A 72,089-nucleotide genomic window follows, 5' to 3' on the forward strand; every position below is an offset into this window, starting at 1 on the left:
AACCCTAGAAGAAAATCTAGGCAAAACCATTCAGGACATAGGTGTAGGCAAGGACTTCATGACCAAAACACCAAAAGCATTGACAACAAAAGCCAAAATAGACAAATGGGACCTAATCAAACTCCACAGCTTCTGCACAGCAAAAGAAACAATCATTAGAGCGAATCGGCAACCAACAGAATGGGAAAAAATTTTTGCAGTTTACCCATCTGACAAAGGGCTGATATCCAGAATTTACAAAGAACTAAAACAGATTTACAAGAAAAAAACTAACAAGCCCATTCAAAAGTGGGCAAAGGATATGAACAGATACTTTACAAAAGAAGGCATACATGAGGCCAACAAACATATGAAAAAATGCTCATCATCACTGGTCATCAGAGAAATGCAAATCAAAACTACATTGAAATACCATCTCACGCCAGTTAGAATGGCCATCATTAAAAAATCTAGAGACAACAGATGCTGGAGAGGCTGTGGAGAAATAGGAACACTTTTGCATTGTTGGTCGGAGTGTAAATTAGTTCAACCATTGTGGAAGACAGTGTGGCGATTCCGCAAGGACCTGGAAATAGAAATTCCATTTGACCCAGCAATCCCATTACTGGGTATATATCCAAAGGATTACAAATCGTTCTACTATAAGGACACGTGCACACGAATGTTCATTGCAGCACTGTTTACAATAGCAAAGACCTGGAAACAACCCAAATGTCCATCGATGATAGACCAGACAGGGAATACGTGGCACATATACACCATGGAATATTATGCAGCCATCAAAAATGATGAGTTTGTGTCCTTTGTAGGGACATGGATGAACCTGGAAACCATCATTCTCAGCAAACTGACAGAAGAGCAGAAGATCAAACACCGCATGTTCTCACTCATAGGTGGGTGTTGAACAATGAGAACACATGGACACAGGGAAGGGAGCACTACACACTGGGGTCAGTTGGGGGGAAATTAGGGGAGGGACGGTGAGGGGTGGGGAGCTGGGGAGAGATAGCAAGGGGAGAGATGCCAGATGTAGGTGATGGGGAGGAAGGCAGCAAATCACACTGCCACATGTGTACCTATGCAACAATTTTGCATGTTCTTCACATGTACCCCAAAACCTAAAATTCAATAAAATAAATGGGAAAAAAAATAATAAAAAATAAAAAATAAAAAAAAATAAAATAAATTAAATGATAATAGTAGTAAAATGATTTTCACATTCAAAAGCCCCTGGAGCATTTGAAGATGCTGGCAACAATTATATTTGTCAAACATGCCAAATAGTATTGAGCAACATTTACAAGAATGAACATTGTGTATTATGCATGTTTTTAAAGGAATGATATTAGAGTTTCACTTTAGAATTTTTGCTGTTGGTTAATTTGTTTGGTAAATTATTATATTTAAGATAATGTAAAGTAAGCTTTCTTTCAAGGTAATTTTACTTAGAGTTTACTTTAGATATTTCTACAGAATCTTAACAAATGCTCTTTTACCTATTTTAATGATTTTTCTCCTTTACTGTGTGGCTATGGTAAATTTTCTTGGCAGATTTTCTGATAGTGAGCTATCTTTGCATTACCCAAATTACCCCACTTTTTTATATTGTATTTTTGCACTGATATCTGATGAATTTTTCTTGATCATGCTGTATTTCATAATTTTTTCTTCTATATTAATAGGTTAAGTCTACATACAGAGTTTCTGTGCTATTGCTACAAGATTTTGAATTAAGATTCTTCTCCTTTCATAAAATCAATTTGGGGAAGTTTCTGATTTAGTTAACATCAGAAGTATTTAATTTTTAAAGATTGGTAGACTTAGCTGTGAAACCACCTTGGTGTCTGTCTTGTGTTTAATTTTATTTTTAAATTTTAGATAATTACCTTTCCAATCTCTTCTATGATAATTGTTCTTTCACATTTTCTACTTCTTGGAACAATTTAAGTGTATTTCTTCTAGGTTTTCAAATTCCATGCTAATAAGAATTCACATAATTCATATCATCTCTTTTACAGCTATAATTATATCCTTTCCTTTCCAGTTTTTAGATATTTTTATATACATGCTTCATAGTTTTTGCTAATTAAAATCACAAGTTTTTTTCTCATTTTTTAAAATTTTCAGTCTTTGTTCTCAAGTTATAAAGGCATTTAATACTATACATTTTCCTCTGATTAAGCTTTTCTGTGTCTTATAAGTTTTCTCATAATATGTTTTCATTTCATTGCTATATAAATGATTTAGAATTTTAGTTTTGGTACCCTCTCGGATAAAAGGCTGTATAAGAGGCTTAATTTTTCAATGAGTAAATTCCTTAGTCATATTTTTACTTTGTTTAATTTTACTAGACTATTATCAAAAACATACACTGCCATGTCTCTTCTCTTTTAAAATGTGTTCAGGCTTTCTTTGTGCCAAATACATTGTAGAGTTTTGTATACCTTCTAAGGACATGTAACACAATTATATTTTCAATTTTAAAGAATTTTAAGATTTATGAATATAAAATAGCCTTTTGTTTTTATTTTTTGTCAGTAAATTTCTACTATATAGTATTAAAGACTTCAATTAAAGTGTCCTACTAAAAAGATATATTAATAAAATTGTTGTGTTGCTAATGCTTTTCACTTTATATATTTAGATGTACTGTTTTTGGTCCTAAACGATTATGACTATCATATCTTCCTTATAAATTATAGCTCTAGGGATCACATAATCTCTCTTTATCTAGTTGAGTCATTTTTATTCTTATATTTCACTCTATTTAATATTCATAGTGAATCCATGTTTTCTTTTTATTTGCATTTCTTAGCATCTCTTAGGCCATTCCATTATTTTTCAACCTGTCTGTGTAGTTCTTATAAACCATACATAACTGGATTTTGATGAGCAACACAATAGTATAGTGTCCATCTTGTATTCGCTGAAATTAGGAGCCTCACATTTAGTATACCCGCTAATGTGCTTTATTTAATTTCTTATTGTTTATCATTTTGTTTTTCTTTCTTTTTAATCTAGGTTTTTAAAATTATAACTATTCCTCTTTCCCCTTTACAATATGTAAGCTCTATAATTTTTCTTTTCTCTAGCATTTATTTTCAAATGCTCACATTCAAATATATGTTTTTCTATTAATAATAAAATACTATTTAACTATTTCTTCATACAAAGATGCTACATTTTATCCCCAGTTTTCCTGCCTTATGCCAATAGGATGAGACCTTGAAAGTACTTTTTTTTAACCCACTTTCTCTCATATCCTAGGTTATCTCATATCCTAGGTTATCTCATATCCTAGGTTATGCTAAGATAGTTTTGTACCTTTAGTTTAACTTTATTCCCTTGTACTATGTCTATATTTTAAGAATGATTTTTTGACTTACCTATATCCCATTTATTATTATTATTCATTTGCAGAGAGGGGGAAAGACTGAGAAAAAGGGAAAGAAAGAGAGAAAGGCTGATTCTACATGTCTTTGTTTTTTCTACTTCATTTTTTTTCAATTTTGAGGAGTCTGATTTGAGTCATGTTATTTATTTAGAATATTTTATTGAGTATGTTCACCATGTTTTATGTGTGTGTAGGTGATATATTCTCTATTCAAAAATACTTTTCTTTCACTCTAACAGGTGAATATCTTGGCTGGGTCTAGGACTCTTAAGTTATAATTCATTGATTACTTTTCTTAGCATAATTTTACCACTTTGCTAACATTCAGTGTAGAATATAACTGTCCAAGCCAGTTGAATGCTTTTTCTTCTCTTATATCAACACACATCTTCCATGTTGAACCTCATAAGACTTTTCTCTTTATTTTTGAAGTTAGGGATTTTACAAAGGTATGTCTCTGCGTATTTGTTTTCTTATCCATCTTGCCTAGAACTTGGTGAGCTATTTCAATCTACATGTTCAACATATTTGATTCTTTATTTGACCAGGGGAAATTTTCTTCTAGAATTATATAGTTATTGTCACTTCTTCATATGTTCCTCCATTTTTTCCTTCTGGGACTTTTATTTTTGGTATATTAGATTATCTATATCCTTGAGTATCTGACTTCTTCCATTAGATTTATATTTCTTTGATCCTGTCTTCTGCGCATTAAGTAACTGCTTGATTTTCCAGACCAGTAATTCAAATTTCAGCAATGACTTTCTTCAACTACAATTCTCTGATAATATTTCTTTTAATCTTTTTTTTTAAAGCTTCCAGGAAAAACAAGATGTCTTACCAGAAGGTTGACATATGGCAGGTAAAACTTTGAGATTTAAAACATACATCAAACAATTAACACTGGGAATGACTTTCAGCTGATTCTAAGGGTTCAACATCAGTGTTCCATTGCCTGAGGGACTGGAATATTAGGCCAATTACTGAGAAATAAACTTGCAAAATAGGCATATTTAAAAAATCAGTAATCATAACTGGAGTAAAAATAAAGATCGCATATTTAAAATTTAGCAGAATCTTGTCATTAATATAGAGGTCAAAGTTCAAACTTAGGCAATTAGGAAGCTTGATTTGTTGTTCTATCTCAAAGATGAGATAGTAGTCTATAATGACTTCCCTATTTGGAGACCAAGATGGGGAAGAATACCCTAAGGTCCAGGTGTGACAGGAGTCTGAGAATTAAACTGGTTCTGTCTTCTTCTAGAATAAAATTGTTCTATAAAAACTACAAACTAGTATATTCGGTGTTTGGAGGCCAGATGAGCAAGTGAAGCTTCTTATTTAAATGGACCAGGCATGTTCGTTGTTTGCAAGTGAGAACATAGGATGTCATCCATCATAATAGGAGGAATAGCCCCTATCCAACAATTTTAGAGTTTTCTCTGAAAATTCTAGTAGCGGGAAGTATAGAGACTGAAGTAGTCCAATTGTCCGATATCTATGGATGCCCGGAATAAGTTGAGGGGTCAAGATTGGACAAAAAAAGCAAAAGGACCATGGGAAAAGTATAGTTCACAACATTTTTAATGCTGCAGCTGCTATTCCTGCTATTCAATGTAATGAAAGGAAATATGTCACTCTATAGCAGAAACAAAGAACAAACCTGGCCAGAGCAAGAGAACAATGGCCTGTGTGGAAGAGTTGGTAGAAGCATTTGAAAGGTGCCCTCAGAATTAATATAAAGGTCAAGGAGAATGAGGATAGAGAGAAAAACCTGAGAAACAATTTGAAAAGTAATCAATACCTCAGACACACAGAGGAATTTTGAACTCATGAATACCAAGCTGGCAAGCAGGTTTTTGCTGCAAGTAATCTGGAGAGAAAACAGAAGGCCAATACCCTGATGGAGTAAGGATGGATTTTCTCTTCCATCTGACAAGTAAATATGTTTCATGTACTGTGATCTGTGGTTGTCTCTGGAGCTTTGATCAGTTATGAATGTTATTTCATCATATGCATGACCTGTGGAAAAAGAATCCCATGTAAATGATTGGGATTACTGCAATGTACACTTCACAGCTGCATCCAGTTTATAAATAATTGAAAATGATTCACCTCCCAAGTGGATTCAATATAGGACACATAAAATAAAATTAAAAGTTAGATCAATGCATTTTCATCTAGGCTTATTATAATGTGAAGGCCATCTCATAATGAAGAATACTCAAGAATGACATCTGAAACAATAGTTTCTCATGTTGATGAGCTCAGTAATGAATTGCTCTGTTATTTCCTTCCAAGACTGATTAAAATAGCACTTGAATTTCTGAATATACTGAAGTGCTTTTAAATGAAGAAAACAGCTGTCTGGTGAAAACACGGCAGGGTACACTTATACAGGGGTTAACGTCTTTATGGTAAAACCAAATCCCCTCAATAAACTCATGAATGAATGTACTTCTTTCACATGGAAGAATTCTGATTTTGGAAGGAAGGCAACTCTTGAAGTAGGGGGATTGTTGCAACTTTACTAAAACAGAATCAATCTTAGGAATCTATTTACTTATTTGTATTCTCATGAATAAAGTCTGCTAGGGTCTATGGCCTACCAATTACTCAAGAATTATTTACTAGGAACCTACTCTGTGAAAGTTTTAGCCCTGATTGGTGAATAAAACTGAATCAGATCTAACTCCCACCAGGAAGAGCACTCAGTTAGATGATAATTGCTATACATTATTCAGAAAAATATGCTATACTGTGATGTATTTCAAAAGAAATATGTAAAATATTATAAAAGTTTGTTTTTGTTGTCTTTTGCTTTTTAAGTTGAAGATTAGAATATAGTATTTGAGGATGGGATATTTAACCAGATTTTTTTTTTTAAGTAACATCTACTTATGCAAGAATAGCTAGCACAGGGAGAAAATCCAGGGATCAAGGGAATGAAGAAATAAATAATAGTGGAATTATAAAACTTGAAAAGAACACAAGGGAACATTTGTTTCTAATGATGTGTAAAATATCTTGACACAAAATAATCTCTCTTCTCTGAACTTTTGTACTTATTTACATTTATAATATATTGTGTTATTTTACATATTTTATATATACTTGCATATACCTATAAGCCCTTGATGGGAATCACATATGTCTTTATGTTCCCATGGAAAGTGCTTAGTCTGTAGTTGGACAGCAAAAGTGTTCGTCCAGGTCAGAATAAGTATGTAAAGAGAATAGTCTTAGAAATGATAGGTATGAGACATCTTCTGTCATTACTTTTTGTTCTTTTTTCACATTATAATAACAAGATTTGATATCCATATCTCTTCATTCTCCTCAGTTTCTTTTATGAATTTTATTACAGTGCTTAAAAATGCACATCTCATTACTTTCTTCAATTTTCATGTGACATGACATCATTTCCTTCATGCCCCTCATTAGATTATTTAATGTGCTCATCTCATTACACCTTCCCATCTTGCATCTCATTACAAAACCCTTAAACATGCATATCTCATTACACAGTCCTTACATATCTCATTACACAATTCAGTTTTTGTATCTCATTGTCATTTCATTTCTGTATCTTATTACATTAAAACCTAGTTCCCATTATATCTTACATATTTTGAAATTTTATATACTCTCCCTTCCTTCCTTTATGCATCTAATTATCTTGCTTCTCCTTTATGTGACCAGCTCATTACACTTTTTCTTTCACCCATCTTATTTCAGCCCTGAAGGATGCCCATCTTACAGGACACTTCCTAAGTCATGGCTCATTAAACCAACTCACGAAATCACCTCATTACAGCTTTTTAACATATACATCTTATTACATAGAACTCTTTATGAATCTCATTACAATTCTGGAATATACACATATTACTAACCTGTTCTAGCTTACACATCTTGTCACAGCATCAAAACTACACATCTCATTAAAATATTTGTTATTTAAATTTTTATTTAAATTATTTATTATTTTAACATGTTATTTTATTATATATTCTCACACTTTTTTTCACTAATATTTCAATATTTCGTTACATTTTCACATTTCAGTGTTTAAAAAGAATAACTATATATATTTCAAAAGGGAGTTTTCTTAAATTGTGTTGCATACATTTTTAAATTACTTTGTTATTATAATGATACTTTCCAAACTGGTGCCCTGTTATTAGATATGCAGTAAAAACAAGTTCAAGTATGTCTAGGTTAGTAAAAACGTTTATAAGTTTACATGGTTACTAAAAATTATTCAAATAAAAAATTTGCATGCTTAGTTTAGGAATTCTAAAAGCCTTTTTTACTCTATTGAGAATTGTAAATATTCATGAAGGGAGGCCCAGCCTGTAGTATTTCTCAAATGGATCTGCCATACATTTTATTTATAGTCTACATGTTAACTACACCCAGAATTTGTGTCCCATGGGGCACTGGTTAAGAAAGTCTTGGTTGTAATATTTTATATATATATAGACACATATGTATATTCATATTTATATAAAATTCTATATTTACCACTGAGTATTCTACTTGCAACTCTACATCACTTCCAGGAACTAATGATACTTACATGAGTGATTTATTGACCTCATACAGTAGATCCCAAACTTTGGTGGCTATGAGAATCACCTGAAGAACTTGGTAAAAATACAAAGACCTTAACCTCACCCTATTTCAGCAAGCCTGGGCTTTTGTGTGCTTTACTAGCTCTTCAAATGATTCTGATACACATCAAAGTTTGAGAACACTGCCTTACTGGGGATTTACTGTGTCATACTGTATGTAAGGATGCATAAAGACAAACAGATACATAAGAAGACATGGGTCCTGACTATGAAATCATAACAATTCAATTATAATGGCTACTTTCTCTTTAGCCACCAGACAAAGATATGCAGGTACTTTCTCCCAGTGAGTTGAGCTGCTTATCTAAGTGCTAGAAATATATGGAAGCTGTTTGCATGATGGTTGCAAGATGAACTCGGCATTGAACAGACCTGGATTCAAATCCCTTTTCCACCAATGTCTAATGATCTTGAAGAAGGACATAATACCTCTCTGAGTATTGATTTCTTCCACTGTAAAATAGTGTGATAATACTTCCTCATGTTATTATTTTTAGGGATGAATAATCATAGAAAATAGAAAAATTGTATCAAAATCTCTTGCAGAGTGGCCCCTCAAGAAGTAGCTATTATCAATACATTTATTTTGACCCTTATACGTCACACTAAGACCAATGATTTTGAAACTACTGCTGTGTATCAACTGATTCCCAGTGCACAGAAATAAAGGATTAAATAAAGACACATAAATTGGGTGCCATGGTGCATTTCTGTAATCCTAGCTACTCTGGAGGCTGAGGTAGAAGGAATGCTTGAATTCAGCCATTCAAGACCAGTTTGGGCAACAACATAGTGATACCTATCTAAATAGATAGATAGATAGATAGATAGATAGATAGATAGATAGATAGGTAGATTAAGACTCATAGTCTCCCTACCTGATCATAAAGAGAGATTGTACCTAAGCACCACAAGTTTGTCCATGCTCTAGGAACCTGTCAGATCTTAGCATATGTGGTAGATTATGATCCTGTCATATGATAGAAACCCAGAAGTTACATAATCATACATGCATTAAAATTGATGTGGTGGCCGGGCGCGGTGGCTCACACCTGTAATCCCAGCACTTTGGGAGGCCAAGGCGGGTGGATCACGAGGTCAAGAGATCGAGACCATCCTGGTCAACACGGTGAAACCCCGCCTCTACTAAAAATACAAAAAATTAGCTGGACATGGTGGCGCATGCCTGTAATCCCAGCTACTCAGGAGGCTGAGGCAGGAGAATTGCCTGAACCCAGGAGGCGGAGGTTGCGGTGAGCCGAGATCGCGCCATTGCACTCCAGCCTGGGTAACAGGAGCGAAACCCCGTCCCCCGCCCCCCCCCAAAAAAAGTGATGTGGTAGTGACCTAGAGGATACAAAACCTTAGTACATGTTTTCAAGTTTGAATGATCTTATGCAACTAATGGCCTTGATTTCTTACCACCTGTATTAAATGATACTACTAATCCTTGTGGAGACTACCTCAGCAAAAAATTGTAGTCAATCACATGAGATCATCCATATCCAAATATATTATGCAAAAAAATTAATAATACCTTAAAAGGGAATTCATTATCATTTCTAAGCACTTGCCAGAAAAGTTAGCTCCTGTGAGAATCTCAGTTAATTATAAGTGTATTTACAATATAGTCTCTTAATAGCAAATCTGCTCTTTTAACTATTCAAACTGATTCTTTGAGGGACTCAGACATAGATCTAGGGATTCTGATTCACAAGATCTTAGATGATGCCAAGGCAAGGGTAATTTGTAAAAGCAACCTTTCTCCACCCCCAACATGATGTGGTATAGTTAATAAGTAATCCTAGCACAGTGTTTTTCAAACTTGCCTGCACTTTGGAATCAACTGGGGAGCTTTAAAAGCTACTGATGCCTGGGTCCCAACAGAGATTCTAAATGAATTGATTTGTGATGAGGTCTTGGAATCAGAATTTTCAAGTCCCTCAGCTAAATAATGTGCAATAAAGCTGAAGAACCACTGCCCTTTTAATTCAAAGATCCTATGGCTCTACTATTTGCTCTTTATTTGAAGTAGGGATTCAGGTTAAAATCTATTTTTATATGTTCAGTCTTCGTAAGGATTCCCAGTTGTCTTTGAAACCTGTCTTTCTTCCTTATTACTCTAGAGCTCTTGTCAAAATACAGACATTAGCCCCTGTTCTTTCTGAGACATATCTGCTATTAGATGATTTCTTGATTTGGGATAAGAAACAACTTGTTTTCACTGGCCTCTTGGTTTCCTATCCACCTCCTAGTATATGCTAGCACAGAAAGCTTACAGAATACCTGGAAATTGACTAATTTCTGGTCATGACCGAGATGAGATTTGTAATTAAAAATGCTAACCAGCATATCTGTTAGAAGAAAATGTAAAGTGTGGCTTACTTTCTTTACAAACCAATTACAAACTTAAACTGAGAAAACAGTTCCTGCTAGGAGGTCCACACACTTTTAGAAGTTATCTTCATACTCTGAGCTCCAATGATCATTTTGGAATAATCTAAAGTTATTTATGACGGAAACTGCATTAATAAACTGGCCTTACACAATATATTATTTCTCACACATTTTCAAGTATGGCTCCCCAGTACTACAATCTTACCAAAATTGCAGAAAATAATGTATAAATAAATATTCTGAATAAAACATGAGTAAGTAAAATTCTGAAATATTCAATAGCACATCCCAATTGAAAGCAAAAAAAAATTTTTTTTAAATAAGAGTGAGTAAGAAATAAAGGAAAGGCAAAAACAAAAGATGTGATGTAAAAGTCTTGTATCAAATCCATGGCAAATATAGGACAAAAACATTTGGTAGAATGAAATAAACATTACTGATATTTTAAAGTAATCAAAAATGACAGAAAACAGGAACAAAGACTATAACGCTCCTCTTGAAAAAATGCTAGCAACATTCCCATTATTTCCATTAAAATCAAGAGCAAGGAGAGGAAGACAGTGTATTAGAAGCCTACATTGTTTGCCCCTCCACTAGAAACACCAAATTTTAGCAACTGTCACAAGAACCAAAATTCGGGTGATAATAATAGCACCTGGTTTTAACTTTTTTATCATAAAAGAGGCATTGAAGAAGGCAGAAATGACAGTCTCAAATCACCGATGCCATCCTTCCCCCATCCCCTGGAAGCAGCTGTGTGGCACGCATAGAGAATTTGTGCACATTGGGAGAGTACAGTGACTGGGAAACTTTTTACATTGCACTCAGTGCTGCCCTGTCACAGTAGAGAATAAAGCCATGCTGGGCACAGCCAGTGCCCACTGTGGAGGGAGCATTTGGACCAGCCCTAGCTAGAGGAGAGTCATCCAACCCAGCAGTTAGAACTTGAATTTCTCACAAGGGTCACCACTACAAGCTGAAGTGCTCTGGGGTTCTAAGAAAACATGAAAGGCAGTCAAGGACACAAGGACTGAAATTTCCAGGCAACTCCTAGTGTAAGGCTGGGCTTAGAGCTGGTGGACTAGGTAGGCATGTAACCCAGGGAGGCATCTGCCAGGGTAGCTAAAGAAATACTGATGCCATCCCTCCCCCATGCCCAGGCAGTGCAGCTCATAGAAACAAAAGTGACTCTTCCCTTCAGCTTAAGGAGAGGAGGGTGAAGAATGAGAGGATTTTGTCTTGCATCTTGGATAGCAGTTCAGCCTCAGAACAATAGGGCACCAGGAAGAGTCGTTGGGCCCCCATTCCAGGTCCTAGCTCCTGACATTTCTAGACATACCTTTGGCCAAAAGGGAACCTGCTGTTTTGAAGAGAAGGACTCCAGTCCTGGAAGAATTCATCAACCGCTGTCTAAAGAGCTCTTGGGCCCTGAATAACCAGAAGCAATACCAAGGGAGTACGCCCTGGGCCTTGGGCTCTGAAACATACTGGCTTCAGGTGCAACCCAGCACATTCCCAGCTGTGGTAGCAATGGTGAAAGACTCCTGTTTGAGAAAAGCAGAAGGAAAAGTAAAGGGGTCTTTTTCTTGCATTCTAGGTACCAGCTCAGCCACAGTGGGATAGAGCAACAATCAGGATCTTGGGGACCTCAAGCCTAGGACTAGGTTATTGAATAGCATTTCTGGATCTGCCCTGGGACAAAGGAGAGCCCACTGCCCTGAAGGGTAAGTACCGGGGTTGGCAGCATTAACCCACAAGCTGAGTGAAGAGTCCTTGGGCTTTCAGTGAACATTGGTATGGGCTGGTAGAATACCCATGGTCCAGTGGTGGTGGTGGTGGCCACAGATAGAGGCTTCTCTGCCTGCGGAAAGGGGAAGAAAGAGTGGGAAGCACTTTTTATTGTGGTTTGAGTGCCAGCTTAGATGTAATATAATGAAATATCAGGTAAATTGCCAAGATTTTTGACTCCAATCTCTGGCTCCTGGAAAGCATCTGTAGACACACCTTGATCTTGGGAGATATCACCATCATTTAGGGAAGAGCCTTGGGCAAGGCCCAGAACTGTTCTGGCTTCAGGTGTGACCCAGTGCTGTCTCACTAGCGGTGCCCACAGGATTGCTTGCACCACCACACCCTCAAGTTCTAGGTAGCCCAACACAAAGAAAAAGAAACTAGGTTTGTTTGCAAGAAAGTAAGGGAAAAGAACAAGCATCTCTGCCTAGTAATCCAGAGAATTCTTCCAGATCCTATCCAAGACCACCAAGGCAGCATCTCTGTGAGACTGCAAAAAACACAGCTTTATTGGGCTGTGGCCCAAGTCTCTTCAAATATCTGGAAAGCCTTCCAAAGAAGGACAGGCATAAGCAAGCCCAGAAGGTGGAGACTAAAATAAAGACTTCACTATTCAATGCCCGTAGACCAATGAACATCTAAAAGTATCAACACCATCCAGGAAAACAAGACCTTACCAAATAAACCAAATAAGGCATGAGGCACAAACCCTGGAGAAACAGAGACCTTAAAATACTTTGAGAAAAATTCTTTGAGGAAACTCAAAAAACTTCAAGATAATGTAGAGAAGGAATTCAGAATTATAGCACATAAATTTAACGAAGAGACTGAAATAATTAAAAAGAATCGAGAAATTCTGGAGTTGAAAAATGCAATTGACATGCTGAAAAATGCATCAGAGTCTCACATAGCAAAATAGATTAACCAGAAGAAGGAATTAGCGAGCTTGAAGATAGGCTATTTGGAAATACACAGTTAGAGGGAACAAAAGAAAAAAGAATAAAAAACAATAAAGTACACCTACAAGGTCTAGAAAATAGCCTCAAAATGACAAATCTAAGTTACTGGCCCTTTAAAGAGGAGGTAGAGAAAGAGATAGGGATAGAAAGTTTATTCAACAGGATAATATCAAAGAATTTCCCAAACCTAGAGAAAGATATCAACATTTAAGTACAAGAAAGTTATAGAACACCGAGCAGATTTAACCCAAAGACTATCTCAAGGCATTTAATAATCAAACCCCTGAAGGTTAAGGATAAAGAAAGGATCCTAAAAGCAGCAAGAGAAAAGAAACAATTACAATGCAATGGAGTTCCAATTCATCTGGCAGCAGACTTTCAGCAGAAAACTTGCAGGACAGGAGAGAGTGGCATGACATATTTAAAGTGCTGAAGAAAAAACACTTTTACCCTAGAATAGTATATCAGGTGAAAATATATTTTAAGCATGAAGGAAAAATAAAGACTTTCCAAGACAACAAAAGCTGAGGGATTTTATCAACACCAGGCCTGTCCTACAAAAAATGCTAAAGGATGTTTTTCAATTTGAAATAAAAAGGAGATTAATAATCAAGAAGAAGTCATCTGAAGGTACAAAACTCACAGGTAACAGCAATAAGCACACAGAAAAACACAGAACAGTGTAACACTATAATTGTAGTGTGTACTCTTGACTTAAGCAGAAAGACTACATAATCAATTGAAAATAATAACTACAGCAACTTTTCTATACATAGTATAATAAGTCAAAGAGAAACAATAAAAAATTAAAAAGCAAGGGAACAAAGTTAAGGTATAGAGTTTTTCTTGGTTTTCTTTTTGTGTGTTTTTTTGTTTACTCAATGTGTTAAGCTGTTATTAGTTTAAAATAATGAGTTACAGGATAGTACTTGCAAACCTCGTGGTAACCTCAAATTGAAAAATATACAATAGATACACAAAAAATGAAAAGCACGAAATTAAAGCATACTATGAAAGAAAATCACCTTCACTAAAGAGAAGACAGGAAGAAAGGAAAATGTAGAAGACATCAAAACAACAAGAAAACAAATAATAAAATGGAGAAGTGATCTCTATTTATCATTATAACATTAATTGTAAATGGACTAAACTTTCTAATCAAAAGGCATGTAGTAGCTAAATAGATTTTTTAAAAGACCCAATAATCTGTTGCTTACAAGAAACATAATTCATCTATAAAGATACACGCAGTCTAAAAACAAAGGAATAGAAAAAGATTTAATGCCAATGGAAACGAGAAAAGAGTAAGAGTAACTATACATATATCAGACAAAATAGATTGCAAGACAAAAACTGTAAGAAGAGACAAATAAGGTTTTTATATAATGATAAGTGGGTCAATTCAGCAAGAAGATATACTGGTTGTAAGTATTTATACATTGAACACTGGAACACCTAGATTTATAAAGCAAATATTCTTAGAGCTAAAGAGAGACAGACTCCAATATAATAATAGTGGGAGACTTAAATATCCCATTTTAAGCATTGGATAGATCTCCCAGACAGAAAAGCAACAAAGAAACATCAAACTTAATCTATACTATGAAACAAATGCCCCTAATAGATATTTACAGAACATTTCATCCAACAGGTGAATAATATACATTGTTTTCTTCAAATGGAAATGAAAATGATCTCAAATGATCTCAAATAGGTCATTTTCAAAGATAGACCATATGTTAGGTCACAAAACAAGTCTTAAACATTCAAAATACTGAAATACTATCATTCATCTTCTGTGACCACCATGGAATAAAACTAGAAATCAATAAGAAGAATAATTTAGGAAACTATATAAATTCATGAAAATTAGACAATATGCTTCTGAATGACAAGTGGGTCACTGAAGAAATTAAGAAGAAAAAAATTTCTTGAAACAAATTATAATGGAAACATAGCATACAAAAATATGTGGAATACATCAAAAGCAGCACTCTGAGGTAAAATTATAGCTATAAATACCTACATCAAAGAAAGAAAAACTTCAAATAAATAACCCGATAAAGAATCTTAAAGAACTAGAAAAGCATGAGTAAACTGAACGCAAAATGAAAAGAAGATCTCAATTAGTGGCTACCTGTATGCCAATAAATTGGAAAATCTAGAAGAAATTCATAAATTTCTAGATATATACAGCCTGCCAAAATTAAGCCATGAAGAAATCCAAAACCTGAACAGACCAATAACAAGTAGCAAGATTGAAGCCATCATAAAATGTCTCCCAGTAAAGAAAAGTCCAGACCCAATGGCTTCACTGCTGACTTCTACCAAATATTTAAGGAGGAACTAATACCAATTCTACTCAAACTATTCTGAAACATAGTAGAGAAGGGAATAGTTCTAAACTAATTCTATGAGGCCAGTATTACTGTGATACCAAAACCAGACAAAGTCAAATCAAAAAAGAAAACAACAGGCCAATATCTCAACAAGCTACTAGTAATCAAATTCTATAATACATTAAAAAGATCATTCATTGTAAGCAGGTGGGATTTATCCCAGGAATGCAAGTATGTTTCAGCATATACAAATCATCAATGTGATATATCATATGAACAGAATGAAGGACATAAGCCATATGATCATTTCAATTGATGCTGAAGAAAAAATTTGATAAAATTGAATATCCATTCATGATAAAAAAAAAAGATTATAGAAAAAACATACCTCAACATAATAAAAACTATACATGGCCTACTCACATTTAGTATCATAATGAATTACAAAAACTGAAATTCTTTCCTCTAAGATCTGCAACACAAGGGTTCTCACTGTTACCACCATTATTAAACATAGTACTACCAGTCCGAGCTAGTGCAGTCAGAAAGAAGAAAGAAATAAGGGGCATCCAAACTGAAAAAGAAGAAGCCAAATTGCCCCTGTTTACAAATGATACAATATTATATTTGCTAAAACCTAAAAAATCCATCAAAAAAATCTACTAGAACTGATAAACAAATTTAGTAAAGTCACAGTGTATGAAATCAACATACAAAAATCGGTAGCATTTCTATATGCCAACAGTGAACAATCTGAAAAAAGAAATTTAAAAAGTAATCCCATTTAAAATAGCCTTAAATAAAACTGAATACCCAGGAATTAACCAAAGAAATGAATGATATCTACAATGAAAGTTAGAAAACACTGATGAAAGAAATTAAGGAGAACATCAAAAAATGGAGAGAGATTCTATGTTCATGGATTGGAAGAATGAATATTATTAAAATATCCATACTATTGAAAACAACCTACAGATTCAATGTAATCATTTTCTACACAGAAACAGAAAAAAATACTAAAATTCATATGTAATCACACACACATACAAACAGAATAACCAAATCTATCCTGAGCAAACAGAACAAAACTTGAGGAATCACATTACCTGACTTTAAATTATACTACAGAGCTATAGTAACCAAAATGGCATGGTACTGGCATAAGAACAGACATGTAGACCAAAGAAACACGACAGAGGTGTCTGTTTAATAAATGGTTCAGGGAAAACTAGATACCCATATGCAGAAGAATGAAGCTAGACCTCTATCTCTCACTTTATTCAAAAATAAAATCAAAATTGACTAAAGACTTAAATATAAGACATAAAACTATGCAACTACTATAGGAAAACATTGAGAAAACTTTCCAGGACACTGGTGTGGGAAAAAATTTCTTGGGCAATACCAGGCAAGCACAAGCAGCTGAAGCAAAAATGGACAAATGGGATCGCATCAAGTTAAAAAAGCTTCTGCCCTGCAAAAGAAACAGTCAACAAAGTGAAAACATAATCTACAGAATATGAGAAAATATTTTCAAACTACCTACCTGACAAAGGATTAATAACCAGACTATATAAGTAGCTCAAACAACTCTACAGAAAAAAATCTAATAATGCAATTAAGATGGGCAAAGGACTTGAACAGATATTTTTTTTCAGAAGAAGACATGCAAATGGCACACAGGCATATGAAAAGACACTTAACATCACTGATCATCAGAGGAATACAAATCAAAACTACAATGAGATACCATCTCATGCCAGTTAAAAATGCCTTTTATCTACAAGTCAGGCAATAACAAACGCTGGAGAGGATGTGGAGAAAGGAAACTCTCTTACACTGTTGGTGGGTATGTAAATTAGTACAACCTCTATGGAAAACAGTTGGGAGGTTCCACAACAAATTAAAAATACAACTACCATAGTATCCAGCAATTATACTTCTGGGTATATACCCCAAAGAAAGAAAATGAGTATATTGAAGAGATAGCTGAACTCCTGTGTTTGTTGCAGCACTGTTCACAATAGCCAAGATTTGAAAGCAACCTGTGTCCATCAATGAATAAATGGAAAAAGAAAATGTGGTACTTATACACAATCAAGTACTATTCAGCCATTAAAAAGGAATGAGATCTTATCATTCGCAACAACAGGAGTGGAACTGGAGGTCGTTATATAAGCCAAGCACAAAAAGACAAATATCCCATGTTCTCAATTATTTGTAGGATCTAAAAACCAAAACAATCGAAGGATGGTTACCAGAGGCTTGGAAAGGTCGTGGGGTGTGGCAGGAGGAGGTGGAGATTGCTAATGAATACAAAAAAAAAAAAAAAAAAAAAAATATATATATATATATATATATATATACACACACACACACATATATATATAAATGTATAAGGCCTAGTATTTGACAGCACAACAGGGGGGCTATAGTTCATAGTAATTTAATTTTAAAATTATTATAAGTACAATTGTATTGTTTCTAACACAGGGATAAAATGGGGATGGATTCCCAATTCTCCATGATGTGATTATTATGCATTGCATGCCTGTACCAAAATATCTCATGTACCTCATAAACACCTACTGTATACCCACAAAAATTAAAAATAAATTTAAAAAATCAAGACCAAGGAAATATATTTAATAGTTTATATTTATGTCAATGGTTTTAGAAGTTCTGGCCAATATAATGAGATGAAACAAAAACAGTAAGTCTACATATCAGAAAGTGGATTTTAAGGCCAGGCGCAGTGGCACACGTGTAATCCTAGCACTTTGGGAGGCCAAGGTAGGCAGATCACTTCAGGCCAGGAGTTCAAGACTAGCCTGGCCAACATGGTGAAACCCCCTATCTCTACTAAAAATACTAAGATGATCTGGGTGTGATGGCACATGCCTGTAATTCCAGCTACTTGGGAGGCTGAGGCAGGAGAATTTCTTGAACCCAGGAGGCAGAGGTTGCAGTGAGCTGAGATTGCACCATTGCACTCCAGCCTGGGCAACAGAGCAAGACTCTGTCTAAAAAAAGTAAAAATAAATAACGTAGAGTTTTAAAATAATGATATTTCACAAATGATATAAATTTTTGTTAAAAACCAGAGATAAAATTGTGTCTCATGATTTGATTAATACAATGTATAAATTACAAAAATAATATGTTCACTGGCTATCAGTACTATCCAAATAAAAGAAAAAAATCAATTTTCTATAATAGTTTGTAAAATACTGAAAGTAATTTTAACAAGAAATGTGAAGTACCATTTTATCTAATGATTTTGAAGCTAAGAGATTAGGTTTCTATCTTATCTATTTCTTTCCCTTAAACCATATGAATTTGTTCTTTTTCTCATGAAATTGCCAAAAACAAAAGAAATAATCCAAAAACCTGGCATTAAACAAGGTTAGTTAGAATAATTTGATCCAAACACAAAGGTTCAGCTTGAAAGCAAACATGAGTCCCAGTTTCTGGTGACTTCATAAACTAACAGTGTCTCACTTTGAACCATCCCTAGCTGCTTTCCTTCAGCCACTACAATATAATGACTTATAAGTCAGCATCCATAACCCAAAGTGAAGCTAAATAAAAGAACTGGTGTTCTGGTAGTATAGCTAGATTTAAACTCATAATCCCCAATTCTAGTGACCACGAGTATCTTAGGATCCCATGCAGTGAATGGGGCCATGCATAAATGTTTCTGTTCTCAGCTCTTTTTAGGCTTACAATAAGACTGTACTTTTTCAATCCATTTGAAGTTAGGTGAGGGTATATGACTCTCTGGCCAATGAAATATGAACAGAAATAACAATGTGTCAACCTGGGTGAAAGATACAAGAGCCAGTGAACTATGTACCACATGCCACAGAGTTACATAAGCATATGCCAAGGAACCTCCATTGGCTTGGGTCCCTGAGTAATTGCAGTGTATAAAGACTTCAGCCAACCCATGGTGCAAAAGAAATGAATATTCATTATGCTAATAAAAATAGGTTATAACTATGCCACTGAAATTAAGGGATTTTTTGTTACCATAGCCTTTGTACCCTAAGTAGACCAGAGAAAGTAAATTTGGAGGTTGTACAGGACTAGAAGTAGCCATTGGCCATTCATTAGCCAGTCTACACATATCATAAGATTTCTACCCAATTGCTATTAAGGAAGAAGTATATTGGTGAGCTACTTAGTTTGATTTTAAGCAGGAGGGAAAAATCTAATTCTAGCTCTTGTGTTGCCACATTGTCATCAAAGTGAAATGGCATGTGAAACATAAATATTAAAATATTAATGAGCTGGGTGCTGTAGAATAATAATTCGTTCTCACTTTATTTATTTATTGCTAAAATATTGCCCCTATATGTCTTTGTACTCAGTCTGACTACTCTTGAAAAGGTGTGGTCATTCTGTCCTCCTTGGAGTAACTGGGTAAGATGCTTCTCTGACATTGCAAATGGGAAGAAGTTGGAAGAGACAGGAGAAAAAGGAAGAGGAGAAGCAAAGGCATAAGAAAAGTGTGCTTATGCTGTAGCCTCTTGAGTTTTTCTAGAAGAAAAAAATGATTTTAGTATAATGAAGAAAGAAAAAATAGGGATAACATAAGAGGCAACAAATTGAATAAATTAAAAAGGGAGAAAATACAAGTGTTTAAAAAAAAAGCATTGGGAAGGAAAATAAAAGCTAAGTAAGAGCAAAAATTAAAGAGATTGTTGAATGCCTGCATGATTCTCAAAGGTTGTTTTTCTAATTAGATGTACATGGCTGATATTACTATTCATAAATAACCAGATCACCCTAAGCAGCACAAATTGCATTTTCAGCTGACTAGTTTATAATAAATAAATATTCACCAAAGTGCATGCTTCTTGAGATTGGGTCATTTAGAAACTTCCATTCCATTAAAAGTAAGTTTTATTTCCTTGACAAAGGCCACTAGCCAAAACGTCAATTGCCTGTCCTAATGGATGACACCTGTAAGTAAAACAAACGTATTTTTAATGAAATAGATGGTTAAAGTGACCCTATCTCAAGATAGCATGCACTTTGGTGAATATTTATTGCTGAATTAAAGAGATCCTAATATGAAAAGACAGTAGTTCCTCTTTATTACCTTTCTTTGCTATATTAAAGGAGAAATTTTTTAAATACCCAAATTACCTTCAGAATTTACCCATTATTGAGTAAAAACATAGCACACATAATAAACACTATGGATAATTTGAAATAAATCTGCCAGTTCAGATTATAAATATTAATATCATAATGATGCCAGAATTAATTATATGTCTTTGCAACAAAAATTTATTATAACATTTTATTACTGATATCTTTATCTGTATCTACATTTAGTTGACTTGACACATATTTTCTACCACATTTTGTTGGTTTGAAATATATTTTCAAACAATAAAAAGCAAAATTCAAGGCCTTTGCTAATGTGAAACTGAAATTTATTTTTAACTTGAAAAAAATAAATTCAGTGACATGGTGTATTTTAACTCTTAACTGGAAAAAAAAAAACCCTACACTTATACATAATGAAGCTGTGTAGAAGGTTTCAACTAATGACAGATAAAGAAATGACATAAAACATGGTAGTTCATTTAAATTGGTAGAAATCATACCAACTCTGCCAAGGCGGGAAGGAAACATGCTAGAAGTTTTCTAATAAGATTTTTTTTTTTTTTTTTGGTGTGTTGAAGTAGGTTTACAAAATCTGGTATTTTCAGATTATAAGAGATCCTTTGAAATCATAGTTGATACCATTTATTTTTAAGATTAATAAATTAAGTCCCAGTTTCTAAAAGCTCAAAAGGCTTGGAAAGATGAATGCCCCTGGATATTCGTAGGATTGGAACAAAGCCTTGATTCTTTGTGGAGAAAAATACAAGGTATTCCCTTCAAGTTCTAGGCTACTGTGTGTGAATCACAACAATCGTCCTCAAAATTCCTGCTTCACGTTCTATAATACATTACAGAAAGATACTCCTGCCTGACCTATATATAAATCACCTATTACTACATTAAAAGATCATGCTGAAATTTAATGTCCTAAAATAACAATAATTATTTATTATCTTTCAGGAATTAAAGAGTAGCTCAGCTGAGGAATCTCGGCTCAGGGTATCGCATAAGGTTCAGTCAGTTGTTGGCTTGAACTGCAATCAACTGAAGGCTTGAGCTAAATGATCTACTTCCCAAATCTACTTTGCTCACAAGACTGGCAGGTTGCTGCTAGCTATTGCCCAGAACCTCAGTACCTCTCCACATAGGCCTGTCAATAGGGCAGCTATCTTCACACAGAGTGAGAAAGAGACCATGCCTAAGGCTTCAGTGCCTTTTATAACCTAGCCTCAGAAGGCATACTGTCACTTCCACCATATTCTATTGGTCACACAGGATCAGTCCTAATTAAATCTGAGAGGAGGCTGCATAAGGGCATGAAGACCAAGTGGCAGTTATTACTGAAAGAAAACTTGCAGGATATCAGTCTGCCCCATACTTTCCAATGATTCATAAAGTCCAAATATAGTTGAGGTTTTTGGCTGTGGTTCCTTTACTCTTTGAGTAGAATAGCTTTCAATCTCAAGACTTGTGAACGAAAGAAACAAGATATTTGCATGCATGCACATGCACACACACACACACACACACACACACACACACCCCACACACACACAACAAAGGAAGAAACATAAGATAACTGCTGTAGATACATCTTTAAAAAAAGAAAGCAGAAGTCTCATAGGAATCACTGTTTTACAGAAATTCTAAAATCCAGCCAGATGTGTTGGCAGTTTCTTAATTAGGACAATGCCCTATTCTCTGGAAATGATTCTTCAAAATCCTTGGCTCTGTCTTCTGGCCTTTGTTCTATCCTCTGAGTCATCCTTTCTTTTCCATTATAAATGGCCCGTGTTTGCAGCTGAATAATTTTCTCAGCCTCTTTCCTAATTACAGCAAGTTAGAGATCCAAGGCCCTCTTTCTCATTTTGTATTATCTGTCCCTTTTAATTCGAGGTGATAGTGTTTACTCCAATATAATTCTTTTTAGAAAAACTATGGGCTTCCTATAAAGCTTCATATTGGCTTCAGTCCAGTAGACAAAATCTGTACCCACAAATGAGCCCTTCTCCAGCTTGAGATTCTTGGAAAGCTGCTATGGGCCAACACTTTCAATAATCAGTGATGCCCTATTGTTTAATGAGAAGATCTGTGAAGCACACCCTTCAGATTCTTAAAGGAACTATTTTTTTTTTCATTTGAGGAACCACTTTACACCTTCTTTATTTAATAAAGAGTTGTTCAGCCATACTCTCACTTTCATCTTTAAACTAGCAGTTCTTAAAGTATGGTGTAAGGACCCTTGATGGACCTCAAGACATTTTCAGAGTCCACAAAGTCAAAACTATTTTTGTGATAATATTTTGTGACAAATAGATTGTCTTCTTCAATCTCACTCTCCCATGCAGTGGAATTTTCGAGAAGCTACGTGAGCTATAATATCTTCATCCATCTTCCAACAAGTTGGGTTTAAGGAAATCTGAAAATTTACAAAATGTAAACACCAATGATACTCCTCTCACTAATTTTTTTGTTTCAAAAATATGATTATTTTTAATAAAATACATTAGTTTGTTAACGTGATATGCTGTTTTTGTTTCTAATGAATTAATATTTATTTTTAAATTCTTCAATTTTAATTTCTGAGATCAGTAAATACAACACACATACAAAAAAAATCTCAAGGTCCTTAGTCATTATTACAGTGTAACTGAGATCAAGAAGTTTGAAAAGTACCACTTTAGATCAAGTTTTGTTTTGTTTACAAAAGAGTATGTTTATTCAACATATAGATTGTGTTAGCTATTATTATAGACTCTGCAAACAATAAAACAACAGTGATAAAAAATAATTGAAACAAAACAAAGTAACACCTGTACTACAAAGAATCTCATCGGAGCAAACAGTGCCTGATTTGCAAATGAGTAGTACTCTAAAAGGCTTTTTATAAGCCAGGCACAGTGGTTCACACCTGTAATCCCAGCACTTTGGGAGGCTGAGGCAGGTGCATCACTTGAGGTCAGGAGTTCAAAGCCAGACTGGCCAATACAGTGAAATTCTGTCTCTACTAAAAAATGCGAAAATTAACTGGGTGTGAAAAGCCCCTGTAGTGCCACTACTCAGGAGGCTGAGGCAGGAAAATTGCAGGAATCCGGTAGGTCGAGGTTACAGTGAGCCAAGATCGTGCTACTGTACTCAAGCCTAGGTGACAAAGTGAAACCCTGTCTCAAAAAAAGAAACAAAACAAAGGAAAAAAAAGCCTTTATGTAAGATAATGCCCAGCGTTCAAAATTAAGTATTCTATAGATAAAATGTATACACCACAAAGCCCCAATAGTGAATCTTTCACACTGAACTTCATACACAGTCAACAGGAACCAACTGATTTTCTCTTCTTTTGACTGAGGAAAATAGATACAAGCAAGATCTCACTTGCTTACATTACATATGTGTAGATACTCATGCACATCCCTAAGCCCAGTGAACAAATCAGATTTAAAGGAAAGAGCAGTTGCAATACAAACATATTTATCATATCTATGCTGTAGGAAACATTTTCCTAGGATAGTTGAACTCAGAGACATCTTAATAACTGGATCAGAACAATTCAGAGTTTAGTCATTTTCAACCAAGCCAAAAACCAACAACAATAAAAAAAATGATTGCTGCTATTAATATGGTATCATATGCTATTTTAAAGTTATCTTGAAAGAAATACTTCTTTTTGTCAGAGTTTAAAATTTAAGATCAGATATTAAATGAAGTTGATTCTTAGTAAGATTTCAGGACTGTTATGTGAAACATTGAGTATCTTAGCTTTCAGATCATTTTATGCATTCAAGAAATGTCTGTCATTTCACTTTAGTTCCATGTTCAATCATTTAGAACAAAACACAACACAACAAAAATCTCAATCCATTCTGCCAGCTCAACAAAAGGCTTTGTGTGGGTGTGTGTTAGAAAGTAATTATGAGGTTTTTATTTCACTAATTATTCTGCAGCCTTTGAAATGTCACTGTAGGTCAAAGTAGCAGCCAATGTTTTGAACCAGATCTGAATTAAAATAAGGAGGCCACTGCAGGAATAACAAGAAAAGGAATCAACAGTAAAGTAAATTTGACATTATGAGTGATGGAAAATGAGACTCAAGGTCACAGGAATTAAAGTTTCCATCCAGGAAACCTCAAAAATCCCAGTCATGCAGAATTTATTTATTAGATTTGACATGATTAACTATGCCTTATATCCACATTGCAAAAATGTTCTAAAGAAGTATAAGTTGAGACATAAGCAATGAGATTATCCTAAAATATTTTTTTTAATTATAAAATCACTTAGGGCTTTTTCTTCAAAGTCGCCATTATGGGAGATTATAAACTTATCCAAAACATTGTGTAACTGTTCCAAACATTTTTTATCAAATCTTAATAATTCTTTTCTTGAGTCGATTTCACAAATTAAGGATAGACTTTATTATCTAATAATAACATTTAACTTCTATAAATATTAAAATGTGACTTTTCTAACTTCAACAGAAAGTAAGCATACCTTTGAGAACAGAACATGAGTAAGGCAGGCAAATTGATTGATTGCCCCTTATAATAACGAATATGCATGAATAAGCTTTATATATTTATAATTTAATAAATTATCCCAGAGGGTTAGTAGACTTAGGTGTAGCACTGATTTCCCTGACCCCAAACCTAAAGATCAGCTAAGTTTACACAATCAAAGCAAACCAGATTGGAGTAAAGTGATTCCATTCATTTCAGTCATGCTCATGACAGATACCCAGTGTCATGACCAAATTGATCACACAACGGTATCCATCAATCTTTGCAACACTGGAATTGAGCAGATTAGTTGTGCTGTGGCCTGTTCACTTCACCTTCTATAGATACAGCTCAATCTGAGAGGAAAAAGAAGAGTAACTTAATTAAGGATAGAGGGTTCCCTCTGATGGTTTATGACAATCACATCACTTCCCTTCTTCCCAAATTTTTATGTCTGATGGGTCATAAAATGTGTTCTAGCCCCTTGCTTCTTCATGTGTATTTTCCAGATCTGTAGCTTTGGCATCATCTCAAGCCCCTTCCCAGACTAACTCACTCAGATTCTATATTTAACAAGGCCTTCTTCTACTTCCATGGCTTCTATGCATGCTAAATTTGAGAAGCGCTGATCTAGTCCATAGCTACTTTGGGGAGTGATAGAGTTCTCAAAATTAAGCAAGAGCATTGTTTAGGAAAAAAATCTGAGATATTCTGTATAGCTTGAGATCAGAAGACCAAATGAGATATTCAGAAAAATTCTCTCCAAAAGATACTTAAAAGATTACCTCTACTAGAATCTGAGCTCTATCTGGAACAAAAATAATATCTGAAGATTACATTGGATTGCCTGATTCCTGACACTCTAGCCCAGTACTTTCTAACAGAAATATAATGTAAACCATGAACTGAGCCCACTTATAATTTTAAAGTTTCTATTAACCACATTAAATGTAAAAATAAACAAGTAAATTACTTTTAATAATACATTTCAACCCAACATACTCAACATATCATTCAACATTGACATAAAAATTGTTTGCATTTTCTTTAGTTTATATTTTCTGTACTGTCTTCAAAATCTGATACGTAGTTTATACTTGAATCAAAACTTTAGATCAAGAGAAAATTATATTCTTGTCTTAATTTAATAATATCTGATATCTATTTAGCCTAGTAGAGTTTCAAGAGTCATAATGTGATTTCAAATTTCTATAAACTATTATATCTTGTCTTCACAGAGCCTTGAGATGTAGGTGGCACTTTGTCTGTTTTACAGATGAGTAGACAGAGAATTGGCAGTTATAATGACTGTCATCCAAGGTGTTCAATGTTAAGGGCAGGGCTACACCCAGGTGCCACAGGGCCCTAAAACCCTGACTCTCAGAGCGTAGGCCAGCATTGCTGCACATACAATGGCAGGTGTTCACCAAGACTATGAGTAAATATCAAAGGAACAAATTCACTGTTACAAGGCTTGTCTTCTATGTTTAACAGTGTAAGCTACTTAGCTTAAGTTTCATAGGGTGTTCCTTATTCTACTTCCAAGACCACAGGAAAGGCTAATCTTTTTATATGATAATCATTTTAATAATTGAAGATAATTATACCTGTTCCCCAAACCTAAACATTTCTTTCCTGATTTTGTCGATGACATTGTTAGCAGATTTTTCTTTTCTCCATATAGTGTTCAAACTAGAACACATACAAGCCAGAGATGTCATTTTCACTTTCTGAATTTCTTTGATTTGGTTCTTCCCATTCACTTCTCATTCACTGCATAGCCCAACATACATACCCAGACACTTGGGGGGAAAGCTCCTTGTATTAGTCCATTTCACACTGCTGATAAAGACATAATCAACTTACAAAAGAAAGAGGGTTATTGGATTTACAGTTCCACGTGGCTGGAGAGGCCTCCTAATCATGGCAGAAGATGAAAGGCAAGGAGGAGCAAATCATGTCTTATATGAATGGCAGCAAGCAAAGAGAGAGCTTGTTCAGAGAGACTCCTGTTTTTAAAACCATCAGATCTCCTGAGACCCATTCACTAAGACAAGAACAGCCTAGGAAAGACCTGCACCCATGATTCAATCAAATCCCACCAGGCCCTTCCCACAACATGTGGGAATTATGGGAGCTAAAAGATGAGATTTTGGTGGGGACACAAAGCCAAACCATTTCACCCTCTTTAAAATATTGTATTTTGTGCTCCAAATGCAAACTAGAACAGTGTATGGGGAACTAATCAACATCCCTTTTAAAGCTTAATGCCCACAGTTAAACACAGCACTATACATGTAGTCTTAGATTACTGTCTCCCTTGAGCAGAAGCTATGCATAGCATGCTGTATTCCATCTTCCACCCTTTCTATTTCAAAGACCCTCTCTTTACCCTGCTCTCTTGACCAATGTCCCTAAAGAAAACTTCTAAATATATCTTGGGAGATCTAACTTAGATTCTTTTGCTTCTGTTTCATTTTAAATCCTGGAAAAGTTCAAATTGGATCACTTAGTTAACCATAACAAGATCTCTGAATTTTCAAGAATTTATTCTCATGTAACAGTACCTTAATTAGAAAAAAAGAAATGTCCTTCAATAAAAATAGACTGATGATGTGTCAATATAGATTCATGGGTTGCATTGCAACAGATGTACCCCTCTGGTGCAGTATTTTGATGGTGGAGGTAGGGGTGTGTATATGTGGGGCAGGGGGTATATGGGAAATCTCCATACCTTCTGCTTTGCTGTGAACCTAAAAGTGCTCTAAAAATTAAAGACTATCTTCTGCTTAAAAGAGAAAAACTAAACTTAAAAATTTAAAAACAGGTTGATTTTATTTTCTGAATTCTTCCAAATAATCACCCAAAGTTGTAAAACAATTAACAAGATGCCAGGCTGGACGAGGTGGCTCACACCTGTAATCCCAGAACTTCAGGAGGCCTGGGCAGGCAGATCATGAGGTCAGGAGATTGAGAACACCCTGGCTAACACAGTGAAACCCCATCTTACTAAAAATACAAAAAAATTAGCAGGGCATGGTTGCACGCACCTGTGTACCCAGCTACTTGGGAAGCTGAGGCAGGAGAATCGCTTGAACCTGGGAGGCAGAGGTTGTAGCAAGCCAAGATCATGCCACCGTACTCCAGCCTGGGTGTCAGAGCAAGACTCCATCTCAAAAAAATAAAGAATAAAAATAAATAAAAATAAATTAACAAGATGCCAATTTTTTTATAGAAATAGAAAAATTTTAAAGTTCATATGGAACTGTAAAAGACCCCACAAAGGCAAAGCAATGTTGAGAAATAAGAACAAACCTGGAGGAATCACACTTCCTGATTCCAAAATATATTACGACACTACGGTTAATCAAAACAGTATGGTACAGGCATAAAAACAGACATACCAACCAATGGAAAGCATAGAGAACCCTGAAATAAATCTACACACATACAGTTAACTGATCTTTGACAACAAAGGTAAAAATACACATGAGAATGAGGAAAAGATGGTCTCTTCATTAATTTGTGCTTGGAAAACTGGATATCTACATGCAAAAGAATGAAATTGGATCTTTATCTTACAGGATGCACAAGAAGCAACTCAAAATGGATTAAAGACTTAAATATAAGACCTGATGCTGTAAAACTCCTAGAAAAAAAAGCACAAGGAAAAATCTTCTTCATACTAACTTTAACAATGATTTCTTGGAGATGATACCAAAAGCACAGGCAACAAAAAACAAAAATAAAAATAAATGAAACTACATCAAACTAAAAAATCTCTGCACCACAAGGGAAACAATTCACAGAGTAAAAAGGCAACCTTGAAATGGGAAAAAATATTTACAAATCTAATAAAAGATTAATATCCAAAATACATGAGAAAACCAAACAACCCAACAGAGAAAAACAACCTGATTTTAAAAAGGATAAAAGACCTGAATACGCATTTCTCCCAAGAATGTATACAAATGGCCAACAGATATATGAAATGGTGCTCAAAATGATTATTGGGGAAATGCAAATTAAATCACACCTCATACATATCAAAAAGACAAAAGACAAGTGCTGTCAAGGATGTGTAGAAAGGGAGCCCATGTACACTGTTGGTGGGAATGTAAACTGGGAAAGCCACTGTGGAAAACAGTATGGAGGTTCCCGCACAAACACAATAACAAACATAAAATAAGGGGCATCACAATCCATATATACCCAGCAACCCAACAGGGATTGTCTTCAAAAGAACTTCACATTCTGAGAAAATGGGAGGGTGCAAACAACTAGAAAGAAGGAACATAATTTGGAAAATAATTTGAAAGGCTTCCCCACAACCTATGTCATTATTAAGATATTGAAGGAAGAAAAGGCCAGGTTTGAGGAAATGAAAGATAGATGATATTCCAGTTGGAATGATATCATGTGCAAAGCCTCATAGGAAGGAGAGAGAAAGGGTTATATGTCCTGACCCTCATTCCCAGAGGGAATTCCATATGCCTTAAAACAGGGTCTATGTGCTCATGACACACTAACTCACCTACATTATGAGAAATCATGAGTAATGACTTGTGAACCCCAACTACAATGTGGACTCCAGCTCACACATATAGGCTCTTCTGTGTTTTCCAAATCATATCTTTTATGTCACATTAAATTTGTCTGGGTAAAGGAAGGCTCAGGAATGAGACTATTGCCAATTAAACAAACAAGGGAAATAATCTTCCAATGTACTATAATGTTTTCAAGTGAAATTGAATTTATGCGTTGCAAGAAATACATTGGTTTGCTGCTTCTGACAGGGCTTCACTTGATTTAATTTAGGGCTTGGAGCATGTTAACATTCTAAAGACTTTAGAATGATAAAGATAGACTGCTCTAATGAAAGTTTATGCTGAATCTCTTTCTCACCCTGTAATATATTTTTTACAGAGAAAAACAATAAATTTCAAATCTATTATTATTTAGCCATTCTGGCTTTTCCAAGGACAGTGGTAATAGAAAAGTGCCATAAATGGAACTGACAGCGACATGCAAGTTTGTTAAAGAATGGTAGAAACCTCAGAAACATCCCCAGTGGAGCTGGGCTATAAAATTAGGTTCCTAAAAAGCAGATGATTTCCCATCCTAAAATTCCAGCCATCCTCCATATTATTTTTCAAAGTGAACAATCCAAGGGCAATTCAAGTTTATATGGCATTTTCAATGGGAGTTTAAAATGCACTTCTGGAATAGAAAGATTTCTATATTACAAAGCCATTATTTGGCATTTCTTTTTCTCTCCCTCAGTATCTGGATTTATTCCTCTTTTCCCCAATTCCATGATTAGGCAGAATTTCTAAATTTTCTATCAAGGGCACATAAACAGGATGCAGATTTCAGGCTTGTTTTGTCTATGGCTCTAAAAATGCAAAGAGCTTTGTTTTAATGTATTTGATTTTCTTTAGAGTCAACATTCCTTCTTGCATTTAAATGTGATGATGTAAATCAGAGCTGACATTATGAGTGCTGTCTGCAGTCTTTTCTTGGTCTCTAGATTTATGCACCTCCTCCGTAGATTCCAGCACATTCTACATTGTTTACACTAATCACTATTGTACCAAATGAATAAACATTGTTATAGTTTGCATGTAAAATAGTTCCTGCATAGAAGAAATTAAGGATGATTTGTGATAACACAGAAAAATCACAGAACTCCAGATTTTCAGACATGTCATATAATGGAGTTGTATGCTATATTCAGTTCTAAGTGGAAAAATGAACACCTCTTACATTGCACATAAAACACAGTATACACAACATTATTTTAAAGACCAGGAGTGTCATTTGAAATCCAACACAGTTTGTCCTCCAGCTCTGGAACTGACGCCTCTTTTCTTTAATTAAACACCAAATGAATTTAGCTTGCATTCTGGGTCTGTGTTGCATGAAAAATGTGAACCGTTGAATATTAGACTTCAACTTAGCACTGTGAGGTGCTCACACTTGGAAGACTTCTGGAAACAGCAGATTCTAGGTTCCCAGCTCACCTGTACTCTGAAGTGCATGCTTTCTCCATGGCTTCTGATTGCAGAGTAGAAGAGCAGTGGGGTCCTCTGCCTGTAGTTAATTCAGCTTTGCATTTTCTTTGCCCTCCCTTCCACTGGCCTCCTAGTTCCTCTTTTTCTCCTCTTTGGTCCCTTCTCTATCCCCATTCCCTCTCTCTTCTCTGCAGAAAGTGTAAAATTGAATGTTTATACAAAGATTATGTAATGCATTTCCATTGTGCTGCAGGGAGATGTGCTTTGTCAGGCCAATATTACTATGCAGCTCACAGATACACAGACATTTTTTTCAGCCAGAAGAAAATTAGAGATAGCCCTGTGATGTGGTTTCCAAATTATATTTTAGAAGTGGAATCTATGGTTTAAAGAAAATTCTACATGAGATCAGAATACGTATATAAAACTGATGAAAGTGGAGCTCCTCTTTGAAACAAAGAAGTAAGGAGGGCTCAGAGTCCCTCATCCTCAACCTCTCTCCTGCCTTCAAGAAATCTTGGTCTCCTCAAAACACAAGTTTAAATCCTTGATCATATGCTAGCCCCTATCTTAGGACATAAAGATCAAATATTTTATCCCAGGTAACATACCCTTTTAAGTTACAAGGACACAATTGCAATCCAGCTTTTTGAATCTAAAACTATAGGTGCCCTTGCTCTTATTTGAATAAAATAAAATCCAGTGGTGAAGAAAACAGGGTAACCTTGAGTGAGGGGTAGGATAGTTATGTCACATCCACAAATATTTATTTAGCATTGACTCTGTTCTAGACAGTGAGCAGGTGGTATGCATATTAAAAATTTTTCCTCCTACAAGATGCTTAGAGTCCAGTTGGTGGAAAGAAGTGCAAGGCAAAACAAAACAAAAAACAGTAACCATGGAGTTTGAGAAGAAAATGCAGAAGGAACCTGCAACTTTTCCTGTGGAGCCACAGAGTGCTTAATAGAGGATCTAGCATTTTAGTTACAGTGTGGAAGAACAGGAGCTAGCCAGAAAAGGGATGCTTTGTGGAAAGGATCCAGCATGTACAAAAGCATGGAGGCAGGAAAGGGCATGCGTGGCACAGTCCCACAGCTGCAAGTAGCTTGGTGGAGCATATCATAAGGGCAGAGTAGGGGTCAGCAATGGAGTTGGAGAGGTGCAAAGGGCTAAAAGGCTATTTATCTCGTGAGAAACTAGGAAGAAGTTTAGAATTTGAGGAGAAGGCAAATTAAAACTCTGACAGTGAGAGTTACAATGAAACACTAGAGTCAACAGAAGTTACTTATCCACTGGGCATGATGAATGAGGGCAAGAGACAAAGTGGGGCCAGCTTTCTAGCTTGGGCATTCAGGTGGATGTTTGTCAATCGCTAGGCTGAGAACATAGAAGGAAGATCAAATCTGGAGCTCTGAGAAAAGGGTGATTCTTTTAGTTTTGAGTATACTTACAGAAGTTTTGGGGCCCCCATAAAAAAGTCTCATGCTTTTAAAATAAGATGCTAGGCAACACTGAGCCAAACATTTTTAAAGGGAGAGTGGAAGAAGAGGACAATGTCATTTTGCATATGGGACCTAAAGCTGTGATTAATAACTTCCTGAGAGGGCCACATGGTTTAAAAAGACAAGAGAGCAGGGGAGGAAGCCCTCAAGGACTCCCACATCTAAGTGATAAAGTACAAAACAAACTTTCCAAAAAGAAGACTGACAACAGTCACCAGAGGCATAAGTGAATGACCCAAGAGAGAGAGGATTGTCATAGAAACGAAATGAGGAAAGAATCTCAAGAGACAGTGAGTGGCTAACTGGGTCAAATTCTACAGAGAAGCCACATAAGGTGAGAATTGAACATCACCTACTCTGGCCACAAAGAGGTTGTTTGTGGTCTTTGCTGAGCAGTTTAGTGGAGCTGCAGAGACAGAGGTCAAAGTCTACTTTTAATTGAAGAGGAAATGCAAAGTGAGAAGTGAAGTTATTCATTGTACATCATTATTTCAAAAAGCGTTGTTAGGAAGGGAAGGGGAAATATAGGTTTCTAGCTCAAGAAAAATGTGAGGTAAAATTAAGGTTTTTCTTTTATAATGAGAGAAACTTAAAAGCTACAGGTCAATAAAGCTGGGAAGGTTGAAGACCCAGGAGAGGGAGAATGGCAAAAGAAGCACAGCCCAGAGTAGAAAGAGGGGATTCTCTAATGCTAAAGGACTCTCAAACACTGGAGGCAATAATAGTCTTGAACAAATGGAAGATGGGTACAAATTGAGATGTTTCTAAACGGTTGTGTGGAACCTGAGAGTATTCTCCCAATACAACTGCATTGTGGAAGAAGGAGACAGGACAAAGATGGAGAACAGAGAAAAGTCTGGAAGGATTTGTAAATGAAAAGGCTGAGGAAAGGGAATAGACTGATAGGGACATGTATAATAATTGCCCATTGCTGTTGAAGTGGTACTGCACTTAGAGACAGAAACTTCTGGTTCCAATCTAGCTGGAGGCAGATGTCTATTCTTAATCCTGGACCTAGGGGTTGGGAAATGTGGCAGTGTGATTGTGAGGTGCAGCAACAGTATACTCAAGCATCAAGAGGACACTGAAGCAGACAAAAGGGCAAGTGTGCATTCTGAAAACTTGTAAAATTATTAAGAGGCTCAACTTCCCTCATAAAGATTTCAGCATCTATCTCTAAATTCCATCCTGCTTTTCTACACCCTTTGGGCAGAAACAAGCCAAATGTCTCCTCTTCCTACCAGCTGCATACTCCCACTACTTTGTATTTACTTCCAACTCTTCTTTCATTTTTCAGGGTCATTAGGACTGGCAACAGCCGTAGGAGACGCCTCTTGTTTGCAGGATGATTGTGTCCACAGAGGCCATTTGCAATACATCAAAGGGCAGGTATGCTATCTCCATTCTGGAAAGATTATACTGTATATATAATCACCAACACTCCCTATCTCGATACGGTCAGTTAATAATATCTGTCTTTAGACCGTCTTTCCATAGACTGCAACGAATTTGGAAGCTGTTGCCTCTGCAATGTTTTCACAACTGAAATTGCTCTTAGAGATGGTAGAGGGAAAAATCAAATTAAGTCATTTCCCTCCTACCCTTTTGCTACCTACTTGGAAATCATTAGTACAAATGATAGTTAGCCTAGCAATAGCAATGCAATCAAAACAACCACATCCATCTCAGTGAACCATGTCGCTAGCTTGGGTATTCCATTGGCTGCTAATTAACAGTGACACACATTAACGGCCCCAGCAGCAGGGTCAACACAGTATTAGTAGTGCCTTAATGCAGACAGAAATGATAGATACTAAAGTCTACTCTCCAGCCTCAAGGAAGGACAGGGAGAGGATGAAACTTGAAGTCACTTGACAGCAGATGTCACATAAAAACAGTCTCTCTAAAGCAGCAGGCCCCTTAAACCTGAGAAAAAGAGAAAGTGCTGCATTAAAAAAGAGTTCCTGCTTCTAAGTCTCTGAGTAATTTTATGTTGAAGAAAACGTGGGTTAGTCCCAAACAACAACAAAAAAATCACCGCCAAATGGAGTCAGGATGGGACAAGCTTTTATTCTGAAGCCTTTCTTCTATTTTCTAAGTTGTGTTTTTGTTCTAAGTCTCTGAGTAATTTTATGTTTAAGAAAACATAAAATTTGTGGGTTTAGTCCTAAACATAAAATTTGTGGGTTCAGTCCCAAACAAAAAAAAATCACCACCCCATGGAGTCAGGATGGGACAAGCGTTTATTCTGAAGCCTTTCCTCTATTTTCTAAGTTGTATTATTTTTTCCCCCTGAAAAAATTAAAAATTAAAAATCCCATCTATGACTTTCTACCATATCATGACTATGGCCCAAATTATGTGCAGGCAGAATCAGCAGCTATCCGGTTAGAGACTCAAAAGTCTTCCTTCCTTAAAAGAAATCTCCCTCTTTGTAAATTTTGGATATCAGCCCTTTGTCAGATGGGTAAACTGCAAAAATTTTTTCCCAATCTGTTGGTTGCCGATTCACTCTAATGATTGTTTCTTTTGCTGTGCAGAAGCTGTGGAGTTTGATTAGGTCCCATTTGTCTATTTTGGCTTTTGTTGTCAATGCTTTTGGTGTTTTGGTCATGAAGTCCTTGCCTACACCTACGTCCTGAATGGTTTTGCCTAGATTTTCTTCTAGGGTTTTTATGGTGTTAGGTCTTATGTTTAAGTCTTTAATCCATCTGGAGTTAATTTTCGTGTAAGGTGTCAGGAAGGGGTCCAGTTTCTGCTTTCTGCACATGGCTAGCCAGCTTTCCCAACACCATTTATTGAACAGGGAATCCTTTCCCCATTGCTTGTTTTTGTCTGGTTTGTCAAAGATCAGATGGTTGTAGATATGTTGTGTTGCCTCCGAGACCTCTGTTCTGTTCCATTGGTCTATAACTAAAGCAGATTTACAAGAAAAAAACTAACAAGCCCATTCAAAAGTGGGCAAAGGATATGAACAGACACTTTACAAAAGAAGACATACATGAGGCCAACAAACATATGAAAAAATGCTCATCATCACTGGTCATAAGAGAAATGCAAATCAAAACTACATTGAGATACCATCTCACGCCGGTAAGAATGGCGAACGTTAAAAAATCTGGAGACAGCAGATGCTGGAGAGGATGTGGAGAAGTAGGAACACTTTTGCACTGTTGGTGGGAGTGTAAATTAGTTCAACCATTGTGGAAGACAGTGTGGCGATTCCTCAAGGACATAGAAATAAAAATTCCATTTGACCCAGCAATCCCATTACTGGGTATATATCCAAAGGATTACAAATCATTCTACTATAAGGACACGTGTACACGAATGTTCATTGCAGCACTGTTTACAATAGCAAGGACCTGGAACCAACCCAAATGCCCATCGACGATAGACTGGATAGGGAAAATGTGGCACATATACACCATGGAATATTATGCAGCCATCAAAAACGATGAGTTTTGGTCCTTTGTGGGGAAATGGATGAACCTGGAAACCATCATTCTCAGTAAACTGACAGAGGAGCAGAAGATCAAACACCGCATGTTCTCACTCATAAGCGGGTGTTGAACGATGGGAGCACATGGACACAGGGAGGGGAGCACTACACACTGGGGTCAGTTGGGGGGAAATAGGGGAGGGACGGTGGGGGGTGGGGAGCTGGGGAGGGATAGCAGGGGGAGAAATGCCAGATGTAGGTGATGGGGAGGAAGGCAGCAAATCACACTACCACGTGTGTTCCTATGCAACAATTTTGCATGTTCTTCACATGTACCCCAAAACCTAAAATGCAATAAAATAAATAAATGGGAAAAAAAAAAAAAAAAAAAGAAAAGAGAAATCTCCCTCTAACCTCCCAGAGGACTCCATATGGATTCCTCAGAACCTCTTGCAAAGGCCAAGACTGCCCAATAACGAATCCATACTTGTGCCCTCAGGCTTTGCACCACTCCAGGCAAAGATCAGGTATTCATTAAGTATTTGTTGGCTAAACGAATAAACATACTCCCTCCCGAAATTCTTATCCACTTCGTCCTGACTAGCTGATCAGATTATAGCCTGTGCCTATCCCTGAGCAGTGTCCGGAGAGGCTAAAAGATTAGTTTGGGATGGGATGGGAGTGAGGAGATGGGGCATTCAGGGAACATATGGAGAGTGGCTCCAGCAGGGTGCAGGGTAAAGAAGGGCAGCTTGAGGGCCTCGGGCACCTGTCAGGAGAAAAAATAAAATGACAAGGGGTGATAGAAAAGACAAAGGTGCCTGCCTCTGACCCTCAGAAAGCAAGCAAAGAGGGCTTTTTCCTTTGAAGGGGAATGTGAATCCCAGCTCAGCGCTCCAGCGCTTCCCTTCTCTGTTCCCCTTTCCCCAGTCTCAAAGGGAAGCAGACTGTGTTTGTTTGTTATGCACAGCACTGCAATACACAAACAGATTGGCATAAATTTATGCCAGCTTTTCTTGTTTAAAAACATGAATTATTCAAGAAATATTACAATATTAATTAGAAATCATTAAAATACGAGTGTTGGGGGAGGGAAGAATGAGATGGTGCATTAGCAAAATCGCGTTTAGCCCAAATATCAGGTGTGCCAAAGCTGCTTAATCATTGTTTTGATAGTCAAAATACCTCACACCAGTTTCACAGTACAGGGAAAAGGAAGCCTCTGCTTCCCATTAATATTGGTGAAATTAATTATTTATGGAGCTCCAGCAATGTACTAGGTGCTCCAAAAGACTCAGATAAGGTGAGGTTTCTGCCCAAAAGGCATAGGAGAAAAATCAGAGTGATAAAGAGTTCTGACACATACACCCAGCCAGTGAGTAATGATCAAGGGTACAAGGGACTTGTGCTTTGACTTTTCAGTTTGCTCAGTGTTTTCAGTTTTCAGGCTTTGGAAGAATCACAAAGTTAATGTTGTTATTAAAGAATGTCATGGAAGATGTAACCTATCAGGAACCCCATCCATGAGAAATATTAATATATTAATCTGGAAAATCAATGTTACCTTTACAAACTATGGAGGGCAGCAAGAAAGAACCCAGATCCTGGAAGTTGTCCACTGAATTGAGTTATTTGGGCCTGGAATATTCACTGGTGGTGGTTATTTCATATTTATTATAGAGTCCACAACTACTGTTTTTCACAAAATCCATACATAATATAATTTCAGCAAATGTTAAATGTTACAACAGTGGTAGATGTATGTATTCTATACACAATATGATACTGGCACACACATATAGTGATCATTTTAAAATGGTTGATATCCTATTACATTTTGAAATAAAAGACCAGGAGACACAGTGAGCCAGTTTATCTCAGGTTTAAGTGGGGCCAATTTGACAGCTGAATTAACTATTTCATGATGATGGGGTGTCATCCTGAGGCTGTTGCCACGGAACACAAATATAATCCTCAGGACCTTAATTGATTACAGTTGCATCCAACTCTGTACCAGTCGATGAGCAAGCGATTATCACATCCTGCAGGATATGGGCACAAAAGTAAAAGCAGGGTTGCAGAGTGCCAGTATTGAAAGCTAGTTCATCTTTTTGTTCCATTTAACTTAGTTTATGCCCGGCAATGGTCCGTGGTCAAGCCCAAGCACTATCAGCACTGACTGTAAGATGTGTACACGGGCCCTGTCAGAAGGAGCCACTGAATCTTATCACTTGTTCCAAATTGAGATGACTTCAGAACTAGCTGAAGGCACTCAGGCCATATTGTTTCTGCCTTATTTAAAATATTAGCCTATTCTGTTGCATGATGAAAGCATTGATTCTATAGCTCCTTGAGATGAGGGGCTTGCCTGCATTCCCACTGAATCTCAGAACACATTTCCACATATTAAGATGAAGAGATGGTCAGGTGCAGTGGCTCATGCCTATAATCCCAGCACTTTGGGAGGCTGAGGTCAGTGGATCACCTGAGGTCAGAAGTTCAAGATTAGCCTGGTCAGCATGGTGAAACCCCTTCTCTACTAAAAATACAAAAATTAGCTGGGCGTGGTGGTGGGCACCTGTAATCCCAGCTACTTGGGAGGCTGAGGCAGGAGAATTGCTTGAATCTGGTAGGCAGAGGTTGCTGTGAGCCAAGATTGTGCCATTGCACTCTGGCCTGGGCAACAGAGCAAGACTCCATCTCAAAAAAAAAAAAAAAAAAAAGATGAAGAGATAAAAGGTAGGGTTTAAAGATTATGTGATTGGAGTATAAAGTCAGGAAATCAAGTGGGTCTAGATAGAAACATGTAGTAACTGCAGTAAGTGAAATGGATCCAGAATCAAAAGGAGAACAATCAAAGGAAAGACAAACCCACAAAAGGCTAGTCACAAATACCAGGTAAGAATCTAGACTCCAGACTCCATAGCAGACCAAAGTCTTGGGAACAATAATGATCACAAAGGAAGAGATGCCTGAATTCTCTAGGCCCCACTTCACTGGGGCTTTTATTCCCTGTCACAATGTTTATTTCCTCTCATAGAGTGCCTTAAGTTTGCTGAGGGAATCTTCTGACATCCAGCATCAGGTCTCAACATGCTCAGTACTTAATTGTGGAATGAATGGCTCAATGATTTTAATCTGGCTCTAGTCCATGTAGAGACCAGCAAGGGAATCTAAACTAAGGTGCTTCCCACTGGACACATATGAACGGACCAGTATCACCAACAGGAGTTGACTATTTGTAAAAATCAAGGCTAACTGAGGCACTTACAGAGCCTTATAAGTTAGGTAGTTTTTCAAACTCATTTGGCAACCCCCAAACAGCAATTGACTTGTAACATTTGCATTAGCTCTTTGCATATTGCTTAATATTGCCCTATTTCCCTCCTAGTGTTGATACTTTTCTTCCTTGTGAACCTGAATCCTCTTTCTCTTTACTTTGCTAAGACAACATAAAGACCTGCCTTCAATCACTATGAGCTCTTCAGATACATATATGTATTAACTTTCTTCATATGCACACTCACACACACACATACACACACACGTGCACACACACACATATTCACATAAAATGGAAATATAGTCTATTAACTTTTTTATTGGAACAACTTGTTTTTTTAGGAATGTTTCTTTTAACTTATGGGAGTGAGAATAAGTTATTTTTTAAGACTGCAATAATAAGCTGCAGCCCAGAAAAACAAGCAGCAGAATAAAATAAAGGTACAAATCCATTTGGAAGAAAATACAAGTGTAATGAGATACTTGACCCCACACGCATGACCTCAATAGCTGATCAAAACCATTGTGCTTTCCAAATAATCAGGATGCAATTTAATACAGTAGAAACTGCCCAGGTTACAAGATCAACTGTCACAGTTTAGATTTTCTTGAGTGCATGCTTATAGCCTCTGAATATGTCTGCTGAATAAGATACTCAGAAAAAAATAAAAAACATAACTCCACTTAAGGAAAGAAACATAACAAGTGGTTCTGGATTAATTCACTAACTGATTAGGCTGTCAGGCCGAGTTCAAGTTTATTCTAAGGTTCTGTTTCTGCTAACAAAGCAAAGTATAGGAGAGGTGGTAATGATGATGATAAAACTTACCTCAAATGATTATACTCCAGTTGCCATCATGGACTAACCCACCTATCTCAAACCTCTATCTTCTGGGGTATGATACAGAATCAAAAAAAAAAAAAAAGTGTGGCTTCCTTCAAAGGGGAAAATTTTAAGATGAATAGCAATATGCATGAATGCAATACACACGCCGCATGCACACATACTCGGTACCAAGTTATTCACAAATATACAATATTCTTAAAACTTAAATACTGCTTGAAACTACCTAATATATGTGCTCCAGGATCATTAGTAACCTCCTAGATCCAGTGGGATCTCCTGAGAAAAGAAAACACATTCCAAAACACCACAACCATTAAGAGACCTTTGAACTAGGGGTCGGCCTACGTGAACTTGAGAGCCACCATAGAGGTGTGCCTCTGAGAATACTGACCATGCTACCAGGCTCCTGCAGATCCCAGAACAAAAGCAAGAGGTACAGCCCTCTGTCTACTTGCCAAAAGACCCTATCCTGGACTGTATACCTCTTAGTACTTTTCACTAAAAATAAAACCAAGGAAATCTGCATTTTGCCTGTTGAAAGGCTGTCACTTGTAATACTCAGTTTTTGTCAACCCTGGCCTCAGCGAAAACTCACACTGTCCTATATATGTCTAGGGAATGACACCATGAGGTCTTTGCGTGACTTCTTCTAGGCACTCGTCTACTTCTTCATGACATTCTCAATGCATAGCTTCCAGATGTTAGAGTCTGGCTAACGCTAATTAGAATTAATGTGTCCCATAACATGAACTGACATAGTCAAAAGTAGATATGATGCCTATGTGTAAGTATGTTAAAATTGAAGCAGGAGATGACCCTTTGTATTCCACAATCATATAAAAGTGTGCTTCATAATGACCCACTGTCAGACATCTTGTCATCATTAATTCTTCCCTTTGGAAACCTGGCAACATAACAACCTTTTGACAGAGACTGAAATACCCTATATGGTGTACTGTTGGCTCAACATAATGTAGAATTTACTGCATCAAGAAGAAAATAACCAGGGGTCTCAAAATGAAAGCTTAACTCAGTGTCTCTTACTACTTCTTTTGTAAAAGAAAGAAAGAAAGAAAGAAAACCCTCAAGGAACCTGTATCATGCTCCTTGCAAAGGCTCACATAGAATATGCTTGAGCTGACATCAGTGTTCAGTTTGGGAGTCCTCTGTGAGTCCAGGTGCAAAGGTGGCATAGAACGCTAACCCTTTCATACTGGAAAGCTACGCCTCCCAAAAATTAAAGCCAAGAAACCAGAGCAGAGGAGACAAGTAAATATCCCCTTTCCCTGTGGCACCTCCCGCCTAATGGGAATTGTAGTTAATGATCTGAATCGAAAGTGAAGTCTTGTTTTATGGAATACTCACTCTTTGTTAAGCAGAGCTGTTTGGGCGAAGGACCATTCTATTGATTTAAAAATTGATTTCTTTTTTTCCCCCCTTCATATAACTAAAACATGGCTCACAAATCACAGCTCTTTTATTTTTCTGGCTGCAACCTAAGCTAAATCTCTTCTAACCTACTCATTGAGGGATGTCTGATGAAGGTGTTGGAGGAGTAGGTGAGAACATTTGGACAGAGATTGTTCAAGATTCTATTAGTAAAGTTTTCAAGTGGCTTCCTTTGAACATTTTGTAATTTATATTTTGAGTCCCTTGGTGTAATTATTGTAATTATCATTAATCATCAACTTCCAGACCCAATCGAAATGCAGAACTTTGGAAAGGTCAAAGCAGTGGAGAATTCTACTATCCTTCACTGAAGATATGAGGCATTAACATTCTGATGCTCCACTTGTGTGACAAAGATTGTAATGAAAACAGAAAATACCACAAGATTAATGTGTTCTCATGATAAGAATGATCATGAGGAAGGAAAAAAGTAGAACAAATTTAACACACTCCTGTCACCAAAGCAGGTGGTGAGACTGGTTTAGGCTAAAGGACAGGCTGTGATAGCTTAGCCTGGTCCTTCTGAAGCTGAGTGTGTCCTCCTTCTTCAATGGAGTAACCAAAGCTAATAAACTAACTTGGGAGCGTGGCAGGTAACATTTTGGATAATTCACTGGAGCCCTGGTTGTCTATTTGGCTCCTTTCCTAGACATCTGTCTGTCAATCAGATTATTCACTGGACCTTCAAACCCATCTCACAAGTGCCTACTGGAAATGCCTGAATGCCCACAGAAGAATTCACCATCTTTGTCCCAAATCAAATCCAACCCCTATGGACAGAAAAGAATAGATGTTTTAACAACAAAGTTCTGGAGGTTCACACACCTGCATCCAAATCTCAGTTTGGACACTTACTGCACAATCCTGGTAAAAAACGTTTGCCTTTTCCACATTCCACCATTATTCTATTGGTAAAATGCACTTAATAGTAGATACTGTTATATTAAAGTGAAATAATATAGCTAAAAATATATGTAATACTATACCTTAGCACATAGAAAGTACTCAATAAATGTCAGCTAATTTTAAAAATTACAATTCCTACATTACTATGAAATCCACCCAGTTACTTAAGCAGGAAAAGATAAATCTGAGAATTATTCTATATTTCTCAATTTCTATTACCCTCATACAGGCAGAATGGAGCCAAGTCTTGTCAATTTATCCCCTTAATCTGCCATACATATTTTCTTCCAATTTTCATTTCTGCTGCCTTGGTTTGGACCTCATAACTCTTGCCTAAATTAACGTAATCATCATCTTCCTACCTAAACCTTTGCCCTGTTCTAAATCATCAGCCATATTGGAACAAAAATTATCTTCAAATGCATGAACATTAAAATGGACTTCTCCTGCTGAAATGCCCTCAGTGGCTTTCCAGCAAATTTAGCTACAGCTCAGTTTCCTTAGGAAAATATGTGAGACCCTCCACAATTGAGCCTCAGCTTCCCTTCCCGTCTTCACTCTTTTTCAGCATCTTCACTTCCCTAAGCTTCAGACATGCAAAATTTCCTGCAATCCCAGCTTAGTCTTCCATTTCTCTTGCCTCTCTTGGAATTTTTCTCTACCTTTCTTCTCCCCCAAGTAGTTTTTAAGTGTTCCTTATCTGTCCTTGCAGCACTTAAAACAGTCTTCTCTCAGTGAGTATGTTAAATTACAACGTGGGTAGGTTCCTGTCCCCCACTAGGCCATGAACTCCTGGAAGAGATGCTGTTCTTTCATCTCTCTAAAGCCATAACTTAGCACTGTGCCTAGTATATAGGAGATACCTAATAAATTTTCTCAAATAAATTCACATATTCATCATCTCTCTCTTGCTATCAGCTATTATGAATGAGAAGGAAAGTGAAAGAAAATTCAAGTAATTCTTTTTGGTTTCTTATTGACCATTAAGGCGGGAAATGAGTTGGAAAAAATTCCTAAAGTTAAAGGGAAACTAAAGACTGTGAATTATCTATACTTTTCCAAGACTACTCAGGTTCTTTTCATTGTCTGCTGAAAAAAAGACAATGTAAGGCCTGCTGAAATGTACCAGCAGGCTAAAGATAATTGTGGCAATTTTCTGAAATGTGTCCCCCTAAATTGTCCCTGCATAACAGAAAAAGGAATTGAGTGACATTATGAAAAAGAATTTTTTAAAGCTAACTTTTCATGATAGCAAGAATAAAGGGGAATTCTACTACACAGCCAGTTTTCTGCAGGTACAGTAAGGGAGCCAGCAGGAAAAGCCATAAAGAACAATAATTCTACTTGACAATCCAAAGATATGGAAGTCCAAGGAGTCAATTCTAGTATGCTGCAGAGGGTATGCTATGTTTGTCATATTGCCAGAGACAAACAACTCCCATGAGAGTGGTCAATCCTATTGCTGATGCCTCTGTTTGAAGAGTCCGTCTCTAAACTCCTACTAATGTGAGATAAGGACAAGTTTCTCCGTAGAACAGAGGTTGCTGAGACCCACTTGGGGAGCACAAGAGAGTTCAAGAGCACAGGGACCACAAGAGCTATGCCAGTGGACAGTCTCTGGGGTGAAGCAACCAGGTAGACTGTTTACTGCTGGAGGCAGTGACACTGGAGGAAAATGAAAACATAGTCAAGAAAAGAAGCAAAGTTTGTAGTTGCAAAAGTAGTACTGAGGCCTGAGGGGAGAGGTCAGATAGGAAATGAAAAATGGGGCACAAAAACAACATCAGAAAATGGGTGTGAGTGTGAAACAGGTCAGGACAAGCAATTCAGGGTGAAGGCTGTGGATGAAGCAAGGGAGCCAGAGGGTGAAATTTGATGTGCCACATCCTGTGTGGAGTGTGGGCTGTTGGAGTTCTTAAAGAAGCTGTTAAAATTACACAGCAAGAACTCTTTTAAAGAAGAAGAAAAATATAAAAGTGTGCTTCAAGTGCTCATATTCCATGGCACCATGATGAGAAAATGGAGGGAAACCACTCAGGAGACTGAAGAGTAGAGCAATGTGACCACACACTGGAAAGCGAGGACAGCACTGCAGAAGGGACATGTGCTCAGACGCAGTCAGCAGCTCCACCAGCAGCCATCCTCCCTTCATCTGAGGGGCCCACTGGCTCCTGACGAAAACCCCCACTGGCTCAGTCACTCCCACCCTCACCTCTGAAACTTCTGACTCCCAACTCAGCTGTGATCTGGCTTCTCACATTCTGCCTACTCTTCTCAGGCTGACAAATCTGTCTGATGGTCTCTCTTGCTTTTTAATTCAGTTTCCGCATAATCTGAAGCACAGAGTAAATAGCACATTTGCTATTATTATTATGCAAGGTACCATCTCTCAGCTCATTTTCCCTGGGTGATATGTTCCATAGCCCATAATCAAGGATTCCAAATGCTACACCTTGACCAGGCCCAGGGCAAAGAGAGGTATTTCCCCAAGCATGTGCTCACATATTGAAGAAAGTACTCAGAACAATAAGAATTCCAAAAACTGCTAATAGCTTTAGTAAGAAAACATTTCTAATGGTCATTAAAGATAACCATGTTTTGAAGAATGAAATGGTTTTCTTTGTGCCAGCGCATAAATCTGATATGTAGTAAAGAGATTTTGTGACCTACTTCCAATTGTGCATTTGGTGCCCAATCCTACATGGAAGTGAATTAACACTTCCAGAGAAGACTTAGGACAAACTCCTAAGAACTCTGAAGGCCTGGGTATGACAATGAAAGCCTCAGAGGAATCAGAGTTTCAGACATTCCTAATTCCAAATAACGACTGTAGTTTTGGCTCCAGTCAAAAGGAGAATAAACACATTAAAAATAAAAGGTTAGGGATAAAGAGATTATAGCTCATTAAATGGTGAATTTCCAGTTGAACTCATCAAGATAATTTTAAAATAAATATAGGGAAACACTCCCAGATGTAGCTATGCACCCTGTTACTGCGGAAGGAATCATGTATGGCCCTGAAAAAAATAACACTAGAGTTAAGAATATTTAATTATTTTAGATGAAAAAATACTTGAGAAACAGTTGCAACCAATCTTGAAGACCTAAGTAATGGTAAGTAGATATTAAGAAAGATAAAGGAGTAAAGAATATGCTATCACTAAGATTTGATGACCTGATACTCTGGTTAAAATACTAGCTGAAATGTGTTCCCTTTTGAGTATAAATAAGCTCAATAGAAGGAAGCGTTAGTAAGTCACACTCAATATGGCCCTAAGGCGGATATCCACACACATATCCCACTTCCTGCAGTGGCCTCTAGAGGGCAGAAAAGCCTCTGGGTTGACAGGATAAGTACTAGTTGTTACTGCAAAGCATTCTGCCATTCTGGTTTGAATAAAACCAGAGATTAAGTACTGAATGCAGATGAGAGCCCATAATCCTGGAGCCACATGAAATTAATGTCTAGCATCAGCATTAATGTCAAACAAATCATATGAGGTACAAAAATATTCAAAAGACAGAATGTGAATAGAAAGAATAATTGACAAACAAGCCAAGCTAATTACAATGTATTACCAGCTGAGAAATTTGGGCTGAAAAGGAAAAACAAAACCAAAGTTAATCACATACAGGTATTGATCGACTTATGACCTATGCAACTGACGACCATTCGACTTTATGACCACAATCGCTAGCCACAACTGCTCCGCGTCTGGCAGCGCAAATGTTGCCCAGCTGGGCGTACGACAGCAGCACTACCATCTCCACGTGCACCATTTTAACTGTTATCACAGACTCAGTACAGCAATTTATGTTTTGTGTCTTGGATATTTTTCATCAAACCCCTCCCAATAAACTTCTTATACATTTCGAAGCAATGGACCCAAACATCGAACGATTTGCAAGGATTGAACGGATGGCGCACGATGTGTTTCATCCATATCGTGAAATTTATGAAGAAAAAAAGAAACATACAATTGAGACAAAGCTCACCATGTTTATGAAAAAACCAACTCCGGTAACCCCAACTGCTGCCTCAGATGACGACATCAACGATCCGCAGCCAAGCACCAGCGGCCAATAAAATGTTTCGTACATGTTTATATATTTTGATATGTTTTGCAATTGGGAAAATGTTTCCTATGATATTTTTTACACCTGTATTTTGTAATTTTGTATGTTTTGCAAATATTAAACCAGTTGTACTGGTAATGCAGTGTTTTACTTGAATCTGATGAATGTAAAAATAAGAAACAAAATGGTGTAGAGATGATACAAATGGCATAAAATGAACAAAGAAAATTATGATATATAACAATAATGAAAGAAAATTATGATAAAATATGACTTAAAGATTTTTATAACATTTCACAGTACTGCACATATAGCCTACTCACGACCAAATCGTGTTATGACCGGTCTGTTGGAACCAATTGTGGTTGTAAGTCGAGCACTGGCTGTAGTTGTTAAGCTCATGGACTCCTGGGCTACACTGGCTGGGTTCAAATCCCAGCCCCACCAATTTCTAGCTATATATAATATTGGGCAACTTATGTACCCTGTTTGTGCCTTACAAATTTACTTATAAATTAGGGATGATAATACTACATAGCTCATAAGCCTTTGAGCGGATTAAATAAATTAATTCATAGGAAGCATTTAGGAAACTCTGAAACACACAGTAAACTATACATTTGTTATTATTATTTTGCAGGCATAAATCATATAGCTTGGAAACTTCAACATGAAGCACAGGCTAACATGAAACTCTAGGGCTAGTTAACAAGTGATGGCAACATTAATTGAATTGATACTATTTTTTAGTGCCTCTTATATGTTGGACACTTTCCTAGTTACTTGCAACATTACAGTAAATGGCAAGGCTAAATAAAGGTATTCAAATTATATTCCTGTATGGATACTAACCTTACTGAGGACAGAGATGAACTAGAGAGCGTTAAAATTAAGAAAATTAAAGTTCTTCTTTTGTTTTCCTGCTTTTCTGGAAAATTTAGTACAAAGCCATTCAATTAGACCATCTGGGATAGTAATGAGGGAAGCCACTATGGCCCAAAACTATGCATTAGAGCCCTTAGAAATAATAAAGGGGAAGATGGGCAAGAGCAGTCGTCATGGGCATCAGAGTCTGAGTGGGGTGAGGAGGGTGTCCAGGTGCAAGGTCTGGAACATAGCAGAATGTCACATGCTGAGCAAGGTGAGCAGGGCATTATACACAGAGGGATTGATCAAAAGATTGAATGTATATGGGTGAATGGGAACCCGGTTTCTCACTGATGAGGAAAGGAGTTACAAAGAAAGAACACTATAAAAAAAAAACCAAAAAACCCTATGGTATTGGATTGGATGCCTCCATGTAAAATCAGATTTTCCTTATACAGATAAATACATGTAGAAATAAATACAGATTGAGTCAATTGCCGACATGATGTCCTCATCACCCTAGGATAATTTAGTGTGTATTTCCTACAAGAAAGGATATTCTGCTACCTAATCCAATCCAGAAATGCAGGTTTTTCAGCAAATTTTAGATGTTGCCACCACCACCTCAGCAGTACAGGCCTGTGACTGGAGCCGGTTTTAGGGGAGGCCAGGAGAGAGAAAAGAGGGGGAAAAAAGCAACAACAAAGATTTTCCCCATTCTCTCAGGCTCATAAAAATCCCCTTACCCAGTCCTCTGGTCAGAAAGACAGGATTCCCCCCAAAATTCTGTTGCCTGCACCCACAGCACAGTTCTGTGATTTGGCCTGACCTTGGGCCAAAGTTAGGAGAGAAAGGAATAAGGAGTGAGAGGCAGCTCAGACTCCCACCACCTTAATAGTTCTTCCTGTTCTGTCTTTCCTATCCATCCACCTGCTATTGTTTACATTTCTGCCATTAGGTAATTGTCTTTTGTGTGTCTTCTAACCAGTCTTTAGTTGTTATCACTGAGATAGACTTTATAGGATCTGTTCTTTCTCAGAAGATACTAGAAGTCCCAGCTTCTTTTCTGTATCTATCCATTAGGGCACAACCTGCACATCCTTATGTGGTCCTGTGCTCAGAAGGGCCCTGTGCTCAGTTTAATGCTCTGTTGTTGCTATCTTGAAATTCTTAATGATTTTATCTTTGAACATGGGTGAGTAAAATTCCATAAAGTAATGATGCACAGGCAAGAGCAAAAGAGAACACAGAAAACGCATGTGCACTACTAATCCTTTCTGTCCCCATTAGCAGTAGCATTCATGACTGAGCACGTATAAAATTTCAGTAGACCCACAATGCATGAGCGTCGAGTGAGACTCAAAGCAAGCGCAGGGTCAGGACAATACATCTATAATCGAGTAAGCAGGGGTGCTGATAGCCATAATCTCTGTCAGACAGAACTTGCTTTGCTTGCTTTGAACACAAAAAGAAGACAGTGGTGTTTTAAGAAACACAAATGACCAGGGAAACTTATATCCTTCTTTACTCATGTTTCCTCCCTATATTAGCTAACAACTTACAATAAAAAATAATGATTTCAAAGGAAAGGGAAAGATAATTATTCCCTTACAAAATAGTTGCTTTTCTTCTCTGCCCTTTCTTACTCATCAGTAGCACAAAGTAGAAAGTGCTGGTAGAATGTGAGCAAAGCAAGAAGTGAAATAAAAACAGCTGAGTTAGTTTTGTGTGGCATTTCCACTGTTATGGCAGGAACAAAATACATATGCATGTATGATTTGGTTAATTTCAGTGATTCCCTATATGAGCTGAAAGCTCTCAAATTTGCATATAAAACTAGCATTACACAATATAAAGATGAATGGTAAAATTCATGCTAATAATTTAACATTTTAATTTTTATTTTTTACTTAGAACAACATTAAGTTGCAAATTAAAAAGCACCATGATGAGACATAAACCACAGAAAAAAAGGAAAAAGCTTTGCATTTGCTACTTTCAGTAACATTTCTTTCCTGCATTTTGAACAAGGAGTACCATATTTTAATTTTGCACTGGGCCTTGAGAGCTATGTAGCCATTTTTCTCTATCGGTTTTGGGCTAAATCCAAGTCCAATTTTCTCCTAAGAAGCTCTCAGTTTATTTGCTCTATTTTCCTCCCCAGTCCAACTGAGCAAATAACCCTGTTCACCCATTCCACCCTCAATTCAGGAATAGTGTTGTTAGCTCGCAGACTAGACTCCAAAGCCGGAATACTCTTAGGTAAGACTCAGCAGTGGGCCCTCTAAATACTCTTGAGGTACAGTCAGTTTGACTTGTTGGCCATATTTTTTGTTTCATTATCTTTGCAGGAACATGGCCAGCTCTGTTTGCCTATGTCTCAGGAGCAGTGAAATGCTCAAGTAATCAGATTAGTTGCAAAATTAAATTGACTCTCAATCTATGCCATAATTTGCCATCATGAACCTTGGGGAATGAACAACAGATTTGGAATCTGAATGAGGCTTGACATGGTATTTAAAATTATTTGTTTTCATGTGTAAAACTACAGTAGCAATATCAACTTCTAAGAATTACTCTTGGGATTATATGAAACTGCATATAGTAGCATATAGAAGTTGCTCCTTAATGCATATATATTTGCACTTGGCCATTGGTCAATTATTAATCATTGCCCAAATAGGTTGGTGTGGTTTATACTGCAGTTCTATACTCTTCTTCAACCTTGATATGGTTTGACTCTGTGTCCCCACCCAAATCTCACCTTGAATTGTAATAATCCCCAAATGTCAAAGGTGGAACCAAATGGAAATATTGAATCAGAGGGCTTGTTTTCTCCATGGTGTTCTCATGATAGTAAGTTCTCACCAGATCTGATGGTTTTATAAAGGGCTTCCCCCTTTTAGTATTTCTGCTTTCTGCCACCATGTGAAAAAGGATGTGTCTGCTTCCCCTTCTGCCATAATTGTAAGTTTCCTGAGACCTCTGCAGCCATGTAGAATTGTGCATCAATTAAACCTCTGTGATTTATAAAATACTCCATCTCAGGTATTTCTTCAAAGCAACATGAGAATGGAGTAATACAGTAAATTGATACCACAGAGAGTGAGGCTCTGCTGTAAAGATACCTAAAAATGTGGAAATGACTTTGGAACTGGGTAACAGTTGGAGGTTGGAACCATTTGGAAGGTTCAGAAAAAGACAGGAAAAAGTGGAAAAGTTTGGAATGTCCTAGAGACTTGGAGAGCTTAGGAGACTGGGAGATGTGGGAAAGTCTGGAACTTCCTAGAGACCTTTTGAATGGCTTTGACCAAAATGTTGACAGTGATATGAACAAAGAAGTCCAGGTTGAGGTGGTCTCAGATGGAGATGAATAACTTGTTGGGAATGGGGTAAAGATCACCTTTGTTATGCTTTAGCAAAGACACTGGCAGTATTTTGCCCCTGCCCTAGAGATCTGTGGAACTTTGAACTTGAGATAGATGATTTAGGGTATAGTGGTAAAGGGTTCAAGAGGAAGCAGGAATAAAAGTTTGAAAAAGTTTCAGGCTTACCATGCGATAGAAATGAAAAACCCAATTTCTGGGGAGAAATTCAGGCTGGCTGCAGAAATTTGCATAAGTAACAAGAAGCCAAATGTTAATCACCAAGAAAATGGGGAAAATGTCTCCAAGGCATGTGAGAAACCTTTAAGGCAGCCTTTCCTGCCACAGGCCTGGAGGCCTAGGAGAGAAAAATGGTTTCATGAGTGGGGCCTGAGGCCCCCCTGCTCTGTGCAGCCTGGGGACATGATACAATGTGTCCCAGTTGCTTCAGCTCCAGCCACGGCTTAAAGGGGCCAAGGTACAGCTCAAGCTATGGCTTCAGAGGGTGCAAGCCTTAGCAGCTTTCATGTGGTGTTGAGGCTGTGGGTCCACAGAAGTCAAAATTTAATATTTGGGAACCTCTGCTTAGATTTCAGAGGATGTATGAAAACACCTGCATGTCCAGGAAGAAGTTTGCTGCAGGGGCAGAGCCCTCATGGAGAACCTCTACTAGAGCAATGCAGAAGGGAAATGTGGGGCTGGAACCCTCATACAAAGTCCCCGCTAAGGCCCTACCTAGTGGGACTGTGAAGAGGGCCACCATCCTCCCCACCCCAGAATGGTAGATCCACTGACAGCTTGCATTGTGTGCCTGGAAAAGCCACAAACACTCAATACCAGCCCATGAATGGGGGCTGTACCCTGCAAAGCCACAAGGGCAGAGGTTGCTCAAGACTGTGGGGTCCCACCTCTTGCATCATCATACCCTGGATGTGAGATATGGAGTTAAAGGAGATCATTTTGAAACTTTAAGATTTAATGACTATTTTATTGCATTTTGGAGTTGCATTTGGAATGGGTGTATTTACCTAATGTCAGTACTCCCATTGTATCCAGTAAGTAACTAACTTGCTTTTGATTTTACGGGCTCATAGATAGAAAGAACTTACCTTGTCTCAGGTGAGACTTTGGACTTGGACATTTGAGTTAATGCTGAAATGAGTTAATGACTTTAGGGGACTGTTGGAAAGGCATGATTGTGTTTTGAAATGTGAGTACCTGAGATTTTGGAGGGACCAGAGGCAAAATGATATGTTTTGGCTCTGTGTCCCCACCCAAATCTCGCTTTGAATTGTAATAATTCCCACATGTCAAGAGTGGGACCAGGTGGAGACAATAGAATCATGGGGCTGGTTTCCTCCATGCTGTTGTCATTATAGTGAGTGAGTTCTCACAAGATCTGATGGTTTTCTTAGGGGCTTTCCCCTTCACTTGACACTTCTCTCTCCTGCCATGATGTGAAGAAGGATGTATTTACTTTCCCTTTCACAAAGATCATACATTTCCTGAGGCCTCCCCAGCGATGCAGAACTGTGAGTCTATTAAAACTCTTTCCTTTATAAATTACCCAGTCTTGGGTGTTTCTTCATAACAGCATGAGAATGGACTAATTCATTTAGTGACCATTTCACAAGTAATACATCCATTTCAAAATGTCTTGTTAAATAAAGCATACTAGGTTCTGAAATTACTATGACTTATGGGAATGATCATATTCAAAAGAGTTCGAGATGTACTTTGACTTAATCAGTTTCCTGCCCTTCTCCTCTTGCCTTTATCATTTTTTCTCAAAACTTCAAATCTGAGCATTTCTTTGTCCAGAAACCATGGAAACTGATCAAATTCTGCCACACCCTTTCCAAAGCTCTTACTTTGTTATGCTTTTTCCCCACCTGATCAAATCAACTTACCAAAATGTCCTGGCTTGTAAAATTTATAGAGACAAATAGACTCACCCTCTGCCAAAATAATGAGAACACTAAAATGGCTACGATCAGAACATGAGCATTACTGGTCTAATTTACTGGTCTAAAAATCGCTTTGAGCAAAGCGATTTTTCAGGGGAATGACATTAAAAGCTAAAATTATACTTCTCCTTAGTTTACTGTCACATGGCCTAGTCTCAAAAATAAGACGTTTCCCAAGCACATTATGTTTATCCCTTATCTATATAGTTTTATGTGGGTCTATTTGATGCAATCAGGGTACCAAAAATAAACCAAAAAATAAACACATATAGTCATTGGTAAGTTTGACCCCATCCCCATTCACAACTTAAGTGTTCCTGTTTTGGCTTATGCTTCCTATAATTTTCTCTAGGACAGAAGAAAGACACACTAAGTGATGTGAGATTAAAACAGGAAGGATAAATCATACCTAAGCAAGTGGATGATTTACATGTGCCATGTGCATGCAGTTTGTTGCAATATCTCTCAATTATTTATGGTATAGGGATAGCACAGATAAAAGAACATAACATCTCAACGTTGAAAATGCTTAAAGGCCATGCAGTTCAGTCACATATATGATGGTTAACTTAACTCTGTAGCCTTCTTGCTATACCAGGTAGACTTCTAGCATGTGCTAAAATATCTTTAGCTGTAGCAAAAGCCTTGCTCATTTCATCCTTAAGTAATTCCATTAGATTTTGGCTTAATCTAAAGGACAACTCTTTCTATCTCTCTGTAATTTCCATACCTATTCTTTGATAATGAAAGGCAAGGACGATGCTTTTCAATCTTTGTATCTCTGTGCTTATTACAGTGTTCAACTGACACGTAGTAGGCTTTCATTAAGGGTTTATTGAATAAAATCAAAATACAGAGATAAAAATTGTGTTACCCAGACCATCTTCTCCACAGGCCAAATAGTACCCAGTTCCTTTAAGAATTCTGCTTTAGTTATAATTTTAACTTCCTAATTATCCTAATATCTTCTCATTGAATGACTTTTGTCATCTCTAGCTATGTTGTCTCCAAAATGAAACAGAATATTGTAAGTTTGTTTTTATAAGTACAGAGCATAGTATACTGAAAACTCCATAGACCTAAGGACTACTTTTTAACTAATATAGCCCAGGATTAAAGTATCTCATGTCAGCAGCTACCTCCTACAGAAGGACATTGAGATTAAACTACTCTACCACAGGTTGCTACTGCAAACTCACATTTTCTTGATCTATATTTATATATTTTTTAAAAATATTTATTTTGCCAATACAGGCACATAATTTAAATATAATCTTATTTGGGACTAGAAACATTTGGAGACAGTGGGCATCAGACCAGCCCAGATTTGATCCAGACACTGCTTATTACGGATTGTGAGATGCTGGCAAAGTACTCTCACTACTCTTACTTTGCTTTGTTATAGGAAATAAAATGTCAGTTGTTTAATAGTTAGCTTTTGAGAGATAATTGGAAGAACAGAAGTACCGCTTAGTGAATAGGAAATGCTACAGGAGGAGAAATTTGACAATAAGTGGAGACTTGGCATTAAAAATTCTGTTTTATATGTTAAGTTGGAATATCTGTTAAACAATTAAATGATAATATCAAGTAGGAAGTAGAAAACACAGGCCAGGAGTATAGGAGAAAGAATAGTCAAGGCTGGAGATCTAAATCTGGAAACTCAAAGATATAGATATATATAAAGTCATGAGAGTTGGTAAGTTTCCTTGAGAATGAAAATAGAGAAGAGAATACTTGAGCCCTCCAATATCAGAAAGAAACAGTGATGGATGCAAAAATAAAAAAAAAGAGAGAGAGAGAGAGAGAGAGAGAGGCCAGTGGGATAGGAAGGAAAGCATAGAGGGTAAAATCTTGGAAGGCACAGAGTCTCAAGACAAATAACTTAATTACCACTACCTTCTGTCAAATTCTCCTGAAATGTGGAGTAATCTGAAGATTCATACATTATCTCCAATCAATCTCCAGCCCCTGTAACATTGAGTCATAAACTGTAGGCACTCATTAAAGGGTAAATGTTATTATTTTAAATCTTGACTCAGTCATCCAAAATATTCATTTTATATCTTTCAGCTTTCATAGTTTTGCCCAATCACAAATTTAGAATGGAAGTCATGAGTGTTGCATAATAAATGGTTCTTCAGCGCTTAAACAGACTAGCTAACCAGTATACCTTTGATATGGTTACCAGCACAGTTATGATGCTTTTAATAGTAGTAACGTTTTCTCCATATTTTTCTTTTTTACACCAAGGAATGGTATGGAAGACCTAACCCAGTGTTCTCCTACTGAAGACTATGTTACTTATAATCAGTTCTCCAATTTTATAGCCTAGTAAGTGTTTAAGAGTGATATGGTTTGGCTGTGTCCCCACCCAAATCTCATCTTGAATCCCCACATGTTGTGGGAGGAAACTGGTGGGAGGTAACTGAATCATAGGTGCAGGTCTTTCTCATGCTGTTCTCATGATAATGAATAAGTCTCCCAAGATCTGATGGTTATTATAAGGGGGGGTTTTCCTGTGCAAGCTCTTTTTGCCTGCTGCCATGCACCTAAGTTGTGGTTTGTTCCTCCTTGCCTTCTGCCATGATTGTGAGGCCTCCCCAGCCACATGGAAGTGCAAGTCCAGTTAAACCTCTTTCTCTTGTAAATTGCCCAGTCTCAGGTATGTCTTCATCAGCAATGTGAAAACAGACTAATACAAGGAGAAACTGCTTTATCTGACATAACATTCCATAGTGAATTCATGCTGGTCTTTGATGATCCTTCTAACTTTGTACCTAACATCTTCATAACAGTAATTTTTTTAACTTGTATAAGACTGAAGACAAATTCTGTGGATTGTTTATATTTTTTTCTTCTTTTTTTTAAGACTTGAAAAGTATACTTCCTCATCTTCAAGCTTCTGACACTTTTTTCCATTGTCAATGATTACATATAAATTGCTAGCTTGAATTCACTTTGAGCACATTCGTAGATACATATTTATGTGTTTTTAATGCACCAACATTGATGTTATTGATTAATGAACTCAAATTTTCACTTACTCTGAGATATTGGGCAAGTTATTTAAGCCTCCATTTCCTCATTTGTAAAATGCGGGTATAATAATTTTTAACTTTTCGGCCTTGTTTTTACAAGAGAGTTTAAACATAATAACAAAACAGAAAAGTATAGCATATAGTACAATGTCTGGCACTTTTATTAAACATCCAAATATAATTTCTTTACCTCCTTGAGGTTCCAAGTTTCTGCTTTGCAGGGATCATTCTCCTTGACAGAGAAGACAAAACTAACAAAACAAGTGGGAGTTCTTTCATTTAATCATTAATTTTATACCTTGGTACCCAGAGGTAAACCCAGCCTTCCACATTGTTGTTTATTTTTTCCTTCAAAGTTCTATAAACCGCTGCTTATTTGGATCTTTATCTCCCTTGTTCTGACTACTGTGTCTTTGTCACCTTTCAGTCTCTAACATTCTTTTTTCCTTTTAAAATCAGAACTAATTAGACAGAAACTTTTTTAGAAAGTTCTCTTTTCCCTCCTTAAAAATATAGGCATTAAAGTCAAATTATTTTTTTTAAATGTTTCACTTTCTTAACTCAATATCTATTTGAGAACTTATGTATTCACATTCTAATATTTTCTCTGAATGTTTTGAAGCCTCTCTTGATAGAATCTAGTGTATATAATTTTCTATACCTAGCCTTTTCTCTTGAGATTATAAACTCTAAGTTGAACCGGTTTATTTCTCTCAAGATTTCTGTGCCTTCCAATCAATCAACCAATTTAGAGTCAGAAAAGAATCTAATCCACGTTATTTTATGGGAGATGATATTTGTCAGTAATTTAGTATGTCTCATAATTTGTTGTGTTTTACTCAATGGAGATGTCCAGTAAAGAATATTCTAGTAATTAAAGTCCCCAACAAGCATATATTTTACCTCTGCCCATGTTTAAAATTCAATGTCAGGACTACAGTACTAATTTATTCTCCTGATTAGGAAGTCCACAGTAGCTGTAAAGGTACTATTATCTAGTGACCCAGTGATTAAAGGCATAAGTTCTGGAAGCAGACTCAGGTTCGTATCTACCCCTATCGTCTGGTAGGTGGACTGTGATAGGTAAATTATATTCCACCCCCTAGTCTCCTCATTCTTTTTAAAGGTGAACAATAGCAATACATGCCTCATGTGATTGCTAGAAGAACTGGATAAAACCATCTGTGTAATGCTTCTGACCTACAGCCTGGAACATAGTAAAAACTCAGTTATTGGCATCTGTTTTATGATTATCCACTTTATTCCCTCTAGAGTTTTCTTCTTTGTAATTATTTCATTGGTATTCCATAAATTATTACGGATTCAAAACACTCAGTTTGTTAATTTATATTCTATATCACAAAAGTCAGTGGAAAATATAAGACATTTATACCACTCAGAGATTCTTAAGCATACAACCTCAGCAAACCCTTGTATACATTTCTTAAACTAGTTCACATAATCTCATTTTTTGTCAGTTGCATAATGTTTTCCCATATTCTCTCCAGACTTTCCTTTAAGACAGAATATCTAAACCATGTATGGTGCCAACTATAACTATTATTTATTTCATTTGCTTTTCCCTTCACATTATGATGTCATTATCCTATCATGTACCAGTAATCAAGAGTGATGCATTTGCACTTTAGACTAAGCTATATCCTTTGGTCAGACCCCAACTGAGTTCTTATCTGATCTCACTTTTCTGGTACTAAGAACATAAGTACTCAGTAGCCTCATCCTTATTTATACTGTTGCCTCACAATATCTTAACAACTTGTACATTCAAATGATACTTATGTATCATTTCTCTTACTTATGTGTCACTATTTTCTTGATTTAGTAGATTTTCCTTTTTCAACAGTATTGTGTGTACAATGGCTACCATCTTCCTATAGTAATATCAACTCTATTGCATGCTTATTTATAATTTTAATTCTTATATAACCACAAATTTAGAGAGAAATTTGCAAGCGCCATACAAAAACTTTCTGAATTATATGAAAGTAAAATGCTGGTACAAACCTACAGATTTGAGAAATTCAATGAATCCCAAATAGGATAAACTCAAAGAAAATTATGCCCAGTCACCTCATAATCAAACAGAGAAAAACCACAGATAAGAAACATTCTTAAAAGTAGCCAGAGGAAGGCCAAGCATGGAGGCTCACACCTATAATCCCAGCACTTTGGGAGGCCATGGTGGGAGGATCACTTGAGACCAGGAGTTCAAGACTAGCCTGGGTAACATGGGGAAACCCCATCTGTACTAAAAGTACAAAAATTATCTGGGCATGGTGGCGTGTGCCTGTGGTCTCAGCTATTTGGAGGGCTGAGGCAACAGACTCACTTGAAACCGGGAGGTGAAGGCTGCAGTGAGCCGAGACCATTATCACATGCACAACAGACTAAGACCCTGCCTTAAAAAAAAAAAAAAAAAAAAAAAAAAAAAAAAAAAAAAAAAAAAAAAGGTAGCTAAAGGAAAACACACCTTACATATAGAGAATAAATGCTAGAATAACTGCAGCTTTCTCATCCGAAATCATGAGGGCTAGAAAACAGTGGTCAAAATATCTTTCAGGAATGAAAGTGAAATAAAAACATTTTCTGAGACTAAGGAAAACCAAGAGAATTTTTTACCAGCAATCCTGCTATGAATGTCAAAGGAAGTTTCTCAGCTAAAGAGACATGGTAGCAAAGGGAAAACTTGGAACTATAGGAATGAAACTGGAAGAATAAGAGAAATGGTAAATATTTGGGTAAATACACTCTTTTTCTCTTATTATGTTCTTTATTGTATGTATAATAAATACATACAATATTGTATTTATTACTTTTGAAACAAAAAAAAATGTAACATTGAGGGAGAATGGCATAATGTCTGCAGATGTAACATGGATGATAATTATAATCTAAAGGAGGTTAGATGGGACATATATGGCTGTAAGCCTTCTACATTTTACTTCAAGTAGTAAAATATTAATTATAAGTACAATAGAAACTTAGATGCACACGTTAATCCCTAGAGCAACAACTAAAACTTAATACAAAAAGATTTGGTCAAAAAGCTAATGGATGAATTAAAATGGAATACTTAAAAAAAAATAAAAAGAAAACAAAAAAATTCGGGTAACCCAAAAGAGAGCATTAAAGAGATAAAAAAAGAAAACAAACAAAAATTCAAAATGAACAAACTGAAAAAATTTATAAAGGATAGACTTAAATCTAAACAGAGTGATAACCACTTTGAATGTAAATTATCTAAATGCAACAATCAAAAAACAAATATTGCCAAATGAATTTGAAAAAAAAAGGCCAAAATATATGCTCTCTACTACAAAAAGCCACTTTAATTACGGTTAAATAGTGAAAGTACAGAGAAAGATACCATGTAAACACTAACCAAAACAAAGCTGCATTGACTTTATTAATGTGAGAAAATGGAGATTTCAGGGTGAGGAAAATTGCCAGATATAAAGATATGCATTGCATAACAACAAAAAGATTGATTAAGAAGACATAACAAATCTAATGTATATGCACTTAACAGAGGAGTTGAAATACATGAAGCAGAAACTAATAGAACTGAAAGGAAAAATAGACAAGTCCACAATTATACTTCAAGACATAAACACTCCTCTTGCATTCCACATGTAAATGACAGTACAGAGATCCATAATCTCCAAGGATATGGAAGACCTGAGAAACATTATTAGACAGCTGGATTTAATTTTTCTCATGGAATGCTCTATCTATAAACAGCAAAATACACTCTCTTTTCAAGTGTACTCAGCGAATTCGCTAAGATAGACCATATTCTGGGCCAAATTTTGAAATTAAACAACACACTTCTAATTTTTTGACCACTTCTTTGCTATGTTTCACACACGTGATGTGGGGGCAGGGTGAGCATGGCTGCCTGAAGAGACTACCCAGGGTTAAGTGACTAATTTGTAACTTGTACAATATCAATGTCAAATTGGCTTCTGAACTATCAAAATATAACATTTCCTAGTGTATCCATCTTACAGGTACAAATTAATATTAAAATAGATGAGCTAAAGTCAGAGTAAAAAAAAGTCTTGGAATTTATACATCTCTTTTAAGCAAGTATTACTGATAAAGATGAGTATTGTCCGTTCTTTAAAGACACCCCTTCTATTTTAAAATACTGTTGGTTGTAATGCAAGTTACTTCCTGTGCTTGAAGGTAATTATAATCCTGGTATTCAGAAACTCGCTCTTAATCCATGTGGCTTGAAATGAGAGGATTTCATCACAGTCATCCAGGCAACAATTATTACTCTTTCTGGCCATCATCATCCTCTATTACATACCCTGTTGTACTCTTTCCCATTCAGCATCTTGGGCCACCAGTAACACAGTCAGTAACCCTTCTTGATTAATAACAAAAGCAGCTTAGAATGTGTTTTATCATCGTCAGCTTCCTGGTGTTTGTCAAATACACTTGTTTTACAAGAAGTAGTTTTCTTGTAGGGCTGTGAGTGTGTCTGCATAATTTTTCATCAAGGCAATAATGTAGGATCCTAAATCACAAGCATTCTTTGCAAGTCCCTTAAGTGTGCTGTAATTTGGAACCAGCAATCCATTTCAAATTCGAAAAATTAAAGGGGAAATAGCCAAGCATGAGTTGGAGGAGCAGAACTGACTCCCACACCTGCAATTTCAACCAAATGACATAAAATGCCAAGCCATTATTCTTCCAATTTAGCTTTCTCAGCTTTCATGTCCTAAACCAAATTCATTCTAAAAGTAATCAGATCAGATAAGGACTGAGGAGGGACGGGGGAATGCTAATGATGCAGCCAGAGGAAACAGTTGGAGGCTTCTGGTGTTTTAACATTCAGGTTATTTTATGGAGCATATTTTAAAATGATTTTTCCAGGTTAGTTTAATTGGAGTATCAGAAATCCTTTCATCTGTTTTGACAATTGAAATGATGATGTGCAGCCTGCACTGTGTTTATACTGCTCAAGATAGGAACATCCATATTGATGCTCCAGCTACTGAAAATTTAAAAGGACAGGAGCAGCTAAAGGCCGATTAGCCATGGAGAACATTAGCTTCGATACTTCTTAGACAGAGCCAGACATTACGTCAAGCATGACAATCCACTGTAGCATAAAAGTATTAGCGGCCTCCAAGTCTCAGGCTTATTCTCAAGTTATTTCATTAAAATACAAAATTATGTTGACCTAATTTTTTGACAGGTTTCAAAGAGAGCAAAGATTTCCTTTCTCGCCATACCTTCTTTTACTCCCTCTCCATCTCGCCATAACTGGGGAGTTTGCCAGCTTCAAGTCACTGCAGAGTGCCAATCCCTTTTATTTTAATCAAGGTAGAAGCCCCGGCTTTAAATGCTTTCTTTCCTCATCTCCAAACATGTATGCTGAGGCTCTTCATTGGCATGAGAACTTTCAATAGCAGTAACTCTTAGCATCCTTGGGGAGAAGAGAGCTACTCAGCATTCAGTGGAGACGCCGGAACCGCCTGGCTTGGTCTCATTATGTAGGCCATATGCAATAAGCCACGGTACCTAACAGCTGCTGGTGGTAGGATTAAGGGGAAAATATTTAATTTGATGCAGGAGCACGTGCATGTGATTTCAGCTGTAGCGCTTACCTGTTCCCTAGGGTGTGTGTTAGATATACGGTGTAACACAGAAATCATTTAATTGTGTCAACACAATGTTAGGGTGTTTGTTTAAAGTAAAAATTAGTTTTTGAAGCATAAATTGATTAGTCGACAGGCTATTTGACTGTCACAGAGGCTACTGGATACAAAGAAAAAATTGGCTTGGTTAATCTGAGCAAAGGGGAACAACTCCTTTGAGATCAGGGGAAATACAAGCAATGTAAATTTGGATTAGTCTTTGTGTTCCGTAAATCAATAAAACAACAGGGTTGTGTGGAGAATAGGCTAGATCATCTATCAAACTGGTTTTTATTGTGTTTCTATTTCTATCCCTAGTAAACATGTTCCTTCAGTTTCCCGTGAATAAAAGCATTTGACAAAGGAATAAAAATGGACCGGAGTTCACTGTAGATGCAGTGCCAATGACAAAAAGGGGGGGTTGGGGGAGATGGCAAGTAAAGATGAGAATCAGAAAAGCTGCTTCCTGCAATCTCAAAGTTAGATCATTCTAAAATTCTCAGGTGACAGGTGGTGAAAGTGAAGATAGATTTTGTGTATCTACTGCAATGAAGACTGCACCTTATGCAGAATACCAATCAAGCTTTTTTTAAAGGCAACTGCATTGTCTTAACAGGTTTTAAAAGAAACAGAGGTGCACACATGCACACACAAAAGAAATTGGTTAAGAAAGCTTATGTAGCAACCAAGATTTCTCCCTACCAATCACTTTCAATCACAGAAGAAATAACTAATGTGAGGAAATAAGAAAACACTAATTTTGTGGCCCAGTGAAGGACTCTGCTCTTTTTAAATAGCCGTCTTGTTCTTTAAGATCTTTTTATAGGCAAGTATTTCACCTGATTGCTTTAATTGAGGGAAATCCTTTTATCTGTGTAGACAGTTTGCATTGTCATTGTGTTTTACCTTTTGGTGCATACCAAATCCCATTTTAAAACTGCCCACCCCAAGCTACACAGCACACTGAGATACTGCAGAGAATAACGAAGGGAGAGAAAAAGCAGGTTTCAGAACCGAGGAGCAGCACGTTATATTGCAGTAGTAGAAGTGAATGAGGCAGAGCGGTACAAATCTTCCCTTCCGAGTGTTTGAAAGATGGGGGCGTCTTTGTGGCATTATCTTCCCAGGTGCCCCAGATGGCACAGTGTACTTCTAATGGAAAACCATTCATCTGGCCCTGGGTCTGTACGTGTTGTATATCACGATGGTTCATGGAGGAAACGAGCTCAGACAGCTTAAGCAGAAGGTGCAAAGCATGTGGTTGCAAAGGCATAATGGAAGAGAGGCACAAAAGGGCAGGCGAATGAGTCAGAGACAGGGGAAGGAGAGAAGAAGGCTGTTATTTCTGTGTAATTCCCCAGGATCCATTCCTGCTTGGGTTGGCGGTGAGGAAAAAAAACAATTCAATTTGAAGGTGGCTCAGGTAAATGAACCAGGGAATTGAGCTGCTGGAATCTAATTATGGACCCCCCCAAATTACTACTACCTGCCCAGCAGAAAAGTCAAATGGCTACACCAGCCAAAAGAGTTAAGGGAAGTTGGCAGAATAAGCAGTCCAGAAGGAGAAGGTTTGCAAACCTTCCAGATTCTATCTCTACAACTCTTAGAAGTGATTATTTTTTTTAAGGCTAATGCCTAGGCATAGAAGATTGCAAAGAAGAAAATGTGCCCAAGGGAAGGGCAGGTACAGGACTTCAAGATCTGAAAGTCCAGCAGCATTTCCACACACTCTGGGGAAAAGTGGCACCCCTGGAATCCCCATATTCTTCCTCAGGACAGTGTCTCCTAAAGGGAAGTTTCATGAGAACAAGGACCTATATTCCTCTTTCATTGAAAAAGCAAACTACCCAGCTCCCTAGGGGGAGATGGTCAGTGCTCTCAGATGCTATCACAGAGTGAAGGCAGGATGGGATTGGAACTGCAGGATTGGTCCTCTGAGCTAACAGCTTGTTTCCTGGCATCATGCTGTTCAATTCAACTTTCAGATATCTGCTTATTCAAGGGCAACTTACCTTTGGACCTTACATATTTCTTTCTGAGAGGAAATATAGCAGGATCTCTTAATATGGTCTGGAGAAAATAAAACTGGACTTGGAGTCAAGACATCCAGTGCAGTCCTGACATTTTCATTAATATATGTAACTTTGAGAAACTATTTTCAGTGTTATTTTAACCTCATTTGAAAATAAGCAGTTGAGTGAGAAAATCTTTAAGATCTATCAAAGCTGCTAAATCTGAGGATCTCTAATAAAAGAATATTTTATAGTGTTTTCTCAATTAAATATAGTCCCACTTTGGCACAAAAGACATGGAATTAACCCCTAGAACAATAAAAGTCCCAGCAGCTGCTGACACTTTTGAAATTGATTTCCTGGCTCTTACTTCAAACCTTTATTCACATACAACAAATCAAAATTTACATAAAAGGCAAATTCTGCTTTTATTTACTGTGTGATTATCACCATTGCAACTGCTGATTTCTCCCCAAAGCCTTGTAACTACAGTTGCCTAGATTTCATATAGATCCCTGAGGGCAGAAGAGAGCCAATAAATACAAAGGAAATAAGTGAAATGGAATATCTTACCCTTGTCTGTTTTAGCCAGGAATGTAAAATTGTGTTTCAAGATGTCAATTAAATGAGCAGCTAAAATTTTCCCCACTAAAGAATGTTACCAGCAGGCATATTCAAGATGGCCAAATAGGAACAGCTCTGGAGTGCAGTTCCCAGTGAGAAAAACACAGAGAGTGCGGTGGCTCAAGCCTGTAATCCCAGCACTGTGGGAGGCCGAGGCGGGTGGATCACGAGGTCAAGAGATCGAGACCATCCTGGTCAACATGGTGAAACCCTGTCTCTACTAAAAACTACAAAAAATTAGCTGGGCATGGTGGCGCGTGCCTGTAATCCCAGCTACTCAGGAGGCTGAGGCAGGAGAATTGCCTGAACCCGGGAGGCGGAGGTTGCGGTGAGCCGAGATCGTGCCATTGCACTCCAGCCTGGGTAACAAGAGCGAAACTCTGTCTCAAAAAAAAAAAAAAAAAAAAAAAAAGAAAGAAAAACACAGAGAGTGAGTGATTACCACATTTCCAAATGACTTACTGCTGCCCACAGACCAGGAGATTCCCATGCTGAAAACCACCACAAGTTTCCAGCACAGCTGTTTCAGCCAGCACAGCAGATCTCCGCACAAAAACTCACACAAACCTGGGCAGCCATTCCACTGGTGCCTGGAATGCCTGGGAGACAGAGCTGCCCATTCACCTGAAAAAAAAGGGGGCTAAAACAGGGAGCCAGGTGATCTGGCTCAGTGGGTCCCATCCCCACAAAGACTAGCAATCAGAAATGCTCTGGATTGAGAGTTTCACAGCAAGCGCAGCTGGACCCAGGATGGTCCAGCTCTGTTGGGGGAAGAGTGTCCGCCATTATTGAAGCAGTCCACCATTACCCAGGCAGTCTGCCATTACAGAGGCAGTCCACCATTACTGAGGCAGACCACAATTACTGAGGCAGTTCTAACTATACCTCTATAAACAAAACTGCAAGGAAGTTCACATAGCAGCTGGGCAGAGCCCTTGGCAGCTCAACAATGCCTCTGCTGGCAGACTGTGATGAGACTACCTCCTTGCTGGGCAGGGCAGCTCTGAAAAAAGGCAGCATCATGTCAGGAACTTATAAACAAATCCCCACCTTCCCAGGACAGAGCACCTGGGGAAAAAGGTGGTTATGAGTTCAGCAGCAGCAGACTTAAATGTACCTGCCCAGCAGCTCTGAACAGAACAACAAAGCTCACAGCTCAGCACTTGAGTCCCTGTAAGGGACAGACTGTCTCCTCAGGCAGCTCCCTGAACCCCTCATATCAAAAGAGTCACCTCATAAAGGAGAGCTCAGGCTGACATATGGCAGGTATCCTTCTGGGATGAAGATAACAGAAGAAACTGGCAGCAACCTTTACTGTTCTCCAGCTGCTGCAGGTGATCCCCAGGCAAGCAGAGTCTAGAGTGGAACTCCAGTGGTCCTACAGCAGAGGGGCCTGACTGTTAGAAGGAAAACTAACAAACAGAAATAACTTCATCATCAACAAAAATGATGTCCACTCAGAGATCCCACCTGAAAGTCATCAACTACAAAAACCACAGATAGATAAACCCACAAGATGGGAAGAACCCAGCACAAAAAGGGTGAAAACACCCAAAACCAGAATACCTCTCCTACTCCAAGGGACCACAACTCATCAGCAGCAAAGGAACAAAGATGGATGGAGAATGAGTCTGATGAATTGACAGAAACAGGCTTCAGAAGGTAGGTAATAACAAAGTTCTCTGAGCTAAAAGAATATGTGCTAACCCAATGCAGAGAAATTAAGAACCTTGAAAAAAGGTAAGACAAAATGCTAATGAGAATAAATAGCTTAGAGAAAAGTATAAATGACTTAATGGAGCTGAAAAATACAACATGAGAACTTTGCAAAGCACACACAAGTTTCAATAGCCGAATCTACCAAGCAGAAGAAAGGATATCAGAGATTGAAGATCAACTCAATGAAATAAAACAAGAAGGCAAGATTAGAGAAAAAAGAGTGAAAAGAAATGAACAAATCCTCCTATAAATATGTTATTATGTGAAAAGGCCTAATCTACGTTTCATAGGTATACCTGAATGTGACAGAGAGAATGAATCCAAGCTGAAAAACACTCTTCAGGATATTATCCAGGAGAACTTCCCCAATCTAGCAAGGCAGGCCAATATGCAAGTCCAGGAAATAACAGAGAACACCACAAAGATATTCTTCAAGAAGAGCAACTCCAAGACACACAATCATCAGATTCGTCAAGGTTAAAATGAAGGAAAAAATGCTAAGGGCAGCCAGAGAGAAAGGTCAAGTTACACACCAAGGGCAGCCCATCAGACTTATAGCAGATCTCTCAGCAGAAATCTTACAAGCCAGAAGAGAGTGGGGGCCAACATTCAACATCCTTAAAGAAAAGAACTTTCAACGTAGAATTTCATATCCAGCCAAACTAAGCTTCATAAGTGAAGAAGAAATAAAATCCTTTATGAACAAGCAATTGCTGAGAGATTTCATCACCACTAGGCCTGCCTTACAAGAGCTCCTGAAAGAAGCACTAAACAGGAAGGAACAACCAGTACCAACCACTCCAAATATGTACCAAATGGTAAAAAGCATCAATAAAATGAAGAAACTGTGTCAACTAATGGGTAAAACAACCAGCTACCATCAAAATGTCAGGATCAGATTCACACATAACAATATTAACCTTAAATGTATTGGGCTAATGGCCCCAATCAAAATACACAGACTGGCAAATTAGATAAAAAGTCAAAACCCATTGGTGTGCTGTATGCAGGAAACCCATCTCACATTCAAGGACACACATAGGCTCAAAATAAAGGGATGGAGGAAGATTTACCAAGCAAATGGAGAGCAAAAAAAAGCAGGAGTTTCAATCCTAATCTCTGATAAAATGGACCTTAAACCAACAAAGATCCAAAGAGACAAAGAAGGGCATTACATAATGGTAAAAGGATCAATACAACAAGAAGAGCTAACTATCCTAAATATATATGCACTCAATACAGGAGGACCCAGATATATAAAGCAAGTTCTTAATGACCTACAAAGAGACTTAGACTCCCACAAAATAATAGTAGGAGACTTTAACACTCGACTCAATATTAGACATATCAATGAGATAGAAAATTAACAAGGAAATCCAGGACTTGAACTCAGAACTAGACCAAGCAAACATAATAGACATCGACAGAACTCTCCATCCCAAATCCACAGAATATACATTCTTCTCAGCACCACATAGCACCTACTCTAAAACTGACTACATAATTGGAATAAATCACTCCTCAGCAAATGCAAAAGAATGGAAATCATAACAAACAGTCTCTCAGACCACAGTGTAATCAAATTAGAACTCAGGTTAAGAAACTAACTCAGAACCACACAACTTCATGGAAACTGAACAACCTGCTCCTGAATATTGACTGGATAAACAATGAAATGAAGGCACAAAGAAAGATGTTCATTGAAACCAGCAAGAATGAAGACACAACTTACCAGAATCTCTAGGACACATTTAAAGCAGTGTCTAGAGGAATATTTATAGCAATAAATGCCCACATGAGAAGCAAGGAAAGATCTAAAATCTACACCCTATCATCAAAATTGAAAGAGCTAGAGGAGTAAGATCAAAAAAATACAAAAGGTAGCAGAAGACAGGAAATAAGTAAGATGATAGCAGAAATGAAGGAGACAGAAACACAAAAAACCCTTCAAAAAATCAATAAATCCAGGAGCTGGTTTTTTGAAAAGATCAACAAAATAGACAGACTGCTAGCCAGTTAATAAAAAAGAAAACAGAGAAGAATCAAATAGATGCAATAAAAAACAATAAAGGGGATGTCACACCAATTCCACAGAAATACAAACTACCATCAGAGATTACTACAAACAACTCTATGCACACAAATCAGCAAACCTGGAAGATATGGATAAATTCCTGGACACTTGCACTCTCCCAAGCCTAAACCAGGGAAAAGTCAAAACCCTGAATAGACCAATAACAAGGCTGAAGTTGAGGCAACAATTCATAGCCTACCAACCAAAAAAAAGCCCAGGTCCAGATGGGTTCACAGCTGAATTCTACCAGACATACAAAGAGGAGCTGGTACCACTTCTTCTGAAACTATTCCAAACAATACAAAAAGAGGGAATACTTCCCAAATCACTTTATGAGACCAACATCATCCTGATACCAAAACCTGACAGAGATTCAACAAAGAAAGAAAACTGAAGGCCAATATCCATGATGAACAAAGATGCAAAAATCTTCAAAAAAATACTGGGAAACCAATTGCAACAGCACATCAAAAAGCTTATCCATCACGATCGAGTAGGCTTCATCCCAGGGATATAAGGCTGATTCAATATATGCAAGTCTATAAATGTAATCCACCACATAACAGAACAAAAGACAAAAACCAAGTGATTATCTCAATAGTTGCAGAGAATGCCTTTGACAAAATTCAACAGCCCTTTATACTAAAAACTCTCAATAAACTAGGTATCGATGGGGTGTATTTCAAAATAATAAAAGCTATTTATGACAAACCCACTGCCAACATCATACTGAATAGATAAAAACTGCAAGCATTCCCTTTGAAATCTGGCACTAGACAAGGATGCCCTCTCTCACCACTCCTATTTAATATGGTATTAAATAGACAAGAAAAAGAAATAAAAGGTATTCATGTAGGAAAGGAGGAAGTCAAATTGTCTCTATTTGTAGACGACATGATTGTATATTTAGAACACCCCATTGTCCCAGCCCAAAATCTCCTTAAACTGATAAGCAACTTCAGCAAAGTCTCAGGATACAAAATCGATGGCAGATATCACAAGCATTCCTATATACCAATAACAGACTTAAAGAGAGCCAAATCAAGGATAAACTGCCATTCACAATTGCTACAAAGAGAATAAAATACCTAGGAATACAACTAACAAAGGATATAAAGGACCTCTTCCAGGAGAACTGCAAACCACTGCTCAATGAAATAAGAGAGGACAAAAATAATATGGAAAAATATTCCATGCTCATGGTTAGGAAAAAATCAGTATTGTGAAAATGGCCATAGTACTCAAAGTAATTTATAGATTCAATGTTATCCCATCAAGCTGCCTATGACCATCTCCACAGAACAGGAAAAAAACACCTTAAATTTCATATGGATCCAAAAGAGAGCCCACATAGCCAAGACAATGCTAAGCAAAAAGAACAAAGCTGGAGGCATCACACTGCCTGACTTCAAACTATACTACAAGGCTACAGCAATCAAAACAGCATGGTACTGGTACCAAAATGGAGCTATAGACCAACGTAACAGAACAGAGGCCTCAGAGGCAATGCCACACATCTACAACCATCTGATCTTTGACAAACCAGACAAAAACAAGCAATGGGGAAAGGATTCCCTGTTTAATAAATGGTGTTGGGAAAACTGGCTAGCCATGTGCAGACAGCAGAAATGAGACCCCTTTCTGACACCTTACACTAAAATTAACTCCAGATGAATTAAAGACTTAATCATAAGGCCTAATACCATAAAACCCTACAAGAAAACCTAGGCAAAACCATTCAGGACCTAGGCATAGGCAAGGACTTCATGACTAAAGCACCAAAAACATTGGCAACAAAAGCCAAAATAGACAAATGGGATATAATTAAACTCCAGAGCTTCTGCATGGCAAAAGAAACAATGATTAAAGTGAACTGGCAAGCAACAGAATGGAAAAAAATGTTTGCAAGCTACCCATCTGACAAAGGGCTAATATCTACAATCTACAAGGAACTAAAACAGATTTACAAGAAAAAAAGAAACAAATCCATTCAAAAGTGGGTGAAGGACATGAACAGACACTTTGCAAAAGAAGACATATATAAGGCCAACAAACATATGATAAAATGCTCATCATCGCTGGTCATTAGAGAAATGTAAATCAAAACCACACTGAGATACCATCTCATTCCAGTTAGAATGGCGATCATTAAAAAATATGGAGACAAAAGATGCTGGAGAGGATGTGGAGAAATAGGAACACTGTCACACTGTTGGTGGGAGTGTAAATTAGTTCAACTGTTGTGGAAGATAGTATGGAGATTCCTCAAGGACCTAGAAATAGAAATACCATTACTGTGTATATATCTAAATGATTATAAATAATTCTATTATAAAGACACAGACAGTTGTATGCTCATTGTAGCACTGTTTACAATAGCAAAGACCTGGAACGAACCCAAATGCCCATCAATGATAGACTAGACAAGGAAAATGTGGCACATATACACCATGGAATACTATGCAGCCATAAAAAAGGATGAGTTTGTATCCTTTGTAGGGACATGGATGAATCTGGAAACCGTCATTCTAAGCAAACTGACAGAAGAACAAAAAAATGAACACCACATGTTCTCACTCATAGAGGGGTGTTGAACGATGAGAATACATAGACACAAGGAGGGGAGAATCACACACTGGGGTCTGTTGAGAGGGAATGGGAAGGAACAGCAGGGGGTAGGGACCTTGGGAAGGTATAACATGGGGAGAAAAGCCAGATATAGGTGATGGGGGGATGTAGGCAGCAAACCACATTGCCATGTAAGCATCTATGCAACAATCCTGCATGTTTTGCACATGTACCCCAGAACCTAAAGTGCAATAAAATGTTTTTTTTAAAAAATGTTACCATGATGAATATTGTACAGAAATAATAAGACAACACATTTAAAAAATTAGCTAACCATGGCAGACTTGAAGGAAAAGAAAAACAAACAACTATCTATGCTTTAATATGGGATTGCCACACTGTGTTAATCCCAGACTGGTTTCTCTGTTACCTAACACATGTTCAGATGGCAAATGAGCTCAGAGAATTTGAATTTATTTTATTACCAATCTAAGCCAACCATGCTTAACCATTAATTGGATAAAACATTGAGAGTTTGTCATCCAAAATACTATGTGCTGACACTTTGGAAGATGGCAATGTGACTTCACATTTCCAAAGTTTCTTTTTCCTTCCTTAAAGTGACCAAAAAGCAACTGAAGTGGTGTTGGGAGCCATCAGTGGTTCAATAAAACTTGAATTATCTGGGTGATGGTAACTGACACATACCATTGTTCTTCATCCTATTAACTAATAAGTCAGTCTTTCCCTTAGTGTAACTCTTGCAGTTAATAAGGTGGCTCATTTAGTTGTCACCAGAACAATGTAAGTGAAAAGACTAGATTTAGAGAGCACAGCAGCAGCAAGCGCAGACTTAGGAGAATAACCCACATCATCCCCACCCCATCATAGAGCAGAGAGCAGATCAAAGCTGTCCCCTGGGGGCATTCCTTCTGATTTGTAAGTTTACCTTGAAATCAGTGCAGGCAGATCTTTTTTTTCTTTTATTTCAAAAACCTCTCATGTACTCATACTAGCACCAGGCTAGCAGACATTCAGGACCAGGGCAAACTTTCTCTGTCAATATACCCTTCTTTTCTATTCCTATGCCGTTTCTTAAGTCCTCCTTAAAAAATAGAAAATAGTAAGTAAATCTAGAACCATGTCTACACAAGTCTCAAAATACAGTTTATCTAATTTTGAAGTCATTTTATGTAGCAATTATCTGTACATGCACATAATTGATTGCATCAGCCATTTGAAGGTTGTTGGTGAAAAAGGGATTGCTCAATTAAGAAGTGGTCATCCAATCCAATTAGCTTAATCATTTGACCTTAACCAGCATGATTCAGTTATTTGAATCAGGAAGCAGCCAGATTGAATTGAGCATTTTAAAATGGATCTTTTTCTCTGTGATTAACTTTAATGATGACATAAAAAACAAATGTGATGCAAAAATGAATAAACTGATGATTTTCCAAAGAACTCTTGTTTTTCAGGATAACCAAAGATTACTCTGAGTAATAAATCTAATTAAAAACTGTATTAAGC

Source organism: Sapajus apella, unplaced genomic scaffold (genome assembly GCF_009761245.1).
Source record: "Sapajus apella isolate SASKATOON/1434 unplaced genomic scaffold, GSC_monkey_1.0 scaffold50, whole genome shotgun sequence".
NCBI lineage: Eukaryota > Metazoa > Chordata > Mammalia > Primates > Cebidae > Sapajus > Sapajus apella.